Source organism: Panthera uncia (assembly GCF_023721935.1).
Source record: "Panthera uncia isolate 11264 chromosome C1 unlocalized genomic scaffold, Puncia_PCG_1.0 HiC_scaffold_3, whole genome shotgun sequence".
NCBI classification, from domain to species: Eukaryota; Metazoa; Chordata; class Mammalia; order Carnivora; family Felidae; genus Panthera; species Panthera uncia.
In genome coordinates this window covers 77,616,078-77,688,166 of record NW_026057584.1, presented here as the reverse complement: position 1 = coordinate 77,688,166, position 72,089 = coordinate 77,616,078, and the positions used below count along the sequence as shown (strand labels likewise).

Sequence of the window (72,089 nt, the reverse complement as noted above, 5' to 3'; positions counted from 1 at the left end):
AGGATCATGGCATTGGGCTCCACGTCCAACACCGCATTGAGCATGGAGCCTGTTTAAGATTCTCTCTCTGCCTCTGCCCCTCTCCCCCACTTGCACTCTCTCTCTCTCTCTCTCTCTCTCTCTCAAAATAAATCAATAAATAAATACGTACATACATAAATACATAAGTAAATATAAAAAGTAGTAAAAAAGAGGTGAAGACTAAACCTAGGTCTCAACATAGATTAAAAATTAACTTGGCAGAACGGAGAACAAGAGCCCTCCACACAGAGGGCTCAGCATGTACAAAGGGCCAATGGCAGAAGGGAAGGTGGTGTGTGCAAGACCTGTGTCCAAAGCTAAAAGATAATGGTTTAAGATAAGGCTGCAAACTAGTAGGGGCCAGGCCTTATAAGACTTGCAGTACTGATAAGTGCAGCCTTAACAAGGAGAGGTCAACAGAATAATCACACTCTGATCAGATTTTCGCTTTGAACCCCAGAGGGGAGAAAACTGGGATAACCTCAGTGAGAATAACCTGGAGTACTCCATCACAGCAACTCTATGTGCAGTGACACCCAGAGTATTACAATATTCAGTGCATATGGCCCTTTTGCCCACACCCTAATTCCTTGCTACAGTTCACTATGTTGTGTGTATATATCTATGTCTCCATAAGTAGATTATAAAATCCTTTGGGTACAGGGACTCCGTCTTTTCATTCCTCTTCCATAGCATCTAGCACAGTGCTGGGCACAGAGCAGATGTTTAATAACTGCTTCCTAGAGGAGCCTGGGTGGCTCAATCAGTTTAGCGTCTGACTTTGGCTCAGGTTCGTGAGTTTCAGCCCCACATTGGGCTCTGTGCTGACAGCTTATTTTTTTAAATAAGTGCTTCCTAAAATTTTAAAACATGAATAAAGAATCCAGTCACAAATGGCCTGTCACAAGTGATCTCCTAGGAAAAAAATCTACGGCCTCATTTGGAAAGCCATTTCAATGATAGCAACAGTCTTAAGTCATGCAGTTCTTGAGTTCCTTCCTCAATGAAAAAGGAGAACAGTCCATCACATTTCCAAAGAATGCCTTTGTGTACACTTTGAAGACCATTACTGGGTTACCCCCGAGCTCTCTTTATTCTTATCGTGGCAAAATACTTAATCTTCTCACCTTTCCTCAAAGAAACCATTTAGTTGTTTCCTGGATTCATTCCAAAATCTCCATCCCTCCTAGATTGTGGAGACCAGCAATCTAGTAGCCCACGAAACAAGGTCACAGATTCGAGAGAGACTTTGTGAGCAGTCCTCAGAGTGGAGGCAGGCTCACTTTCTCAGTTTGTTTTCAGCCCGACTCACATGTGTGCATGTGTATGCGTGCATGTACACACACAAACACTACAACTTTTTACCAGTTGGAAGAAGACTTTAACAATAATAATAAGTGGCGCCTGGGTGGCTCAAGTCAGTTAAGCGTCTGACTTCGTTCAGGTCACTATCTTGCGGTTCGTGAGTGACTTCGAGCCCCACATTGGGCTCTGTGCGCAGCTTGGAACCTGGAGTCTGCTTTGGATTCTGTGTCTCTCTCTCTCTGCCCCTCCCCTGCTTCCCGCTCTGTATCTCTCTCTCAAAAATAAATAAACATTAAAAAGTGTTTAAAAAAATAAGAAGAGGGGCGCCTGGGTGGCTCAGTCGGTTAAGCCGCCGACTGCAGGTCATGATCTCGCGGTCCATGAGTTCGAGCCCTGCGTCCGGCTCTGTGCTGACAGCTCAGAGCCTGAAGCCTGTTTCAGATTCTGTGTCTCCCTCTCTCTGCCCCTCCCCCGTTCATGCTCTGTCTCTCTCTGTCTCAAAAATAAATAAACGTTAAAAATTAAAAAAAAAAAAAGAAGAAGAAAAAGAAAAAATAAAGATTAAACAATTTTACTAGGTGACAATAAATAAACTGTTTTATTTTATTTGCCAACTGTCCTCTGTGCTTCACCATCAGCCCCATATGACCCATCTGATTCGACACATCATTTTTTTTTTTTTTAGTGAACGCTTTCCCTCTCTAATTTTGTAAATAACAAGATACAAAAATGAGCAGCACTATTTTACTGGCATCCCCACTGTCTTCTTCATGTGTGAAGGCATCACACAGACTGTGAGATATCACCAAGAAATCCCATCACTTCAGTGTACCAAGAATTCAAAAACAATAAATCGTTAGTCATTCTACAAATAAGAAGGCTCTAATAACATAAACAGCTATTGTGCTTTTTTAAAAAATACTTCTTTGGCACTCAGGTGAAAACTCTTCAATTTTATTTCAAAAAACACAGTTAACTTCCATTTGCAGTAACTTTCCATCGCTTGTCAAAGAAATAAAATCCCTCTGTTATTTTTATTGTAGCCATTACAGAAGGGTCCATTATGTCATTTTTAATCAAGATCATGTGTAGGATACTTACTCAACTGTAAGTGTTCACAAAAATTATGTATTATTTTTACACAGAAAAGAAAAAGATTGTATATATCATACAATTACAACTAACTTCTAAATTTAAATTAGACCATTTTATTAAATCAACAAATCCCAGTTTCAGAAAGATTAATGAAACATATTTGTCCTATACATTGCACTGGTTTAAATTACTCCCAAAATTATTAGCATGCAATACTTTTCACATTTTTAAGACAATACATAGCAACACACTTATCAAGAACTTATCCATGCATTATCTCATTTATTGGAGTAAACTGAGGAAAGAAGGATATTAGAAAAAATATTGATTGTTTTGTTTGTGGTTGGAAGTCTAAAGCATTAGTGAAGTGACAGTTAAGATGAACTCAAAAGTTTTAGTCAAACAGCTCACAGAATACACTGCTGTATAATTAGTATTTCTAAGAATTTGCAACAATGAAACACCACCAAAAATAGGCACCTACAAAATAAACATCAACAAGATCTCAGTCACATAAGTCAAAAATTTTTTAAAGATGAAGAATGTCTTCGCTTTATCAAATGCACAAATGATCTAAGCACTGCAAAGGGAATAGAATGCACTTTTAGAACGAATTCAGGATCCAAAATATATTTACTTTAAGAATGTAAATACTTGGTGCTCACTGAATTAAAAACAGTAGTGGTAACAATCTGTTTGCAGAAAATGAGTACTGCATAATAAATATTATCTAAATATGCTTTATAAACCCTTTAGGAGAAGTGTGAGTCCAATTTTGAATCTAAAGCCCATTTGTCCTAGATAATCTGTTTAAATTGACGATAATCACTAAGGAAACACACCCCAGCTGCCATCATTGGTTAAAAACATATTACACAATGCTCTCAGTGACCTAGAGGGAAAAGAACTTCCCAAGGTCACTCCAGCAGCCCACAGCAGAGCCTGGGATAAAAGCGTCTTGGGGCCACAACCAAAGTATTCCTAAGCCACCCTGAAAGCACACACCTCCAGGGTTTTTCCGCTCCAAAGAGAGATCAAGGTGACTCACTTTTGCATGATCTCGCTAGCACCCAGCAGCTTATGTAGAGATGGTTTCATTTACGGCACATGGGCAGTAGAAAATTAAGGACCAATCTCCTGTGTCAAGGTGAAAGAGACCTAAGCATTCGGTGTAATCGGCGATGTTTTAGCACACAGAACGCTCACTAGAACTACACAGACGGAAACAACTACGAAGAAAACAAACACGAAGTGTAGTACCACCCAGACCCTGGAACTGAGTGCCGACCTTTGCTTATTTCAGTAGAACCAGGTCTGGGCAGTCTTTTTTCCCTAGTTAAGCGAACCAAAGCAGAGGTCCCAAGTGACACCAAACTTTCTGCTCAAAGCGTCTTTCATTTGACCAGAGCTGGCAGATCTCTCCCAAGACCCACACTAAGAAGAGTATTCGAAATACGACAAACAGCAGAGACCCCGACCTGTCGGCCAAATTAAACCGTGTGCGGGGCCCCTGGGGCTCTGGTTACTCAAAGTCAAGTACGCGACTTGAAGACGTTACCACACACGGAAAGTGCAACTAGAAATACTTTCAGTCTTAAATTCAACATCCCTGCCCTACACCGGGTCCCCAGCAACTCGCATTCGAACGCACAAACTTCGAGGGCGATGCGGAGCCGCCCAGCCGGGAAGACTTTGCGCGCAGGGGGATGCGGAAGCAGGACGCAGCGGGAGCTCCCGGCCCCGGCCGGAAAGGGGCGCGAAGAGACTCCACCCGCCGCTCGCACTCTGGGTGGCAGCGCTCGGCTCCCGGACCCCCGCGCCCCGCACCGGGCCTTCTCCCCAACCTGCCGCCCGCGCGGTCTCCCCGCGCCCGCCTCCTACCTGTCTGAGGATGAAGCTGGTCGAAGTGGTGCTGCCATCGGATCTTTTCAACCTGCTCCTCCGGGTCGTGGTGCCTCGGGCCACCTGGACTCGACACACGGGGCCAGAGAGAAGCCGGTGAGGACCGCAGCGCGGAGCCGGACGACCACCCCGGGCCAGCGTCCGCCTCCGGACCAGCTCCCCAGGGTCTCCCAGAGCCCGTACCCCAGTCTCCTCGGCGGTCCCCAGATACAGCCTCCACCCCCACCCCCCCACCACGAGCCTCGACGGCTGCAACGATGCCCGAGGAGAGCAGCCTGCGAGCACCCACCACATCCATTAACAAAGACTCTCGGGGCGCGGGGTCCGGGTCCCCGGCATCGGCTGGGGAAGGCTGCGGGCTCCAGAGCGGGAGCGCTGAGACGGACGAGGTGAGGAGGAGGAGGAGGAGGCGGCGGCAGAGGAGGAGCTGGAGGAGAGGGACTAGGAGGAGGGGTGGGAGCGCGCGGTGGCCGACTCTCAGGACTGGGGGCCCCGCGCTGCCCGCACGAAGGCGGGGCGCGCTCGGGCCGCCGGGGCGGGAGGGGGGAGGAGGAGGGGGCGGTACCTGAGCGGTGGGGGAGTGCGGCCCGTCGGCCGGCCCGTTCTTGGCGTAGGAGGAGGACATGGTTCACAGCCGCATGGCGGGCCGGCGCGCGGCGGGCGGAGGGCGGGCAGGCCCCCGGAGGCCGGAGAGCGGGAGGAGAGGAGGGCGGCAGCGAGACCCGCGCCGGCTCCCGGGCTCCCTGCCCGCACCTCGGAGAGCAAGACACCTTAAAGGGACCAAGGCGCTTCTCCCGCGCCCGCAGCGGGGTCCCCCGGTCACGGCCCGGCAGGCAGAGGTCCCGCGGAGGGGGCTTCTGGGGATCTCGCCTACCCGAGCCGACCGGGAGAAGCGCTCCCCCACCTAGCGAGCGCCTTACATCAGAGCTTTCCAGAGGATGGAGAGGGGGGGAATCTGGGGTGGGGGTGGAAGGATTAAAATAGTCTGCACGGTTTCAAATGAGACAAAGGTGGCACGGTTCATGAATCAGGACTTGGGGAGGGACGCTGGTGCAGTGTGGCAGGGAGTGGGAAGAGCCGACCGGGCGCGCGCGGGTGTGTGTGTGTGTGTGTGTGTGTGTTGCACTGGAATTTTAAAAGGGCACGAGCAGAACCTTCCTTGCACGACTTCACTCATCAGCCCGCCATGGTAAGGCATGGGGGTTTCTGGTTTGTTTTTTGTCTGTGCTTTTGTACTGTTTGGTCAACTCTATTTTCACAACCCGGAGCCAACACATCCAGGCGGCCGCAGGAGAACCTGCCAGCCTAATGGGAGATGCAGCCTCGCAGGAGACTGGCGTGTCCTAAGGAGTTTTGAAGGTCATGTTAGACCTGCTAAAAAGCCAGAGTTGGCCACGTGCCTCCCATTTCTACGCGGATAGCAGTTTTCAAGGGAAGAAACTCATCCTTGAAACCATCCACGATCCGTGCCATTGTTGCACCCCTTGGTTTCCTCCTGCAAATACATATAAGAGGTTAATTTGAAATCAAAGCAAAAGCAAACTGTGGAGAAGAGGAATTTGAAGTAATAAGAAGAGGGAAGAAAAATATGTGAGAAGTCAAAAATAAAGAGACCTCATTTAACTATAGATACTGCATGAAAAACCCATCAAAATATATATAGTCAGTCAAACTGCTAAATCAGCCCATGTCACCTTGTATCCTAGTATTATTTTTGGTGGAAACAATTGGCCGCATATTGAGGTCCTGATTATGTTACCACCCACCAAACACTTCCTTTCCATTCCCGCCTTCTTCACTTAATCCAGACCTTCATTTCTTTTTAACAGTCTAAAACTAGTCTGTCTTCTTGCTTCCGGACTCTGCGCGTGCGCACTTACACACGCGCGCGCACACACGCACGCGCGCGCGCACACACACACACACACACACACACACACACACACAGACTTCATTCCAACTACACGCTACACACAAAGTCATTTTCCTAAAATCTCTTTGCCCAAGTCACTCCTCTAAAAAGCACTCATTGCTCTCAGCAGCCTACAAAATAGGGTTCAGACTCCATAGTCCCAAAGACCAAAGCCCTCTCCTCTCCCCTGCTTTTTGGTCACCACTTCATTTCTCACTTAATCTCTTCATACAGACCTTCCAGCAACTAGGCAGGTCCACTCATTATTTCTCAAACATACTAAATGCAATCCCATTTTAGCACTTCTGCTTTGGAATGTGCCCTACCCCCAGCCCACCCATCCAGCTGAAGCCTACCTTCACCTCCAAACGTGCCCCAGCCAACTCTTCCCCCACAGAAATCCTCCTTGGCCACTCACTCCAGTACCTGGATAGTTTCTCATGCCTATGAAAAACTGGAGTATTTTTCCCCGGGAATTTAGTATAGCTGCCTTGGTTTATTAGTTCTCTTTTTTATGAAAATCTCCTAATTTCCAAAACAGATTTTTAGCTTTTTATCTTATATTTTTATACCTTACATATAGTAGACACTTCCTAAAGCTTATGGATAGTAGTACGTCTGCCAATGCAGAACTCCTTCCATTTTTAGCTCTGAGCCATTTTAATAGCTGATATCTAATCAATATATATAGAATGAGTTATTCTGTGGTTTGAGTTTTCTGGTTTTTCACTGCCCACAGTCGCTGACTTGGAGTTTTCAAAAAAGAATCTACAGCAGCCTGACAGTGAGGTGCACTCTGTACCCACCCCCCACCCCAAAGCAAAACTGGTGAAAATTGTTTTTGTTTTTTTATTTAAATCTCTGGAATGGCCCTAAGGGTACACAACAAATAAAGAAACATTTATTCAAGAAAATTTACTAAAACTCCGTAAGGAAAGTGAGAGTCTGTGGTATTTGAACCAAGATCCGCTCCCTCTTTCCCTGCTTCTGCCCATCTCGGCAAGGGAGAGACTCCGTTCCACACTGGTGCAGCCTCGAACACAGGGCTTCCTCTCCCGTCAACTCCAGTGGGAGGGTTATCTTCTTTGGATGGACAGGACATTATAATTTCTCATCCTGCCCCCAGCTCCTTGTTGCTGAGGTTGAACTCTCAACAAATACAGCAGGGAGGAGGGGCTTCCTTCGTTAGCCCAGCCCCCACTTGTAGGATGGAGGTCTACGCTTGGCACCCTGCCACCGAGGATACTGGGGCCCTGACTGCTCCTGCAGAGGCGAGCCTGGGGCCCTGAGACTGCTGCCCCTCCCTGCCAAGGGCTCAGCTCCTAAAGGGGTGCTGTCACTCAGAGAGAGGTGCACCTTTGTCCCTGCCTCCAGCACCAGAGCTGAAAGAATGAAGGTGGACCCTTACTTCTTACCACATACAAAAATTAACTCAAAATTGACCAAAGGGCTAAATGAAATAGTTAAAAATGTAAAACTGTTGGGAAAAAATGTACGATAAGGGTAAGCCTTCATGACTCAGATTTGGCAATGGATACTTAGATATGACACCAAAGTACAAGCAGCAAAAGAAAAAAATAAATAAATTGGACTTCACCAAAATGAAAACCTTTTGTACTTCAAAGGGCACTATCAAGAAAGTGAAGGTAAAAATTTTTTAAAAAGAAGGAAGTGAAGGCAACCCAAAGAATGGGAGAAAATGTTTGCAAAGCATATACCGGGTAAGGGACTCCTATCTATAATATATATAAGGAAATCTTACAATGCAGTAATAAAAATAATTTTAAAAAAATTTTTAATGTTTATTTTTGAGAGAGAGACACAGAGTGTGAGTGGGAGAGGGGCAGAGAGAGGGGAGACACAGAATCCAAAGCAGGGTCCAGGCTCTAAGCTGTCAGCACAGAGCCTGATGCGGGGCTCAACTTGCGAACCACCAGATCACGACCTGAGCCGAAGTTGGACACCCAACTGACTGAGCCACCCAGGCGCCCCCCCAAAAATAATTTTTTAAACGGGCAAAGAATCTGAATAAACATTTCTCCAAAAAAAGATAGCCAAATGACTGATAAGGACATAAAGAGATGTTGGGCATCATGAGTCATCAGGAGAATGCAAACAAATCAGAACCATGAGATACCACTTCACATGCACTAGGACAGCCATAATCAAACAGTCAGATAATAACAAGTGTTGGCAAAGACAGAAATTGGAACTGCAATACACGGCTGATGGGATTGTAAAATGGTACAGTTCCTGTGGAAAACATTTTGACAGTTCCTCAAAAAGTTAAACACAGAGTTACCACAGCAAGTCCACTCCCAGGCATATAGCTAAGATAAATCAAAGAATATGTCTGTGCAAAACTTATACAAGAGGGCACCTGGGTGGCTCAGTCAGTCAAGCATCCAACTTTGGCTCAGGTCATGATCTTACGGTTTGTGAGTTCTAGCCCTGTGTTGGGCTCTGTGCTGACAGCTCAGACCCTGGAGCCTGCTTTGGATTCTGTGTCTCCCTCTCTACCCCTCCCCTGCTTGCACTCTGTCTCTGTCTTTCTCTCTCTCAAAAATAAACATTAAAAAAAATTTTTTAACTTATACAAGAATGTACATACCAGCATTATTCTTAACAGCCAAAACCAGAAGCAACCCGAATGTCTACCAACTGATGAATGGATTTAAAATGTGGTATATCTATACAGTGGAATATTGTTCTACAATAAAAAGAATGAAGTATTGATACATGCTACAACATGGATAAGACTTGAAAATATTATGCTAAGTGAAAGAAATCAATCACAAAAAGTTACATATTGTAAAATACCACTTATATGCAATGTCCAGAATAGGGAAATCTTTAGAAACTAAAAATATATGAGTGGTTGCTTGGGGCTAGGGAGGCTGGGAGGTATCGAAGTGATAATTAAAGGTACAGGGCTTCTTTTGGAGGTGAAGAAAATGTTCTAAATTGATTATATTGATGGTTGCACGTATCTGTGAGTATGCTAAAAACCACTTTAAGTGGATGAATTGTATGGTATGTGAATTCTGTCAATAAAGCTGTTATTTTCATAAGGAACTAACTGTGAGACCTAGAGGAGAGCACAGGCAGTAATTTCTCTGACATTGGCTATAAGAACATTTTTCTAGATAGGTCTCCTGAGGCAAGGGAAACAAAAACAAAAATGAACTAGTGGGACTATGGTCAAGATAAAAAAGCTTCTGCACAGCAAAGGAAACAACAAAACTAAAAGACAATCTACTGAATGGGAGAAGATATTTACAAATGACGTATCTGATAAAGTTAATATCCAAAATGTAGAGAACCTATACACAAGCTGGAGAGGAGCAAAGGAGGAGGGAGAGAATCTTAAGCAGTCTTCACCCTCAGTGCAAAGCCCGACAAGGGACTACATCTCATGACCATGAGATCATGACCTGAGCCAAAATCAAGAGTCAACGCTTGACTGACCAAGCCACCCAGGCACCCTTTTCTGGAATTTTTAAAAATTAAAAAATAAATAAAGGGAACAGAGTTGATTTCCCAGCTCTACCACTTACTTTTTAAAATAAGCAAGTAGATAAAACTATAGTTATGAAAGAGAGGTGAGAGTGTATGTGCAGACTTAGACATCTAAATGAAAAAAAAGTTTTAGAACAACGATCACATTTGTGCAAAATAATGTCTGTGCATGTTTGTATGTGTATATATGTGTGGGGAGAGGGCACATTTTAAATGATATACATTTTAAATGATATACGATATGAACATTTCACCAAGAATAAAAACTTAATAAGAAGTGTTTTTATCCTATGTACTTAAAATGCTTGGATATTATTTAAAACTACAAAGCAAGTTTGAAGTTTTCCAGAAAAATTAAATTATACCAGGTGGGGGAGGGGGGAAAAGCTGTTGTTTTTGAAAGTCTTCAGACCTTATATAAACTTAACTCAGGGCACCTATGTGGCTCAGTTGGTTGAGCATCCGACTCTTGATTTTGACTTAGGTCATGATCGCAGGGTCGTGGAATTGAGCCTCGAGTTGGGCTCCGCACTGAGAGGAGTTAAAAATGGTAAAATTGAAAAAAATAAAAGTTAAAACAAATAAACAACTCAAAATGGATTATACATCTATGTGTAAAGTACAGAACTATAAAACTTCTCAGAGAAAACCTATAGGACCTTGGATTTGGAGATGAGGTTTCAGATGCATGATCAGGGGTGCCTGTGTGGCTCAGTCCATTGAGTGTCTGACTTTGGCTTAGGTCACGATCTGGCGGTTTGTGGATTCAAGGCCCATGTCAGGCTCTGAGCTGTCAGCACAGAACCTGGATCCTACTTCGGATTCTGTGTCTCCTTCTCTCTCTGCCCCTACTCCGCTCATGTTTTGTCTCTCTCTGTCTCTCAAAAATAAATAAATGTAAAAAAAAAAAAATTAGATGCAAGTATGATCCAAGAAAGTAAATATTGGTATGTTGGGATTTATTAAAATTAAAAATTTTTTGCTCTGTTAAAGACCTTGTTAGAGAATGAAAAGACAAGTGATAGGCTGGGGAAAAATATCTGTAAGACAAATCTGGTAAAGAACTTGCAAACAAAGGGGCATCTGGCTGGCCCAGTCAGAGGAGCATGTGGAGCTTGATCTTGGGTTCATGAGTTCAAGCCCCACATTGGGTGGAGAGATTACTTAAAAAAATAAAATCTTAAAAAAAAAAAAAAAGAACTTGTTGGGGGTCCTGGGTGGCTCAGGTCATGATCTTGCGGTTCATGAGTTCGAGCCCTGCTGACAGCCCAGAGCCTGGAGCCTGCTTCAGATTCTGTGTCTCTCTGTCTCTCCCCTGCTCATGCATTATCTCTCTCTCTCTCTCTCTCTCTCTTAAAAATAAATAAAAACATTAAAACATTTTTCAAAAACTTGTAGACAAAAATATAAAAATAACTCTCAAAACTCAGTAATAAGGGGCACCTGGGTGGCTCAGTCAGTTAAGCATCCCACATCAGCTCAGGTCATGAGCTCGCAGTTTGTGGGTTTGAGCCCCATGTCTGGCTCTGTGCTGACAGCTCAGAGCCTGGAGCCCGCTTCAGATTCTATGTCTCCCTCTCTCTGCCCCTCCCTTGCTCATGCTCTGTCTCTCTCTCTCTCTCAAAAATGAATAAACATTTAAAAAATTAAAAAAAAACAAACAAACCTCAGCAATAAGACAACAAACAACCCAGTTAAAAATGGAGAAAAGATTTGAACGGATACCTTACCAAAGAAAACCTATATATAGCAAATAAGCATGTGAAAAGATGCTCAACATCATTTATCATTAGGGAAATACAAATGAAAACAATACAATACCATTACACTCCTATCAGAATGGCTAAATTAAAAAAAAAACAACTGACAATGCTAGTTGTTAGTATTAGGAGCAGCAGGAATTCTAATTCATTGGTGATGGGTATGCTAACTGGCACAACCACTTTGCAGACAGTTTATCAGTTTCTTAAACTTTGTCAGGTTCTTCATAAGCTAAACATAGACTTTCCATACAGTCCAACAATCATGATCCTAGGTACTTACATGATTGATTTGAAATACCACACGAAACCCAGCCCACAAATGTTTATAATGTTATAATGTTTTATTTTTAATTGCCCAAAACTGTAAGCAACCAAGATATCCTTCAATAGGTGAATGGTATAATCATACCATGGAATACTACTCAGGGATAAAAAGGAATGAGCAAGCAAGCCATAGAAAGACATGGATAAACCTTAAATGCATAGTGCTGAGTGAAAGAAGCCAGTCAGTCTGAAGCTTCATATTTTATGATAACATTTTTTTTTTTTTGAGATTCTAAAAACAGTAAACAGGTCAGAGGTTTGGGAGGCAGAGGGTTGAATATGTGAAACATAGCAGGGATTTTCTTAGGGTGGTGAAATTATTCTGTATGATACTATAACGGTGGATCCATGACACTGCATCAATCAAAACCTGTAGAACTTTACAGCACAAAGTGAGCCTTACTTAATATGTGCAAATTTTTAAAAATTCATTTAGGAAGTTGAGAAGTTCCAGAATGGAATGCAGAATGTAACAAAAGAATATAACTGTATGACAATATATGAAACAACCTCACCAAAGAAGGCTGGTGGGGGAGCAAAGATTGGGAAGGGTGGTGGTCTAAGTATCTTTGGAGATGAGTGGAGTCTGTGAGACTAAAGGCCAAAGGAACTGTGCATAAGCACTCTACTGCTGCTGATAAAGTTGCTTCCTGAGGTATGGGTTACCAATTCCGAAATCACTATGCATATATACTGGAATTGAACAATTAAGTAAATCGATGGCACATGATGGGAGCCACGTTTTCTATTGTTGGAGTGGACAGTTACAGATAAATAAGGAGAAGAGGCTAGGATGATCCATGTGGTAATGGATTCAAGTTAGAAACATCAGTATGAACCCAGGTGTAGCTTATATAGATAACTATATGGATAAATATTTATAAATTTGTATATATATATATACACAGGTTAATCTACACACATATTTTCTTGCTTTCAGCCATGGGCCGAGAAATAACATTATCAGTAGCAACAAACACATGTAGTACCCAGGTCTCGGTTTGTAATACCATCCTTTACCAAAAGCAACCAGGGCACCTTGAAGAAATGGCTGATCCTAAGACTGGGGCAGGAAATATACAAGATGAACCCCGAGTGTCTTGTAGTGCCAGAAAGTAAAGAATGCTTTCAAAGCAAAACAGAACAAAAAGCACAATGACTGGGGGTATGTCAAAGGGACACAGGAACAAACTGAAAGAGCTCCCAATGACCAAAGTTGGAACAATTTGAGCAATAAAATAAAGTAGTATCGGGATGCATCCCAAAGTATAAAATAGTATCCATGAGTCCATAGTGATAAAAATAAATGACTGAATAAATTAATAAGCAAACAAACAATGGAAGAGAAGAGACAAAGCTCCCATGTGGAAGAATTCCAAATAACTTATGTAGATACTCCACCCGTAAGGAGGGAAAACATGACTCCCCCTTCTCAAGTGTGGGCTGTGCATTAGTGACTTCCTTCCAACATAGCATGGAAAGAGGAATTGGAGAAACTTGACAAACACTCCCTCAGTCACGTGATTAAGATGAACATCAACCGTGATGTCAGGCTGATAATATGTACCCTTGATATAACATGAAGAGAAGGGCACTTTACCTTTGTGGCCTGCCTCTCCCAAACCTATAACTCTACTGTCATCATGAGGAAGATACCATACGAATCCCAATTGAGGGGCAGTCTACAAAATATTTGACTGGTACTCCTCAACACTGTCAAAGTCATCAAAAACAAGTAAAGTCTGAGAAAATGTCACAGCCAAAAGAAGACTAAATACCAAATCAAAAACCAAACCAAAACCCAAATCACCAAATGGACACATACCACTCCAGGATAACGTTTAAAGGAAGAATTATTTTAAAAGTTCACATGAAGGTGCTGGATGATGTTAAGTTAAATGCCAAATAATATTCAAATTCTGGTTTTTCTACTTTTCTGTCCCGGGGAAGAACATAGACTTACAGGGACTTAAAATTGGAAGAGACCTTGAACAAATCTATACAAATCTATACAAATCGGGCTATGTGTGTGTGTGTATGTGTGTAGGGGAGGGTGCCTGTATTTTTAGGCTTCAACTCAACTACTCTCCTAGTTCAAATCAGCCTCAAATAGTTGTCACCTGTTGTTTTCCTTAGAAATCCCTTGAATTTTGCGCCTTTCTGTTCAGAAAACAAAGAACTCTTCATGCTTCATTAACCTCCTGCTTTCGCAGATGTTTGACCCCTCCTCCTTCCTCACAGATTCTCACCAAGAGCCAGTCTGTTTACATCAAGCCCTGGTCTGATCAACCCACCTGTATGACAGAACTAATTGTACTACAGTGCACACATTAACTTGATCCAGCCACTATTATGCTGTTCCTCACAGGAGCGTTGTCACATCTGAGGGCATTTTGTAACCATGTGAGCCCTTAGGGGCCTCATCAATCTCAGTGATGTATGTGAAAGGAAGTCATTACATGGTATTACCTGACAACCACAATACACAGATTATTTCACACCAGTAGAGAAATGCACATGCTTGAGCATCGGATAGACCCAGATTTATAATCCCAGCTTTGCCACTTACTAGCTGTGTGACCTTACCCTCTTCTCCTACCTCTCTACCTAACAAGTGTTAAGAGAATTCAGTGACAATGTGTATGAAAATGTTTGTTTTTTTTTTTATTTATTTTTGTGAGAGAGAGCACACAAGTGGGGAAGAGGCAGAGAGAGAGGGAGAGAGAGAGGGGATCCCAAGCAGGCCCTGCACTGTCAGCGCTAAGCCCCATGTGGAGGTTCGAATTCATGAACCAGGAGATCATGACCTGAACCTAAATCAAGAGTTAGATGCTTAACCGACTGAGCCATCCAGGCACCCAAGTATGGTTTTCAATCAAGCCAAAGTGCAATGTCTGACACTATACAACTAGTTAGTGCATGGCAATGCCACAAATACAACTCCGGCTCGGAAATTCAAATCTTAGCATCCCCAGCATATAATAATTGTTATCGAACGCATTAATGAATGCTAATACAGCTTTAATTTTTTCATTTTTCAAAATAGAACAGACAAGAGTAGTTTGGAGCTTTTATCCCCATCTCCATTTTCAGGATCTTTTCTATATCTCATAAGGTTAGAAAAAAAAGTCCCAGTTTTAATCATTAAGTTGGATGCAAATATATTAAATCTAGCCTTATTGACAAAAAACTATGGTATACTCATATTAGAGAATCTTAAGAAGAGCTTATTTGACCATGGAATAATAGACCAACTTAACTTTGAATTTATTTACCAGGCACAAAAATAGTAACACCAGGTTGTAAACACATGTGGACATGTCTATCTCTGTGGCAGATTATAGCATGGCCCACTCTATATTCATTCTCAGTCATCTTGTCCCCTGCCTCCCTCTCTCTTTATAGAGGCTAGAAAGCAAAATACTCACCTTCCCAGACTCACTGGCTCCTAATGGTAGCCTTTTGGGACAGTTCTGACCAATAACATGTAGGTGGAAATCCCGAGGGGAAGGTTTCCCAAGGAAAGAAATATGGTGAAGATTATTTTTGGCTGGGGTTCTAAATCCCATTTTTTTCTTTTTTAATGTTATTTTGAGAGAAAAAAAGCATGAGCAGGGGAGGGGCAGAGAGAGAGGGAGAGAGGATCCCAAGCAGGCTCCACATCTACATGAGGCTCCACATCCACATTGACATGAGGCTCAATCCCATGACCCTGGGATCATGACCCAAGCGGAAAACAAGAGTCGGCTGCTCAACGGCCTGAGCCACCCACGCACCCCCTAAGTCCCATTTTTCTATTTAGACAATACGCTTTTGGGGCACCTGGGTGGTTCAGTCAGTGACACATCTGACTTGGGCTCAGGTCATGATATCACAGCTTGTGGGGGTGAGACCTGGGTGGGGCTCTGTGTTGACAGGTCAGAGCCTGGAGCCTGTTTCAGATTCTGTGTGTCCCTCTCTCTCTCTCTCTGCTCCTCCCCCGCTCATGCTCTGTCTCTCTCAAAAATAAACATTAAAATTTTAAAAAAAAATGCACTTTTCACACTCTTGTTTGGTTACTTGGAGGGGAAAAAAAATCTATGACAACTGAAAATCACCTCTACATACACTGACACCGTTATCATATCTGTTCACCATGGCGAGCTATCTCCTAACTAGATAGCACTGACTCCTCTTTAGGTATGTGACAGAAGTGATGAGAACAACGCTGTTACCTTTCAGGACTATAAACCATATAGCTATGGAGTTGATGCATTACAATTATAGCAGTGTCCAAAAGCAGCTGGTAAAATAAGTCTTCAACAAATGGTGTTGGGACAACTGGATATCTATACGCAAGAGAATGAAGTTGGATTCCCTACCTCACATCGTGTATAAAAATTAACTAACAGTGAATCAATGACCTAATTACAAGAGCTACAACCATAAAGATCTTAGAACAGGAGGAAATCTTCATGACTTGGATTTGAAATGGACTCTTTGCAGGAGCAACAAAAGAAAAAAATACATAAACTGGATGTCATCAAAATTAAAAACTTTGTAAATCAAAGAACATCATCAAGAAAGTAAAATGACAACCTACAGAATGGTAGAAAATATTTGAAATAATGTATCTAGTACAGGTTTAGTATCCAGTATATATTAAGAACTCTTACAATACAACAAAGAGACAACCCAGTTAAAAAATAAGCAAAGGATTTACATAGACATTTCTCCAAAGAGGATATACAGTGGACAAAAAGCATGAATGATGCTCAACATCATTAGTCATTGAGGAAATGGAGATAAAAATCACAAAGAGGTACCACTTCACATCTACTAAGATGGCTATGATTTTTTAAAATTAAAAATAAGTGCTGGTGAGGACACAGAGAAATTGGAACTCTCCTGCATTGCTGGTGGGAATATAAAATGAATGGCTCAGCTTTGGAATTTTGACAATTCCTCAAGAAATTAAACACAGAATTACCACATGACCCACCAATTCCACTCCTAGGTATATATCCAAAAGAACTGAAAATAGTACTCAAATACATATACACACATATTCATAGCAGTACTATTCACAATAACCAAAAGATGAAAACAACCCAAGTATCCATCAACAGAGGTATGGATGAACTGATATATGAACCTTATATACTGTGGTACATGTGGAGATGAACCTCAAAAGACATATGGTACATGAAAGCAGACACAAAAGGTCTCATTCTGGAACTAGAGGTAGTGGTTGCACAACGTTGTAAATGTACTAAATGATACTGAATTGTTTACTTTAAACGGCTATTTTATGTGAGTTCACCTCAGTATCTTAAAAAAGGGAGATGGCTCCCTAGACGAAAAGGTGATCAGTAGAGGTCACTGACTTGCTGTAAAAGTATTGGAAAGCCTTTATTTTCCTCATCAGGATATGAAATGGTGTACAATAAGAAGACCAAATTCCATTCTTTAGTAATCTTTGTGGGAAATACCCATCCACCAGTTTTGTGTCTTCTGTTTGTCTGCTTGCCTTTGAACAGTTCTCCTTTTCATTCAATACTCACTACTCAAGATGGACAGAAGAGTGGATAGTCATAAATTATAATCTTGTTACCATCTCTGACATAAGGAATTATTGAGATGTGATGTAAAACAAAACAAAAAAAAAAATACCAGTAAAATGGGATTATGAGGTTGACAGAGATCAGTTTCATTTATCCATGCAATTTCATTAGAATATAGAAAAGATAATAAAAGTGCTACTACTGGACTGCAGACATTTGTCTCTGAACTCCTGCAACAATCTTACCCACTCTTATGGAAGTTTGAAATGGTTGGGACTCAGATTTTGCTGTATACCTTTATCTATGTTTATTAGATTCCTAGGGCTGCCGTAACAAATTTAGTGGTTTTAAACAACATAAATGTCTTCTCTCTCAGGTTGAGGCTAGAAATCTGAAATCAGGGGGTCAGCAGGGCTGTGTTCTCTCTGAAGGCTCTGGGGGAGAATCCTTCCATGCTTCCTCCAGCTCGTGGCGGCCCCAGGCCACCACTGACCCGTGGTAGCATCACTCCAGTCTCTGCTCCATCTTTACATGCCTCGTCTACCTTGTGCGTCTGGGTGTCTCTTCTTATAAGGCTGCCTTAAATCCAGAATGATCTCACCTCAAGGTCCTTAACTTCCAACATCTGCAACCTCTTTTTCCAAATAAGGTCACATTCTGACATTCTAAGCAAACATGAATTTTGGGGGGACACGATCCCTCCCACTACACTATGTAAGCTACATAATTTCTTTTTTTTGACACAGTAAGGTTTTTAGAGAACTCTAATTCAAACTTAGTTTGGTAAAATTAGAAAAATTCTTCTGGGGAAAATGTAAAAAAAAAAAACAAAAAAACCCAACTTTAATCTCTAAAAGAAACTAAATTGTACTAACAACAAAAAAATTAAATCCCTAGAAATGAATCCTCCCTTCATTTACTGACTAAAACTGATGTAAGTAAATAAGAAAAATGTCTTTTCACAGAAACAAAGCATGATAGGTTGGTGCTCTATTATTTATAATTTATTACTTACAAAAATAACTTGAGCTTTCTCATAACAGTTCAATAAATCCTCTCCTAGAAGTCAAGAGACCAGACACTTATGATTTTTACAATGAAAACTTTTTAAAAGATCTAAGCCATAATATTTTTAATATTCAAAATAAATTTTTAAAAATTTTGGAAGGTGAAACTTTATAATCATCTTCAAAATGTAGTGAAATTTGTTATGTGGTCAAGTTATCAACTACTTGAAATAGAATCAGATGACAATGTATCTGCAAATAATTTAAAATCCTAATTGATAAATATTGTAATTATTTAATATTCAGGTAATTTTGTAAATTACCAAATTACAAGACAATGTTGGTAGACCGTACATTTTCCAAACTATTTTATATATCCCACCACTCCATATATTTTAACACCCAAGGGAAATTCTACATTGATGAAAAGTGATTTTATTATAAATTTTCAGAAATTTTTTCTAATGTACCAAGATTTCATATGAAAATGCAGAAGTTGTTTTTATTTTTTTATAAAACAGCAAGTATGAACCCAATGTAGAAATCTGATATTAGACAATTCCTTTGGCAGAAAACATTTAATTATAAAGAGATCTTAAAATAAATATAACCCATAAGATCATGGAAAAGAAAGAAAAATAACCCTGTTATTTCCTATTAACACCAAAAATATCATCTTAGTACACAGATTTAGTAACATTTTTATACTATCAACAACCTGCAACACAAAATTCATTACAGTATGGCCAAAATAAAATTGTTTTTAATTTAAGAGGGAGAAGAAACTTCTGGATGTATAAAATTTCACAGATAAATGCCAATATACAGTATTTATATACATGTCACCTGTTATGTTATTCCAAAACTACATTTGGTGAACTTAATTGGCTGATCCCAATTTAGTGGGTGTGCCATATTTCTCCTAGTTCAAAGACTTAAGCGGAGTTAAGCTTTTACAATTCACAACACAATTATACATGAAATATTTACAGAAACAATAAAATAACTTTATTAAATACTGTTTGGGAGGAAAAAAACGTTAAGATTTTCGATATATATGCAAACATGAACTATTATCAAGAGCAGCTTCGTAAATGCTTTTTATGTTTTTTCTTTAAAGAATAGAAGTTTCATTTCCAAAAAAATAAGGTGCCATTTTAGAAGTTTTTTTATAAGTGTATAAACGAATTCACATGGAAGAAAAATACTGGATGAAAAAAAGAACGTGACATACTCAAGGTTAAAACTTTTTCAGCTACTTCTATCTGAAATGAGACAATGACAGAAATTAGGCTTTCAAATACTGCTTGTTTTTTCCTTTAAATGTAGACCAAGTAGTATGTAGACTTTTATTTTCGGACAGTTTCTTTGAAAAAAGAACATACTTATCATTAAATTTCTGTAAATAGATAAATGATAAAAATTTCCAGCACACTGTCTTCAAATGGATCCTTGGCAGAAAGATTAAGGGCTTTCTTTAAAAAAACAATTTAGAAATCTTGCTTCCAGGCAAGTAACCACTTCTGTCCTTTGTTTTCCCAGTCTAAGTACCAAGTACCTGTAAGCATATGTATTCACCATCTTCTATTCCATTGTCTAAAAAGTGGTAGATGATGCAGTAGTGTATGAATTTTTAGGAGGAAACATTCCCTACTGGTTTACTACCTAACTCCTACAGTATGTGGAATCTATTAGCACTATAAACTAATTTATAAAATGTAGGCTTCAGAAAAACTGTCTTGATAGCTTCCCTATCAATCTATTGCCTGCTATTATCCCACAGGCTCAGAATTATCTCTGAAAGCAATGGCCAAATTTTTCAACAGCCTGGCATAGCAATGGTACTTGAATTGCCTCTTTAAAGAAACAACACAGCAATAAGAACACTTATTATTCATGCTTGGGATATATCACATCAAATTACTAGGAATGTCTCATGGCTCAAATTCACATGTAATCCGTAAAAAGAAAATGCAGCATCTCTGCACACACCACACTTATTAGAGGATGGCCAACGTCACTTTAAAAGGTCATTAGTGGCAATTCTAAGTACAAGGGAGCCTTGTTAGAAAAGAAATGTTTATCTGCAGGGAATGGGGCATTCCTTAGCTCACTGCTGGCAGGACTGGGGACTAGCTAAATGCTTTATCATATATCTGCATTTATATGGTCTTCACTGTTAACTACAGAAAACATCTTTGTTCCTTCCAAACTGCTCTTGCTTCTGTCGACAATTATATGCTAATTATTACTCAACATAACCGGAGAGCAAAACTGACAGGACTGCAAACACTACCGCAATTTAAGGAGCCAAGGGAAATATGTTGGCAAGCTAAATGCTCACCCAAAAGGAAGTTCGCCTTTTAAAATAATGGTTTGTGGGGAATACTGAAAAAACATGCAGACAAAAAAAATATTCAAAGGTTTGAGTACGCTCCCAATTATCATGACATTTTAAGGATTAATGGTTTCTTTAAAGTAAAATTTTATCTCCTGCTGTTCAGTGTCATAAGGCTACTGATTGGGTGTCCAGATTTGTGTAGAGAGATCTGAAAGTAAGACAGGATTAACTGGAAGCTACCTGAAGCTGCCTCTCATCAAAAGTTGACTTCAAACAAATTGGACTGAAAAAATCCTTTCATGGCCTAGCAGAGTAAGGTAAGTTTTTGTGCTTTACTTATTCATGGTTCTTTTGAGTGGAGAAAAACTATTTTTTAAATATTTTCTGATTTGAATCATTGGGTCAAGTAATACACATACGAAGGCTTTGGAGAAAATGCTTGCTTTGTTCTAAAGAAGAGGCTGCTGATGGTAATTTGTTTGCTGCTGTGCAACTGAATGAGCGGGAGCCGCCACCGGAAAGCCTGCCAGTTGCGGCAAATTGGAAGTAGCGTTCCGGTACGATGACATATCCACAGACATCCCCATCTGCTGTGTGTAAGCAGCTGTACCAGCAGCTGATTGAAGGTTAGAGTTCTGGTTCATGTAAGTAGGGTTGGAAACAGTGTCTTGTCCAGTGCTACAAACAAAATTTTGAAAAGAAAACCAGATTTACTTTGCATTATCAAGGTCATGGTCAGAGATCAATCATGAGACAATAAAAATTCCTTTTTCCATCTTTGTAAGTTTATGTAACTCTGCTGTTCCGATTATGACTTCATTATTCCAACTAGCCAACACTGTGAATGTAATTTTTAGATTTGGTAAGGAGAAAGTACTCAAAAATGAAACAAAATATAAGATTATATGGCCTATTTAATTTTGTTTTCTCCAAAATCTATCACTGCAAACATATAAAAAATCTTTTGAGGAGATGCAGACTGTGTTTCTCACAGTGGTATCCTTGGTCAGCTATAACGAGAACCGAACTCCGCTCAAGTACACCTTCAGCCATATTCTCCCTTACGCTGTCTCTCAATCCAGCATGGAGGAGACCATCTCTTTTCCTCACAGACTCTTTACACTTTCCTTTGATAGGACACTTTCAGAGCTGCCCTGCTAACTTAATCTGAAATAAGGGCAAGGCGAACAGTGTAATCCACACAGGACCCTGAATCTACCCTCAAGGTAGTCTGGACCTATAGTTTACTTATTAACACGACACCAAAACAAACAAAAGAACAAGTTGAGAAATCACACCAAACTGCAGGACTCTGCTTGTTCTTGTAATTACCATGGCATACATTTTTTTTTTAAAAAAGCTTTGTAATATGTAATTTCAAATTACTCAAATACACTGCTTACAGTATAGGAAGATTAATGTCTATACCGCTCCAGTTTTTTTCTCCATAATTTCTAGTCTTACACAGAATAACAAAATTTTACATTTTAATCGAACTAAATACCAATGTGAACAGGTTTACTTAATTTTCAGTTAATATCTAAAGTTTATACTTATGGAATTTGGGTGGGAAGAGACCTTAGAGATCATCTACCCATGACTGTATTGAATGAACATTTTGTATTGCTAAGCAAAGTTAATAGAAGGCAATAATTTAAATATGATTTTCAAAACAGAAGTGTTAGTATAAAAAAATCAGACCACAAGTTCCACAGCTTACACACACTTGGGAGTCAAAGTTTTCTGATATTCAGGAATGCATGCAAATCAATATGCCTGGGACTACTTTACGAGGCTGATTACAGCATAGTGCTGAGTGTATCATGGGCTTGGTCCCTGTAAGGGACAGTTATCTTTATTTTGTCCCAGGGAACCAGACTTTAGGCCATGTTTGGAGTACCATTTTAGTAGAGGTATCAAAGCTAAGAGCAGCACCATTCTGACTTCATGGGTTTACGAATGGGAAGTTCTGTAACTTCATCTCAATTATTATTATTATAAAGAGGTCAATTTATTCTCATTATGAAAGTGTGTGAAACCTTAATGTATGTAATTACAAAATAACACAGCTCCCCAAAACTTACCTTAAATATGGAGTCTGTGCAGGCTGTGTTGTCACTGAGGAATTTACATTTGGAGGCAGAGATCTCAGTGGACCAATCTGATCTGGTCCTAGGCTGTAGCTTTGGGCCACAGTGACTTGGTGAAGGCTTTGACCCATATAGTTTCCACCATGCGATTGAACTGGGTATGTCTATTAACCAAAGAGAAAAAGTTGACTCACTGATTTCCCAAACATCTGCCTAACATATTTAAAACTTTAAAAAACTTAAATGAAATAAAATGTTACCGTTCTTCAGGGAGCAATCTGGTTCTACCAATCTATCTACCCTAGTACAAAAAGTAGACAGCTTCGAAATTACAGTGCCAAATCTATGGAAATTTGTGATTTATTTGGTTGTTCTTTTATTCTGCGGGAGGTTGAAAGGAAAGGAGGTGGCATATTTTTCAGCAGCAGGCTGGAGTCCATCCAGGTTGCCTATTGCTCAGTGACCTGCCTTGCTGCAGAGCCACAAGAAACTATACACTCCTCGAAGGGCAGCCCATCATCACTTCAAGTCACCATCCAAATGGTGAACTTCACCCTCATCCCAGGATGACTTATTCAACTCCTTCCTAAGAATGAAACTTGAGAGGATAAGAATAAATGGTATCAGGGCAGGGCGCAGATGCTCTCTAGTAACATCTCCTTTATTTTCTGCCTTTACAACAAATAGGACAAAAGCAAAGATGATTTTTAGGTAAAGGAGAAGATGTATCCTCCCTCAGGAAATAGCAAAATGGTCTAAGTCTCTTTGGATATTTCATGTGCCCTACCTAACTTTCAGGTTAGTATCTCCTTTAAGGACCTGTCTACCAAATACAGCATTCAAAACAATGCACATACTTAATAAATAAATATTAGACAGTGATTATCATCACTCCAATTTTAAACAAAGCTATTTGTTTTTTGTTTTCTTTTTTATCTACATACAAGTTTTTAGTTCACTTACACAGTTATGGGGATTTCTGGAGGCAGTTTGAACTCCACGTAATAAACAAAGCTATTTGGAAAGCCCACTGACATGAAAACAGCATGCTAGAAGTGCCAAATCAACTTTAATGTAGTTGCAATCATACCGCTTCCTTTGTCAACATGTAACAATCCACTGACAATAAGCTGGGACTGGGAACTGACCTCTGCTGCAGTGTAGGGTTCCTGAGTAGCCTTTACAGATTCAACTAATGGTGTGTTACTCCAACTTTTTTACTATGGAATTTTCTTCTAATTAGAATAGGAACTTTGAATAGTTTAAATGCTATTATACATAAATAGTATATAAAGAAGTTATGTGAAAAATCAGAGAGACAGAAAGCTTAACTTTTTAAAACCCTGAGTTGTGCTTATTAGCAAAACACAGATTGTAAGTAGTATGCAACTAAACACAGAAACCTGATACAAGAATGACAAATAACCCTTTATAGACACACAAAGAAGCAAATAAAACACAGTTCCATCATACAATGGTGGAGACACTTCTTTTTTGTTCCACTTTCACAGGAGCAGCAAATTAACTCGTTGAAAACAGAAGCACTACTGAATAAACTCCAGCTGTCTTTTGCACCCAGAAATCCTTTCTACCCTCACATATAATGATCCTTTCACCATTTTCCAAAGTTTGGGACATGGCATATTTGATAAATGCATCTTGTCTGATGTGACAGTTACCATAGTAACCATTCTTTTTTACTTAATTATGTCATGTCAAGTCATCTAGATTATGCACCCACATTCTATCTTTTCTCCTTGGTGTCTCCTTCACACACTCCTTTACATATCAGTTCCCATAAATTAACATGAATTTTGTTCATCCAAATTCATTCTGAATTCAATTGCTAACTGAGTAAAATTTGAAAAAGGCTTCACAATGCTTGATAATGATTATAAATATAAGTATTCACTTCAGCAGGAAGCACAGACAAGGTGTAAAGTACTGGAAAAAGAAGCTGTTCATGAATGGCTTACGGACCCTGCACCTATAGGCCTGCATCATATCCTTGCCACACGTGAATTTTTGACAATATAAGTCATTCATCAAAGGAAAAACAGAGAACATGATCTCAGGATAAAAGAAGTTCATTAACTAATAAGCCTTCCACTAATCATGTAAGTCAAATAAACCTTGAGAGAAATTTTTTTTTTAACGTTTATTTATCTTTGAGACAGAGAGAGAGAGAGAGAGCATGAATGGGGGAGGGTCAGAGAGAGAGGGAGACACAGAATCCAAAACAGTCTCCAGGCTCTGAGCAGTCAGCACAGAGACTGACGCGGGGCTCGAACTCACGGACCGTGAGATCATGACCTGAGCTGAAGTCGGCCGCTTAACCGACTGAGCCACCCAGGTGCCCCAATCTTGAGAGAAATTTTAAAAGAAATGGTAAATCTTGCTTGTTGAGCAACAGGAACTGCATCAGTATCTCATAGAGAGGACTTGTGATGGGTCAAGCATTGTCTTAAATCAAAGGACTTAAACTTTTAAATAAAGGATTTGTGCTTTATATTTACAAAAGCAAATGAAGAACCAGAACTCCCATCATATATTTAACGATCTCGTTGTTCACATTAAAAATGAACTAAAATTATTTGTAAAATATCAATATCTAATTTCTCCTGGCAAACGCTAATTGTTTAGCCCATATTTTTTTTTTTTACTATAAAAGATGAGTTTTATGATTTTATTCATGGACCACAGACATTTTGATATTATGCTTTAAGACATTTTTTTGAACTTAAAACTGTTTTCCTCATTTTGAAAAATGTGCTCAAAAATACTCTCACCTGCATTGGAACCCCAGCTGATGAAGGTGGGTAATGTGCTGGAGGATGGAGCTTTGAATAGACTGGATATACTGGTGCTTCATTCACCAACCTGTTATATAGTTCCAGGGCTTCCAAGACTTTTACATTCAATTCAGACAATTCTGAATGCTTCCTGATATAGAAAAAGCACTTTAATTTTCTTCAATGCTTTTCAGCATGTATTTAGGAACATAAACTACTTTTTAAATTTAGCACGTTTTCTATTCATATTTTAAAAGGTTCTTTACATACAATGAAATATTCATCATGAAAAATGGGAGGAGGAATTACTGAATTCTCATAATAACTAGGCTAATATGACTTCATAATATTAGGGAAAGTCCCTTCCACACTTCATAAAAATACAATCAATTCATAATTTTGGTGCCAGGACAATTCTGTTTCACATGTTATAGGTTTCTCTTGAAATCTCAAGTACAAAGAATAATAATTTCTCAATTTTGGAAAAGCCCAAGCTTTAATTAAAAATCTAAGTAAAAGAAAGTACTCAGGCAAGGTCCAGAGCCTGCTCTGAAGCACGATATGACTGAAATCAAAACACACCACAAACAAAATTACACATTTTCATTTGCTTATATTCACTAATGGATCCAATGAAAAAATCCTAATAATTATCCTTGAAAATGCAAATGAAAACAATGTATATATAAACTAGTCTCTACTACTCTTGTTTGTTGGTTTCTTTTGAGAAGGGGAGTGAAACCAGATACCTTACTGTGTAAATAACAAATCCAAGTAAGAGCATTCTCAAATTTGCCCAAGGAACTCTAGTTCAAATCCTTCTGACTTGGTACAACTTTGTCTGTTACCCTGGAGAGTAATAAAGAACTCCCATTGCAACTGACAAGTTCATATGAATTAAATGGCCACATCATGTGGCACCCACAAGCCTATTTATTAAATATAGCTCTTTTTATATATATATACAAGGAGGCTAAAAAGACAAGAAGCAGAGGCAGATGACCAGACACAGGGCTACCAAATAAATGACCTGGATTGAGTCATGTTAAGACTTCTCATCTTTCCTCTCTTATAATCTGTTATGTCTGAAATAAACAAAAAGATGCAGTTTCCTGTCTTCCATGTGTAACTATATACAGCAAGTCAAACTGTTTTCAGAGATATCATTTGTAAACCATACAGAAAGGATGAGAAATTAGTGTCCATGCTAACAAATATGTGACTAAGAATTAACCATGGGTATTTGGTCCACATAACCCAGTATACTGATGAAACACCAAGGAGAACACAGAAATCACCTTTAAAGATTCAAGACATAACCCCAAAGCAATTAAATTTTTACTGAACTGTGTCCAAACACTATACTATCACAAAGAAAATGGAGCAGAAGGTGTGGATCTCTCCTTCAAAGAGACTGCAATCTATTAGACAAGGCTAAGTACATGGAAAATAGCAAACAATATAAGATGGCATATAACTGCAAAATTATATAAAATTATAGGAAACAGAAGAGTTTAGAGGAGGAGGAGGAGGAGACTAACTTGGGTTGTGGTAAACTGAAAAGGCTTTATGAGAAGCTGGGACTTAAACAGGCACCTGAGGAAGGATGGATAGGCCCAAGTAAAAAGGAAGACTAAGATCAGTGGGACAGTGCAAATCAAGTCAGGCAAAAGGAGTGAGGTTACACAATGGAAGAATGAAAAGGGCAATTTGATCACGGTGGTAGAAAATGATTTTCAGAGGGCAGTAGGAAATAAGGTTAAAATAGTCTGGGATATCGTTAAGTTCAGACTATGGATCTCTTCAATAAATCTGTCTAAACTTTTTTGGAGTCAATTTACATGTTTGCCTGACATAATTTCTTAGTGTGATAAAGTCTATAAAATCTCATTCCAAACAATTACAGATAGAAAAGAAATGTAAAATTTCTTTTTCTGGCAGTAAAGTTGTTTTTATTAGGGAAAACAAATTGATGGTGATCCAGTCAAGGGAAAAAACGGTATTTTATTCATCTTTGAATGCCTGACAAAGATAAAGAGTCAAAATTTGTTGAAGAACAGCAAGCGTTTTCCAGAACAAGAGCTGCCATCTGTAGTCAGTGACCATGGGAAAGGAAAATGCCAGCTGGACTACTCAGAAACTGAAACTGAAGAGAGAACTGGTTAACAGGTGAGCTATGACTCAAAAAATTAACTCCTATCAGAAATGGTCACTCTGATTTTTAACTGTGCTAGACCTTTTCCTTTGAAAATATTCCTTTTATCGATAAAAAAAAAGATTATATATACTGTCATATCCTCTGCTTTTTCATTACATAGTATGATATCTTTCTATAATCAATAGATATTTATCAATGATAATGCTTTTTATTGTAGAATGTATGGATGTAATTATTTTTAAATCAATCTCACACTTAAAGACATTTTAGTTACTGCCAACTTGGTTGCTACAAACCTAATTTCAATAATACTGTGAAGAATAAGAGTTAAATCTTTGCGTATGTCCCTGTATACTTAGTATGGGCCTGAATTTACTGGGTTAAAGATTATGGACTATTTTTAAGGTCCAGAAAGGTTTATGATAATTGTACTCCTAGCCACACCTAAGGTAATACTGGAATTTTTCTTCTTTTTTTCTTCTTTTGTAAGTTTATTTATTTTTGAGAGACAGCACATGCAAGTGGGAGAGGGGCAGGGAAAGAGAATTCCAACCACACTCAGCTCCGCCAGCACAGAGCCCCATGTGACTCAAATCCATGAACCATGAGATCATAATCAGAGCCAAAATCAAGATGCAGACACTTAACCCTGAGCCACCTGGGCGCCCCTGACATTTTTCTTTTTAATCCTCTCCAGTTTTATTATTCACTGACCATTAACACCCTTGCACTGAAATAAAAATAGGAGATGTGTTAAGTAGACATTTAATGCTTTTTCCAAAATAAAAATATGATGAAACTACCACCATCATTTCATTAATTTTTGATGGGTATTTATTTTTCATTTCTGTAGAAGATATAAGGAATTTATAAAAAATGTCTCATGGAAACAGATTATAGTCTTCAGTGACTAGAAAAAATCTTGCTGCTATTACCCTTCTCTGGTAAACGCAGATAAGAAGTAGTTCCTGTTCTTTTTGTGCAGTTTTATACTGTAGTTCAATAAACAGATTCCAGAAAGGGATGACAATGGAACACTAAAGCCTTGTCCTTGTCTTCCATTCACCATAGGTTCTCCCTGAGACTTCAGATAGAAAGCTCTGAGGAACCACAGGAGGCAAAAATCAATGAAAAGTTCCAAATGCTGATAGTCTATCCTTCAGTGCTGTTGCTGTTTCTAAGGAAGAGTAAGACTACATGGAATAAGGAGATTAAAAGGTAACAGAAATACAAGGGAGAAAAATGAGGAGAGGTATGTGGACTGGAGTTAGCTTCACAAACCCAAGGGAAATTTCATTTGAAAGATTTACAAATACTACTTCTCATCACGGAGTAAGACAATGCTTGCCCAAGATCCCAGTTCTCAATCTGTGCTCTATTCAGTTTTTATTCCTCATTCCTCATTATCCCTCAATTCCAGTTCAAGTAAGAAAATGAAAGTTGGCACCATAAGAGCAAGAGACCACAATTCTACGTATACTATATGGCCATGGAAGAAAACTGCTACCAAAATAAAAAGTACCACCTTACTATTCACTTGTAAGAGTTTTGGAAACTGAGAAACAATTTCAACAGATTGAACAGTTCCACAAAACTCAGTCTAAAATTTTGCCAAAAAACAAGTAATCAAAAGAAAATTATACTTGTTATTCCCTTAACAAAGAATCTCACCGATCAATCTCTTCAAGTTTTTCATCTATCATTGGACCCATCTGTTGGCAGATATCTGTAAATACAAAAATACTTTTGAATCTTGAAGCTTAAACCAGTTTAAGTCAATTTCAAAAGCTTTTGACAATGGACCACACCAATATACAACACCATGCATAATACAAAGAAAATGAAATTTATGCTAGAGAAACGACTATGAAAGACCTAATTTTAATACTGTTCATCACCAATATTAATATCATACCACCAAAGGCAAAGTCATAATCAAAAGAGAAATCCCACCATGTCCCACCAAGTAAGTGCTAACATTACAGACTATGAAATCTGGAGTTATCTTAAAATCTGGAAAACTATTATTAGCTACGTATATTAACTTGAGTCACAATGTATAAAATATATAATTATGTACAGATTAGATGTGAACTTTTTCATGTATTTAAGCCATTTCAAAATCAAACATTTTGTGCATTTCCAAATGTAAACACTGATACAATGAATAGAGTAGTATCCTGTATTTATAATTAGACTTTATTCTACAAAAAGATTTAAGAAGATTTATCCATTTATCAGAGATTTTTCTGATTAAAGGATTAAAAAAAGGCATAAAAACATTTGTTTTAATTGTTTCAAATTTCTGGGGATTAAAAGGACACAGCATGCATCAAATGACTACATTACAAAATTAACACAGACCATATATAATTTCGCCCTTTAAAATCATGATACAAGAGAATTAAAAGAGAAATAAGAATTGCTAAAATTTTAATTTAATTAATTTAATATGTTCTTATTCTTAATTCTGTCCTTTTTCGGATTGCAAATCTCTTCATCCAGTGTCCCTGGTGGGTTTACAGAAAAACAAAGACTTCCTTCTTGAACAGGATAGGCAGGTTTGTAACAACATCTTCCAAATCATATATTTACTATTTTACTATACTTGTCTGTTTTCCACCAGAGAGAGAGTTCTAATTTATAGAAGCAAACACAAAGCAGAAGATATTTAAGACATTATAAATAACTAAAATATTAAATGACAATGAAGTAATCCCTAACACTCATTAAGTACCTTCTAAATCCAAGAGGTCTTGGGAGTCTGGTTTTGAATCTGTTGGATCTATACTCTGGAGTACCTGCAGGGCTCTATCCATCTTATCCTAAAAAAGTAAATGGGCACTTTAAAAACGCAAAAGCTTTCATTTCAATGAACATAAAAATTACTCTTTCCAAGTATTCTCAAGGATAATAGATTTTAAAGTAATGATAGTTTAACTATTAAACAAAAGAAGAACTCTACCTCATCTATATAAACAGGCTCAGGCTCTGATTTCTTAACTTCCTCCTCCTCCTCATCAATTACATTCAATTTGTCCACAGCTGCTATGGAAACAAAGTAAACTTTAAGTTCCTCAGCATTTACTTTGGTATTTTAGTTACTAATATATAAGTAGCCTGTGATTATCCGTAAGAAAAAAAAAAAAAGGAACTCTTCAGTCATCACATTTCATAAGTAACATACATTATTTCATGTGTTCATCCACTCATGCCACAGACATTTATTAGCCCTTACTACTATGTGTCAGGTATTGTTTTAGGCATTGGATATACAGAGTGAATAAAACAGACCAGAATCTCTGCCCCAATGGAACTTACCTTCTAGTGGAACAAGTGAGCAATATTAACGGGAACTGTCATTATAGGCATTTTCTGAAAAACTGAGTGTTTTTAACACTAGGGTTAGAGTCAAATATATGAGCTCCTTCAGTACACTTTCCTTGCTATAAAAATGTATTTCCCATATGAACAAAAAAACACTTGATTTCATCTTCACAATAAGAAAAAAATATCCAATTTAAACCTAACTTTGATAATAGGTTAAAAAAATTTTTTTTAATATTTATTTATTTTTGAGAGAGACAGAGACAGAGTGTGAGGGGGGCGGGGCGGGGCGGGGCAGGGCAGAGGGACAGAGACACAGAATCGAAAGCAGGCTCCAGGCTCTGAGCACAGAGCCCAACACCGGGCTCCAACTTGTGAACTGCAAGATCATGACCTGAGCCGAAGTCGGACGCCCAACTGACTGAGCCACCCAGGCGCCCCACTTTGATAATAGTTTTAAAGCAATGGAAAAAAAAAAAAAACGCCTTTCATAAAGAGAAGGTTAAAAGATAATTCATAAACATACATATCCAGAAAACTATTTAAATGTTCACTAGAGTGCTGCTATAATGTACTGTATTTTAATAAATTTTGATAATAAAATTACAATAAAACCTACCTTGCCCCTAATCCAAAAATCTCTGTGCTCTGTAGGCCACATTGAAGACACTGTGTTCTCTCTGAAGAGTATATAAGGTTTCCAAGAAAATGTATAAATACCCCCCCCCCCCCAGAAAAAAGAAAAATCTCTATAACCAAAGGATTTTTGAGTCCTGACAGCTGCTTACTTCAAATGTGTGGCTAACTTTCAAACAGGTCCTAAGGAGCACAGCTCAATATAACATGAGGATGTACTGAAAAGCCAGAGTATTTTTTACTTTTAAAACCACAGCTCAATCTCTCCAGCCTATGCCAACAGGAAATTTCTATGTAGGATCCCCTGAGTATGGTCTCACCAAGTTATTAAAAACAGTGCCTCCAATTTTCACAACTACTTAGTTTACAGGAATAAAAAGTACAAATACAGGCAAAGTGCTCAGTCTTTAAATGAGTCTTTACATCTTTCAACTTTAACTGAATGCCATCACTCCATACAAAGATGATATTACACACAATGCACAGAGCTTTCACAATTTAAGTTTTTTCCCTAAAACTGATAATACAGACTAGCACTGACATGTCCCACAAGTCAGTTTAAGTACATCTAAGAGCAGACCAGACTTTAGAATCATGGCTCTAGCACCTACTAACCTCATAAACCCTCAGCCTCGGTTTCTTTATCTGTAAAATGGGGTAACAAAAGTACCTATCTCACAGACTTGTGAGGATTAAATGAAATAGTGCAAGCCAAGGACTTTGCACAATACCTAATAAATGAGTACTCAAGAGGAGCCTGGGTGGCTCAGCTGGTTGAGAGTCCAACTTCAGCTCAGGTCATAATCTCACGGTTTGTGAGTTCGAGCCCCGCGTCAGGCTCTGTACTCACAGCTCAGAGCCTGGAGCCTGCTTTGGATTGTGTGTGTGTGTGTGTCTCTCTCTCTGCCCCTACCCAGCTCGTGCACTGTCTTTGTCTCTGTCAGCTGTTCTTTACATTCAGATCCCCCCCCACCTTCCTGCCTGTGTAACAAATGGAAGCTTTCTCTGCATGGTTGACAGAAGATCTGAAGCAGGAACCTACAGTCTTAATTATACTGCTGTATTATTGCTTCAAGGTCCCAAGTTCCCTGATCATATCAAGGTGAGGAAAAGTCTAAAATTTAGGAGTACTCCTAACCCTTGTAATCACACTTGGCACTTGTCAACCAGCCCCCCACCATGCCACCTACTCCCTTCAGTACTATGGTTCAGTGATGAATAAAATCCATATTCTACACTGAACTGACACACACTGTCTCTTAAACCATAATTATGCTGATTTAAATATTTACATGGTCATCACAGATTGTTTTATGCCTTCTATGTAACTATGTACATTAATTCTCAAAGGGTTTAAAATAAAATAAAATAATTCTTGGAAATGACCTGGGATAAATTAACCCCTTAACTTGTTAAGAAGTAAGCTAAACTGTAGTGTCTATAAATAATTTAAAACAAGAGTTAAATGCCAATCTACTTTGTATTCAAAATTGAACCAGGGCACCTGCCTGGCTTAGTCGGTAGACCATCTGACTCTTGATCTCAGGGTTGTCAGTTCAAGCCCCACGTTTGGTGTAGAAATTACTTAAAACAAACAAACTAAACCGTAAACTTCAAATGTAAAAAATTTTAATAGATTTACTCTTCACCCTTAAAATTTAACTTACCTGCCTCAGACTCTATGTTTAAATTAGTTGTTACAAAATTAGATGGGAAGAGTCCTGTTCCTCTGTGATTTTCTCCTTTCCACCAATTGGCATCACTGAAAATACAGTACAAAAATGTCATTTGTTCCTCTACATTTTAGTACTTAATGGCAAGAAGAATTAAAATAAAAATTAAATTTAGCTTATTTTGAAAATAATACCTCATATCCAACTATATTTAAACAGTTCTTATACTTAATAAAAGATACAAAAAAGCACAAATAAAGCAAACATCCATATTCCTATATTAAAATTTAGAACCATTAGCAAGTGATCATATCGGATTCTGGGCTTTAAAATAGTAATAGGGGCGCCTGGGTGGCTCAGTCGGTTAAGCGTCCGACTTCGGCCCGGGTCACGATCTCACGGTCCCTGAGTTCGAGCCCCGCGTCGGGCTCTGGGCTGATGGCTCAGAGCCTGGAGCCTGCTTCCGATTCTGTGTCTCCCTCTCTCTCTGCCCCTCCCCCGTTCATGCTCTGTCTCTCTCTGTCTCAAAAATAAATAAACGTTAAAAAAAAAATTTTTTTTTAAATAAAATAGTAATAAAAATTATAGGTAACACTGAATCCTCTTTATCAACAACCCCAAGTCCCAATCCCACATCTAACCTGCCAAACCACTACCATAAAGCTGGTATGTGGCCTTCCTGTAAGTGTATTTTTTATTTGTTTACAGATACTTATAGCAAAGTCTATAGGTATATTAACCATTATAGATTTCTACAATTCACTTTATTATTTTCATATCTTATTTATCCCTTTTAAAGACTCATTATACAAACACAGTATATTTGATTTACTGATCTCCATAATGATGGACACTTAAATGTTTCCAGCCTTTTACCATTATAAAGACTGGAGTGATGATCATTCTAGATTCTAGTGCACACAAGCAACAATTCTTTAGGCTTATTCACACACATGGACTTGCTGGGCCAAAGGATATAAACATTTTCCATTTTACCAAATATTGCCAAATATTCTCAAAAGTGGTTGTAGCCATGCACCATCCTCCTTCCCTGAGCAACATGTAAGAATGTCTTTTTCCCTCACCCGTGTTAACTGTCCAAGCAACACTTGCTATCAGACAGGAGAGAAATCCTACCTCATGGCTGTGCTCATTTGCACTTCCTGAGCATGTGCATGTGTTGCTGGCCATTCAGACTGCCTCTTCTGTAAACTGCTCATTCATGTTTTCTGTCCATTTTCCTTTTCCCACTGGGCCATTTATTTGTTTTTATGGATCTATAGGGGTTCTTTATATATTCTGGATAGCAACTGTTTGTCTGAATTATGTAAATGCCTTCTCTCAAACTGTTACTTGTCTTTTAACATACATTTATGGTTTCTTTTATCGCATGGTGTATTTCGTTTCATGTAATCAAATTTAGCAATCTCTTATGGTTTATAGTTTTCTTAAATCTTTCACTATCCTTGAGCTTCTAAACCTGTTTTCCTATATGTTTAATAGTTTTAGGTTTTCTTTTTTATCTCTCCCCTGTGTGTAAGTCTTTAATCATTTGGAATGAAACTGTATGTACTATGTGAAGCTGAATCAAAGTTTTATTTGTACTGTATAAAGAGCTATTAATCTCAGCAAAAATTTATTGAATAGTACATCATTTTTTCTACTGATTTATAATATTCTATCTTAAGCAGGCTGCTATCTGTTCATGAGCAGATGGATCTGGATTTCATTCTGTTGAACAGTCTATATATTTATTTACTACAGCTTGTTAATATGCCTTGATACTTGGCAGGGAAAGTACTCTGTCTTGCATACTTTCATATTTCCATATTAATGTTAAAATTAAAATGTTTTCAAGTTCTCTGGGGTAAAAAAAAAAAAAGTCCTGTTGGGATTTTAATTAAAAATGCACTGGGGTGCCTGGGTGGCTTAGCCAGTTAAGCACCAACTTCAGCTCAGGTCATATCTCATGGTTTGTGAGTTTGAGCCCCATGTTGGGCTCTGTGCTGACAGCTGAGCCTGGAGCCTGCTTCAGATTCTGTGTCTCCCTCTCTCTGCCCCTCCCCCATTAACATTCTGTCTGTCCCTCTCTCAAAAATAAAATAAACATTGGGGCGCCTGGGTGGCGCAGTCGGTTAAGCGTCCGACTTCGGCCAGGTCACTATCTCGCGGTCCGTGAGTTCGAGCCCCGCGTCGGGCTCTGGGCTGATGGCTCGGAGCCTGGAGCCTGTTTCCGATTCTGTGTCTCCCTCTCTCTCTGCCCCTCCCCCGTTCATGCTCTGTCTCTCTCTGTCCCAACAATAAATTAAAAAAAAAAAAAAAAAACGTTGAAAAATAAAATAAACATTAAAAAACTTAAGGGGCAACTGAGTGGCCCAGTTGGTTGAGCATCCAACTTCAGCTCAGTTCATGGGTTTGAGCCCCACATCGGGCTCTGTGCTGACAGCTCAGAGGTTGGAGCCTGCTTTGGATTCTGTGTCTCCCTCTCTTTCTCTGCCCCTTCTCTGTTCATGCTCTGTCTCTCAAAAATAAATAAATATTAAAAAAAAATTTTTTAAGTTAAAAAAATAGTAATTAGAAATGCACTGAGTTTATGCATTAATATGGGAAAAATGACATCTTTAGAACATTAAAGTTTTCTTCACCATGAACATGGTATCTCTCTCCATTTATATTTATCTAAACGGGTGCCAGAGTGGCTCAGTCGGTTAAGCGTCCGACTTTGGCTCAGGTCATAATCTCACAGGCTGTGAGTTTGAGCCCCGTGTCAGTCTCAGAGCCTGGAGCCTGCTTCAGATTCTGTTTCCTTCACTCTCTCCGCCCTTCCTCCACTCATGCAGTCTCTCTCAAAAATAAAAAATAAAATAAAAACATTACATTTATATAAACATATTATATGTATATATTTCTTTATATCTTTCAAAGAATTTTATAACTTTCTACATAAAGTCCTTATATATCTTTATTAGGTTTATTTATCCCTAGATCATCTATATTTTTTATTACTACTGAGAATGGCAATTTTTTTCTATTTTCTAAAAGCTGTGATTAAAGCACCCCCTGATTTCTGTATGTTGAGCTTGTATCCGACAACCATGAACTCTTACCAATTTTAATGGTTTGTCCATTGATTCTCTTGGATTTTCTATATGGACAATCATAGAATCCAGAAAGGATAATTTTGTCCACTCCTTTCCAAAAATTTGACTTATTGAGCAGACATTCTTAAAAATGAAACTTCAGGATGAATTAACTTGTACGATTCTGAAACATAATTTGACTTAAAAAGTACCACAAAGTGGACTCCTGGGTGGCTCAAACAGTTGGGCATCCAACTCTTGATCTTGGCTCAGGTTATGATCTCGCGGTTCATGGGTTCGAGCCCTACGTCGGGCTCCGCACTGACAGGAACCTGCTTGAGATTCTCTGTTTCCCCCTTTCTGCCCCTCCCCTGCTTGTGCTCTCTCTCTCAAAATAAATAAACTTAAAAAAAAAAAAAAGTACCATGAAGATGCAAGCTATGTATCATCCAAATTTTTAAAACCAGAAAATAATTGATATATTGACAATTGTAATATATCATGTCTGCTGTCTATTTAGAATGAGAAATTCTCTCTTACACACACGCTGTTTTAAATTAAACCTTCCATGTTAAAAAGGACAGCTGAACTCAGAGCAATTTTTATATAAAACCAGAAACTTCAAACCTATGAAATGGACACACAGATTTGAACTTATCAACAATTTTATGTGTAGCCTTCCCCAGGCTTGATGAAACATAAAAGTAGACAAAACAACCAAATGCCATGTCAAAGCATGATGACTCCTTCCTAGCCCTAACCCAGCTCTACATTCTCTCCACTGACAATGAGTTGATTCTTTGGAATGTTAATGATACAAAATACTGTTCAATTTTTAAATTTCTCAATTAAGGTAATTCAGCACGGTAATTTTACACAAACTGATCATTAAACACAGCATTTATATTTAGCTTTTTATATTAAGTAAAAATAAATCACAGCTGAGTGAAAAATGATAAACACAGAAACTCCACTGTCAATGAACTGATCATTCAGCTAACACTTAGAAAAGACTACCAAAGAGAGGACAAGTGACATTAGACTAAGCAATGAAGTTACAAAGCTAATGGAGATAGGGTTTCTGCCCTCAAGAACGAAAATCTAGTGCAGTATTTTTCAACCCTCTCATACCAGTTAAGAACATGTTATCTTGCTTTACCTTGTAGGATTTGTTTTCTCCTTCTCCCTTCCTCTCAAAATCAACTCATGTAGCAGGACAGACATGTAGAGCAGTGACTGCAGTATAGTATGAAAAATGCCACTATGTTCAGGGATGTATAGCAGCAAAGAGAAACTATTTCTAACTACCGGAAACTAACAGCAGAGAAGATTTAAAGGCTTCTAAGAAGATATAAAATCTACATGGGTTTTGAAGATTAAGCAGGCAGTGCCAGGAAGAAAAGGAAATTAGGGTTATGGAAATAAAAATGACATTCTCTATTACCATTATGACTAAGCAAGAAAATAAAAATACAAAGAAACAGAAAACTGCACACTAACAAAAAACAAAGTTATCCTGGCTCATTTTAGGTCTCAAAAAATGAAAGCCTGAGCCTCTCCTTTAAGCTACTGACTTCCCAACTAAGACAACTTATTTACTGTCTTTTGTAATGACAATGGCTGAAAATAACTGATGCTCTATTTATGGATATGATAATCATGTGAAAAAAACAGAAACATACAAGTAGTGAATCTGGAAATCTTAGTGATCTTGTGGGGATCGTTTCCTTAATGTACGTATTTTTTAATTTAGGGGACCAATCCTTCTAAAGCCTGGACTCCCTTGCAAATCTTCCTTGCAAGTAAAGTTCCTTTTCTTTTCTAAATGTGTCTGCCTCTTTCGACAGGAGTTTCCAGGAATAAAGAATCAAATGTGCAATGCCGCAGAGGATCTAATCACAATATGGCATTTTTGGAAATGCAAGAATTCTACTTGATTATTTGAAATAATACATAAAGAGTCAGCAAGGAGTGGTGAGATAAAGCTAAAAATGTAGAAAGTGAAAAGCTTTTTTCGTATACTCTGTTAATAAGAAATGTGTGCCTTTTCTATTAGTTCAGTGTTTCTTAAGCTGAAATCCAAGAATGATGTAGCCTCAAGCAACTTCAAGTTCTGTATGTGAAAATTTTAATTTTGTGCTTTCATTTCCACAGCAATATGAAAACAATGAAAATGGTCATATTCTGAATCATTTAGGTGAACTTTCAACTGAAGACTGCCATTTAACTTTTTTTTTATTTTTTATATTTTTTGCCATTTAACTTTAATACCCAAGTTTGCATTTGAGCTTAAAAACCTTTGCAAAGATAATCCATCATCCAGAATGATAACATGTAACCTATAGGTGTTAATGAGGAGGTCTATGGCAATTTTAAGATTGGGGTAGCCAATCAAATGACTGTAATCAACCTACATATTCCACCATATTCATGTTGAGTCTCTTAGAAGTTATTAAAAAGTTCTTTTTTATAGTGTTAAGTCTCCACTGAAAATAGTTTTATGAGTCTAAGTTGTTAAATGTATTTGTGCCTAATTAAACATGTGTGAAAAGACACATGCAGCACAGCAACATAACCCTTTACTCATGGCAAGCCTGTAGACTATAATAGGAGTATAATGCCACGTGAACACCAAATGATGTCAAGGGATACAGTATGCATGAAGGATTCATGACAATTACAAAAGAAAAAGTCAGAGAATTGAGTTATTATAGCACAGGGTAGTAGAAGCCTACTGAAGGTAAGTGATAAAGTATCTGTGCCATTAATCAGTACCCTGTAAGTAGCAATTTATTTTCGAATATTTTCTCACTAGATCAAATACTCAAAATTTGAATCTTAGAGCAAAAACTACTCATTTTATAGTTTTCTTTCCATTTATTTTATAAATGTCTTTAATTTTCTAGTTGCATAACAGTATTTAAAGTATAAACTTAAGTTCCTTTGTAAATATTCTAACTAAAACTACACTAAGAAGCCTGACATTTCAGACTGTCAGTGTTCAGAGCCCACACTACTTAGTCGTCGTCTTCTTTTTTTTAAATGTTTATTTACATATTTCTTTAGAGAGGGAGACAGAGAATGAGCAGAGAAGGAGCAGAGAGAGAGGGAGACACAGAATCCAAAACAGGCTCCAGGCTCCGAGCTGTCAGCACAGATCCCGACGCAGGGCTCAAACTCACAAACTGTGAGGTCATGACTTGAGACAAAGTTGGATGCTTAACCGACTGAGCCACCCACATGCCCGTTTATTTATTTTTGAGAGAAAAAGAGACAGAGCATGAGCAGGGGAGGGGCGGAGAGACAGGGAGACACAGAACCTGAAGCAGGCTCCAAGTTCTGAGCTGTCAGCACAGAGCCTGATGCAGGGCTCGAACCCACGAACCGCGAAATCATGACCTGAGCCAAAGTCTGATGCTCAACCGACTGAGCCACCCAGGAGCACCAATATTTATTTACTCTCATTCAGGAGTCATGTGTTCCATTCTCAATGACTTAAAAAAAAAAAAAAAAATTCTTAAAAAAAAAAGATTATTTTCTTGATCACCTAAGAGACCTTCCTTTTCCTACTCTCAATTTCTTGCAAAATTTTTCCTATCCCATCAAAACCAAAGTTCACCTGAAATGAACTCTCAGCTTAAGCCTTCTTTCCCAGATGCTTGCATCCAGTACAAATCTGGTCTCTTCTGGACCCCAACATTGCCTCTTTTATGGCATTCACAGTCTGCATTCCATACTAATACCTGTATAGAAATTTCAACTCCCTTACTTTAGATTTTATAAGACAGAACTGCATCCTCATTCATTTTTTATATAAACAAAGCCTAGTACATAATACTTTTTCAGTAACTATTTACTGCAGCAAAGTAACACTATTTTGTGTATATACTCATTTAAAAATGCACCAGACTAAATATCCTAAGTTATTTGTAATGGATACCAAATGCATCTGCAATCTCTGTTCACAGTAATAAGCTATTATGTCCACCCTTTTACTAAATTTCATCAACATTTTTTTTTACGTTTATTTATTTTTAAGACAGAGAGAGACAGAGCACAAGCGGTGGAGGGGCAGAGAGAGAAGGAGACAAAGAACCCGAAGCAGGCTCCAGGCTCCGAGCTGACAGCACAGAGCCCAACATGGGGCTCAAATTCCTGAACCGTGAGATCATGACCCGAGCCAAAGTCCGACGCTCAACCAACTGAGCCACCCAGGCGCCCCTCATCAACTTCTTTTAAAGGCAAAGTAAAAAACAGAATTAGGCCCAATAGAGACAGACCTACCTACCTACCTACCTACCTACATACATACATTTATTTATTTTAAGTTTATTTATTTTTGAGAGAGAGAGAGAGAGAGAGAGAGAGAGTAAGAGGAGGAGGAACAGAGAAAGAAGGAGATACAGAATATGAAGCAGGCTCCAGGCTCTGAACTATCAGCACAGAGCCTGACGCGGGGCTTGAACCTACAAATCGTGAGATCATGACCTGAGCCGAAGTCAGATGCTTAACCAACTGAGCCACCCAGGTGCCCCATGATCTACCCTTTTTTAGAAGTTGAAGTGTAGTTGACATACAATACTATATTAGCTTAGGTGTACAACAGATATATTCTTTACTGCAACTTTAAGTGATAGAGTAATTGTGAGGGAGGGTACAGTAGCAGATTTAGAATTAGAGAAGACCTGAGCATAGCTTTTGGTTGCTTTTACCAAAGATAATATAGCTGTATTTCTTCCTAAATTTTTTTACCAGTTTTTTTGATATACACAACTCCCAGTGCAAATGGATTCAGAGGACCAAATATTTATGCTTCACAATTGTGATAAGTAACATTATTTAATACATCTTTTATCCAAGATACAGAGAATACTACCAAATTTAACAAAACAATAACCAACTCACATTACCTAGTCTAACTAACTTTTATTTTTATTTTTTAATTTATTTATTTTGAGAGAGAGAGAAGGAGCATAAGCAGAGCAGGAGCAGACAGAGAGGGAGAGAGAATCCCAAGCAGGCTCTACGCTGTCAGCACAGAGCCCGATACAGGGCTTGATGTCACGAAGCATGATATCATGACCTGAGCTGAGCTCAAGAGTCAGACACTTAACCAACTGAGCCATCCATGCATCCCTGATTAAATTTTATTTTAGAAAAAAATTAAGGTATGAAAAGGCTCTATTATGATTTAAATATACTAAGTCAAAGACCTTAATATCCATATTCTAAATTAAGAATATTATACTTAATAACTTCAAAATATTCCAGAAATAAAGATAGAAAACTTACCTGTCATCCAAAACAATAATAATTTCACCGTGTTTAAAAGTAAGTTCATTGTCCTCAACAGCTTCAAAATCGTATAAAGCTCTCACTTTCCTTGCAACTTTATTATTTAACTGAATTTCTGCAGATGGATATAAGGATTTTGTTTCTGTGTGCTGCTGCTTCTGCTCTTGTAATGATAATTCAATAGCTAATTTGAAAAATTAAAATGCAAAAAACAAGATAGCCAAAATTAATTCTGATTTTTTTAAAGCAAAAAGAAATACTTTTAATGTAATACTTAATAAGAATAAATCAAGTTGAGTATTTTATTTGTCCAATTAAATGCTAGACAGTTAACTTTTTTGGAGTGTGGGAGGACAGGGCAGAGAATCATGACATTTTTTAAAATAAAGTTTTTGCTCATTCCTTATTATCACAGTCTGTCATATACAGCAGCTATTATTTTTATAGCAAACAGATTGTGACATTATAATATGGGTAGCTTTCCATATAGGACAAGCCATGAACATATTTCTGTGCTTGACTCATAACTTTGGCATTAAAGAAAAGGTGAAATGAAATCTCTCCAAAGGTAAGACATTAAATACGTATTATTGACAATGATTATGAATTAAATCTTTCTTGTATCATGTTAATTGTTTTCCTTACTTTTCAGACCCTACTAGATATGAGGCAAAATTGTAAAAGCATACCCAGTTTGATTATAATTTTTATTTAAATAAATTGTCCTGGCAAGGATGTTTTAAGCAATATTAAATTATACACGCTTGAGCATTTACCTTTAGCTATGTCTTCATCTTCTTTGTTTTTGTTCGATGATGAACCATTCTTGGCAGCAGCTGAGACAGTCTGTAAATGTATGAGTAAAATGAACACAACTACTGTTTCAAAGAAAACACAAGCTCTATAATTACTCACACATGTTAATTTTTAAAAAGCTGACAAGAGTTTCTTCTAAAAGTGAAGTTCTTTGTAAAAATTTAAAGTAGCAGTTTTCAAATACTAAAATAAAATACCATGGTTTTCAAGAAAACATAATAAACTCACAAGGCACAAACTGGCTTACATTTTGCATAAATCTTAGTATATGACACAGATCATGGCATACAGAAAATACTTAAACACAAATCTTTCCCAATTGGACTTTCCTAACCTCAACTGTCCAAGGTATTTTATTCAGTGAGGGACACTGAAGTCTAGGAGAGGCAGCAAGAAGCCATAATAATTACTGAAAAGAAGAGGGTGGATGGAGACAATAGGTGCGGTTCTAGGAATACTTATTAAGCTCTTTTAGTACCATTGTACTTGAATCATGGTGGCACCTCAGGCACATCAGAATTAGGAGGTTCGTGCTTAAATTTAAAGGCATGGAAGACAGGGGTGCCTGTGTGGCTCACTCAGTTGAGCTTCTGACTTCAGCTCAGGTCATCAGGTTCATGAGTTCGAGCCCCACGCTGGGCTCTGTGCTGACAGCTCAGAGCCTGGAGCCTGCTTTGGATTCTCTCTCTCTCTCTCTCTCTCTCTCTCTCTCTCTCTCTCTGCCTTTTCCCTGCTTAGGCTGCCTCTGTCTCACAAAAACAATTTTCAAAAATAAAAAATAAAATTAAAAACAACGTTAAAGCCATGGAAGACAGAGATGTCCAGGATCCTGAACCATCAACCAGTTCGTTAAACACAGGTTTTTACCATAAGAGACTCTCCTAAAGACTGAGAACAAACTGAGGGTTGATGGGGGTGGGAGGGAGGGGAAAGTGGGTGATGGGCATTGAGGAGGGCACCTGTTGGGATGAGCACTGGGTGTTGTATGGAAACCAATTTGACAATAAGTTTCATATTTAAAAAAACACACACACAGGTTTTTAATGACATGCAGAAAGGACAAAGCAGAAAAATGCTTGCTTTTATTACTTATAAGGTTTTTGTCCCCAAATTCTCCCTTGAACCCTTAGTTCTGCTCAGCTATAAAGATTCTTTTTGACTGTGTAGTCTACAGTCTAAAGTAAAATAAAATATACAGTACTTCTCTTAGTTTCTTTCCCTAGTCCATATCCCAATATTAACTGGAAGGAAAGAGGCACTGAAGCAAAACTTAAGATAGTGTTTTTCTCCCACACTTAGACAGCCCACTCTGTGGCTTATTATCCTGACCTTCACCCCTGTCCTACTAAAGCTATCTTCCCATCTCCTCAAATAAATTTCTAGTCTTATAGTTCCCCTTATCTATTTGTAAACCATTCCCTGCAGGCATATTCACTCTTCAAAAAATTGGTGTTGAGCTTTCTCAATTCCATAAACTTGTTTGTATCATTCTTCCCCCAGTAGGATCTCCTCTCCTGTGTACATACTGAAATGCATTCCAGTCTAAAAATTCTACCTCTTTACCATCCCAGTCTGTAGTTGCCTTTCTCTCCTGGCATCCTGTCTTTGTTACCCATCCTACCCATCCCTCATCCATATGTGTCACTTATAATTTAGTTATTTTTCACCTGCCTATAACAATCCAACTTTACTATAAATTTCTTAAACATAAGGGCTCCCTCATACATATATGCCTTTTGCATGACTCTAGACTTAGAGTAGCATTAAACAGATTATTTATGGCTGATTCACTTTTCAAAGTTCTGATAAGTATAAGACATTCACTCAAGAGGGGCGCCTAGATGGCTCAGTCTGTTAAGCAGTCGGGTCATGGTTTCGGATCAGGTCATGATCTCACGGTTTATGAGTTTGACCCCACACTGAGCTCTGTACTGACAGTGATAAGCCTGCTTGGGATTCTCTCTTTCCCTCTCTCTCAAAATAATAAACTTAAAACAAAAAAAGAAATTCACTCAACAATTAGAACATCTACTAATATAAGGCGCTATTTCAGATAGGCACCCGGAGAGTGGAGGTGGGAAATGATGATTAAGACAGACTTTGTCCAGCCTTTATATGATACGTACCTTCAAAATAGTGTAAGATCAACCATGGGTGTAAGTGAATCTCTTACCTGAGAACCTGCTGGAGGAAAAGTAATTCCTTCTTCTTTCATAGATTTAATAGTTGCAGATATTAGACTAAACTGAGGATCCTTCTGAAATTCTTCTGACCACTCCACCATTAAAGATTTCAGTTTTTCACACACTTTAGGATGAGCCTTTTAAGGGCAATGCAAAGAAAGAAATAAAACTATGGTTAAGTAATGGTTAAAGAACTTGAAACATTTAACAAAGAGAATTACCACCAAAATTAAACATCAACGAAAGTCCAGCAATCCTCAGCCTACATAAGTACTTGGTAAATGCCTATTTTTGCTTTAAGATAGAGTTATTTCTTGTAAAATTACCCCTTTAAACATCAATTTCTAACTCTTACTATAATGACAACAGATTTTTTATATTCAGAGGTTATTTCTTGTTTTCTTAATATGCTCAACATTAGACTAAGCTTTTTATATCAACCAAACTAAAATTCTGGAATTTTACTAATAGCAAGAGAATGGTGCTTCAGAGTTTCTATCCCAAGGAAATCAATAACAACCCTATTGTGAAGACACCCCCGCCCCCCGTCCCGGCCCTGCTCTAAAGTAAAGGCCCCCTTTGCTTGTTATCTCTAATGTGAATCTGGACAGAATAGTGGTAGTTTGGACTTTGAAGGTACAGAAACCTAGATCTGAACCTCAGCTGTGCTACTTACTAGTCACATGACCTAGGACAAGTTACTCATCTTCTCCCTAAGGCTCAGTTTCTGTATTGATAAAAAAGGAATGACAAGAGAATCTAACTTCTAAAAGTTATTAAGAACATTAAACAAGATAGTATATGTAAAATTCTTAGAGCAGTGACTGCTTACTAACTCTCAATAAAGAAGAGCTATTATCACTAGTATATATGTTTTGGGAAGAAAAACAGGTTTTGGTGCTTCAAATGAAAACATCAAGTTTTAGAAAAGGAAGTTTATTTCATCTCAAACTTATCTAAAAATTATTTCATTTATAACAATTTTATTAACGCTATATAGTTAAAATGACATATAGTATATGCACTTTTTAATGATTTAAATTCTTCTCTTTTTAAAATTTACCTTATTTTTTATCACAGCACGTACTTCTGTTGCAAAATCACGGGAACATACTTCTAAATGAAATATCTTTCCACAGTTTGCCACACAAGCCCCAAGAAGCTATTAATTAAAATAAAAATCAATATACAAATGTTGAGATATTATCTTATTTAACTTACTGAAATAAATACACATTTAAAATTTGGGTCAAATAATAAATAACATGACTTTTACTTACAGTTAACGCCTGCAGAGCAACATGAGGAACCTTATGATTTACCCTTTTCATTATGGCTTTTAGGCAATCTTTTGCTCTAAGAAAAAAATGAAGAAGGTTAAGGATTTATTCAGAATTTCAACTTAAACATTAAAAATATAAGGCATACCAAATAACTTTAAATTTAAAAATAAAATCCTGCAAGGGCACCTGGGTGGCTCAGTCAAACTTCTGACTCTTTGGATTTCAGCCCAGGTCATAATCTCACGGTTTGTGAGATCAAGCCCCATGTCAGACTCCATGCTAACAGCTCCCTGGAGCATGTTTGGGATTCTCACTCCTTTTTCTCTGCCCCTCCCCCATGTGTGCATGTGCTCTCTCTCTCAAACATTAAAAAAATATTTCCTAAATTGTACACCATAAACTAGTATTACACTGTGTATTAAATAACTGGAATTTAAATAAAAACTTTGTCCCCCCCAAAAAATATTTTCCACTGGCCACTTTCCTGTACCTTAATATTTACCAATGCCTTCCAGTGATTTAGCACTGTCCTCCCCTGCTTGCTTGCATACACGTGCGCACAGGCTCTCTCTCTTTCTCTCTCTCAAAATAACATTAAGTAAATGAGTAAATAAATAACATCCTGCAAACTTCATTTCATAAAGGATTAAATCTGTAAATGATTCTACACAATCTTTCGTTCATAGAACTGCAGAACTCAAAAAAAAAAAAAAAAAAAAGGAGCTTGCTGTAAATGTTGTACATTCCCCAATCAAGAGCCAAATCATTTCCAAAAGATCAACACAAAAAAACTATGTCATATAAATTACCTTATTTCTTCAAGACAGATTTAGTGTTCAGACAACAAATTCTTATAAAAAAAATTACCGAGACATAGTCTTCAAAGTTTTCAGTATAAACATGTATGAAGGTACTTTGAAAAGTTGTAATGTTAAAACAAATACTTTCATCAGTCTGCTAAACTTCTAAAGTTTAGATCAGTTCAGCTTACTTATTGCATTCTCTCCCAAAAGCACTCTGTTTTATATTCACTTTTTCATATTATTATTTTCATCTATTCATTATCAAAGAGCTTTTTCAGTATATTACCTATTATATTATTATATTTATCTACTTTATTAAAAGGCTCCCATACATGTCTAAGTCACAGGGGAATTCCCTAAACAACTTTCATTGTTAACACGTGTTCCTATTGTGTAAAAGCCCTAATTACATATTTTAATATGTCTCAGGTTTTCAGTTGAACTCTTTTCCATTTGTTCTTTCATGATAAGGTTAGTCCCATAAATCTGGCCACCAGGATCTCTTTACTTTTGTCCCCCAAAAGTAAACAGTAAAATCCCATTTTCCTCTCAAAGTTGTATCAGGCAAAGAGACAGGTAATTAAGCTCCTAGACATTCACCATGCATGACTGGGCATCTTACCCGTTAGGAGTGCTCCCAACTTTGTCACATATGTCCATAATAAGACTCCAATCTTCTGTAGTGTTGTACTCATTTGTGGCTTTTTCTATAAAATATCAGCACACACGAAAATTAGGACATGTCTCAATTAACAATAAAATACCAAAAAAGGCACAGTAGTTAAAACCTTTTCTTTTGCCAAATATAAAAGAACTACAGAAAAATTTCAGAAGATAAAGTATTTTCAACTTTAAATTGTATAGCTATATGAATTAAATGTTCTAAGGTACACCAATAAAATTTCTTCTAAACAGTGAAATAATACTAAATAAGTTACAAATCAGCAGTAATTCTATAAAATTCTAGGGGCGCCTGGATGGCTCAGTCAGTTAAACGTCTGATTCTTGATTTTGGCTCAGGTCATGATCTCACGGTTCACAAGATGTGCTGTCAGCACAGAGCCCGCTTTGGATTCTCTGTCCCCCTCTCTCTCACGCTCTCTCAAAAATAAACAAACATTAAAAACAACAACAACAACAACAACGCTTTGGGGCTCCTGGGTGGCTCAGTCGGTTAAGTGTCCAGTTAAGCATCCAACTTCAGCTCAGGTCATCATCTCATGGTTTGTGAGTTGGAGCCCTGCGTCAGGCTCTGTGCTGACAGCTCAGAGCCTAGAGCCTGGAGCCTGCTTCGGATTCTGTGTCTTCCTCCCTCTCTGCCCCTTACCCACTCACCCTCTCTTTCTCTCAAAAATAAACATTGAAAAAAAATTTTTTAAAAACCATTGCTTTTGCAAATAGTGAACAGTAATCCGCATTTTCTTATATGATGACATATATTTTTAAGGTTTTCTTTCAAATTAGAATTTGATAGGATTTTTTTAAAGCTTATTTTTGAGAGAGAAAGAAAGACAGAGGGCACAGAGGAAGGGCAGAGAGAGAGGGAGAGAATTGCAAGCAGGTTCAGCGCTCACAGCATGGAGCCCCCAACATGGGGCTCATCTCATGGTTCATGAGATCATGACCAGAGCCAAAGTTAGAAACTTAACCAACTGAGCTACCTGGGTACCCAACAAAAGCATTGTTTTTAAAGGGCAAAAAAGGAAAATGATTAATAAAATAACAGTAAATTCATACAACAGAATATGAAAATTGAGTTATATATAACTAAATGTTCAAAAAATGTATAAATCCCAAAATATAATGATTTGGTTTATACTGAGTTTAAAAAGCTAATGGCAGAATATATGACATCCACATAAACTTTCTAAACAGTTTTACTGAGATACAGTTCACATCACAATACAACTCACCCAATTTAACGTGTACCATTTGATTTTTTTAGTGTATTCAGAGTTGTGCAACTATCACTATTATCTAATTCTAGAACATTTCACCACCCTAAAAAGAAATCCATACCCATTGGCAGTCACAGCCCAATCTCCCCCCATAATCCCCACCCTAGATAACTACTAGTCTACTTCATATCTCTATAAATTTGCCTAATCTGTATTTCTCATATAAATAAAATCATACATGGTCTTTTGTGACTAGCTTCTTTCATTTAGTAGAACGTTTTCAAGTTCATCTATGCTGAAGTATGCATCAGTACTTCAGTTATTTTTATGACTGAATAATATTCCATTTGTAGATCTACCTCATTGTATTTATCCATTCACCAGTTGAATATTTGGTCATTGTTTGGTTGTGTTTTTTTTTTTTTTAACTTTTTGGCTATGAGTACTGCAATGCTACTATGAACATCTCTGTGCAAGTTTTGTGTGGTTTATACGTCTCTCTTTGGTATGTACCTAAGAAAAGTGCTGCGTTGTATGGTAAAAAAAATTCTGTATTTAACTTTTTTAGGAACTGGCAAAAGTTTTCCAAAGCAGTTGTTCCATTTTACATTCTCACTAGCAATATATGAGTGTTTCATATAAGGTTGTAAAACATTAAAAAATACACTATCGTCTTTAGTGATACATACATAGGTAGTAAAAATATTTATAGCATACACATAAGAATGATAAATACCAAACTATCCCTCATCCTAGCAGACTAGGATGAGGGATCAAAACTGGGTACACAGAGGCTTACTTGTATTTATAAAATTTTATTTATTAAGTTGTACATGAAATATCTAGAGATTATTTTATTCTCAGCATGTTTTTGTGGTCTGAAGTATTTCATAATCAAAATAACAATTAAAAAGTGAATTGTTAAAAAGCATGATAAGAATATAATCACTGAATTATGTTGCATTTTTACTTGATTGACTTTTACAAAATTTCAAAATCAGGAGATACTTCTTTTCTGCTAATATAGAGGGATAAGGATATAAAAATTATGACTTTAGCAATATTTTAAATCTAATCTCTTTTTAATAAACACATAATTTCGAATATGGTCAAACCTGAGTATTATATTCATATGGACTTACCACGGTGATAAGCAGGAAGGATGGTAGAATTCTAGAGCTGTTCCTTTTTTAAAAGGAATAATAAAAGCCAAAAAATAAACAGGCTTAGCAAACAGCTATACTTTACAAGTAGGAGAGAAAAATACAGAATCTAGTTAACCTCAGTTAAATGCCAGAACTCACTTTTAAAAACCATGCAAACTGCTTCACACTATTATAATGAATGGAAAGCAATTGTTGTGACAAGTGTAATGACAAGCCAGAGATTTAAGAAACGTAATAGATTTTTGCCTAGTATAAGTTCTAGACTCAAACACTAGGCTATGACATGGAAACTATTCGCGTCCAGCTTTTGTCCTTATACAAAGATGACTAATTCTTCTACATGGGAAGTCAGACCAGGCTGTATATTTTAGAGGTTTAAAATATTTAACCACTTCTTTTCTTTTCTTTTCTTTTTTAGAGAGAGAGTACAAGCACAAGTCAGGGAAGGGGAAGGGGAAGGGGAAGGGGAAGGAGAGAGAGAGAGAGAGAGAGAGAGAGAGAAATAGAATCTTAAGGAGGCTCCACTCAGCATGGAGCCCAACGCAGTGCTCAATCCCCCACCCTGCGGCTCGTGATCTGAGCTGAAATCAAGACTTGGACACTCAACTGACTCAGCCACCCAGACGCCCCTTAACAATTTTTTTATTTCATATCTAATAAATTCAGGGGGCCAAGATGGCAGAGCAGCATGGAAGTTCCCGGCTTCTCTCATCCCTGAAATGCAGCTAGATCAGCACCAAACCATTTTGCACACCTAGAAAATTGACCTGAGGATGAACACAACGATCTGCATAACTTGAGCCATAGAACTCGGCAGATACAGAGCTCAGAGAGGTGAAATGGAGGAGAGAAAAGCCACAGGGGGTAGGGAGCTGTTTTTGCGGAGAGGGGACAGAGAAAGCAGGGGAGAGTGCAGGAGAAGCACTCTCCCCAGAAGTAGGTGGAGAGAAAGAGAAAGAGTGGAAACACCCACACGGGACTGAACAAGAAAGGGAGAAAGAGGCTTCAATTCCATTAGGACTCTATAAACAGGTGACAGCAGAGTCAGAAATTCTGTAGCTCAGTATCTAGCAGTGCCCTGGTGGGAAGGGCAAATTCCCAGGAGCAGGCAGTGAGATCTGAGGGGTCCGTGGGCCACACAAGGAGAAGTGGTTCCTCTGCTAGGAGGACATTTGGTAGAGGCCATATGGCCTCCTCACAGGAAAAGGTCCCAGTGGACCCTACCTGGAGAACAGCCACATGTGCTCATATTGGAACAAAGACGCAAGGGTGTGGTGAAACCTGGTGCCGGCTGTGTGTTGTTTTGCCATAATCTCCGAACCTCTGCTGCCGGGCAATCGCACAAACTTTTTCTGGGGCAAGCAGGCACCCAGCCGCAATCTCGGAACCTCTGCAACAGTGACCGCACAAACATTCCCAGGGGCGAGCCAGGACCCAACCACTGCTTGGCAAGACCCTCCCCAGAGTGCTGGAGTCGGTCCAAACCACAGGGCTCTCAGAAGTAAGGGGTTTGGAAACAGCCCCATATGAGATATAATTCAGGAGGGAGGTGCTGCTGCCAGGCTGACAGCTTGGAAGCAGACAGCATAGATGTGGGGAGTGAATGGAAGCTGAAGACAAAGGAGGGGTGCTTGACTGCTGGTCACAATTGCTGAGCGCAATTATTCTGGTACCAGAGACTGGGAAGCTGGGTGATACCATTTTCACCTCTCCCAAGCATGCACACACACCTGCACGTGCACCACACCAATCCACCTCAGTAAGCTAAGCAGCACCATCTAGTGGAGAACAGCTGTTATGCCAAGCCCCATCCAACTGCGCCAACCAAGCTCAGGCCCTAGAGGACCACCACAAGTCTCTCCACCTGCTTAGTGCTTCACAGTTGACTTCCAGGGGAAACTAGATGTAATTTCATTCGGATTTCATTCTGTTCACGGGTCCATCTATTCATTTCTTGTCTTTGTTCTTTTCTTATTCTTGGATACAGAAAGAGAAAAATTTATTTTTATTTTCTGGGGTTTTTTAAATTTTTATTTTATTTTTTTACTATTTTAACTTTTTAAAACATTTTTTGTAGTTTACTTTCTTCATTTCATTCTATTTTATTGCATACATTTTTTAAATTTTTAAATGTTTTCTTCCTTTTTTTTTCTTTCCCACATCTAATGAATTCGGTGAATTCAAAAGTACAGACAAGAAAAAAAACTTCTACCAACCTCTTTTGAAACCATGATGCTTATCTTTCCAGACATTTTTCTACATGAATACGGAAAAATAAAAATATATGTAAACTAAATAAAATAGAATCGTATGTATGAGGTGCCTCCAAAAAGAGCACCCAAAAGCTGATACATCCTTCCCTGCCAAAGTTATGAACAAGTTGAGAAACAAAGAATAAAATATCATTGCTATTACTAAAAGAAGCTGTAGGTTTATTAGATAAATGGGCTTGCTAATTGTGAACCTCAGAGGAGAGCATGTCTTAGCACTAAACAGGCACAGACTGCTCCCTGCAGGATAAGCCTCTGCACAACTTATTCCATGGAGGAGATGAGAAATCACTCGATGGCTGTGGAAAGACTCGCTAGCTCTGACACATCAATGAAGTGCATCCACTGGGCCAACTAGTCTCAAATTTACCAATCAGATAAGTCATTACATCAAGGTTGAAATGACTAAGGGAGCCAGAGCAGACTCAGGGTGAACACTAACGGAATTCCCTTCTCAGGAAGGAAACCTCAGAGGTAGAGAAAAAGTATTCCTCACTAATACTTGTGATCATATTAAATGTATTATTTGCTAACTTGCATTTCTACTTATATAAACACCTATGTTCATAATTATACACCTATAACAATATTTTTAAGTAACAGTGTGATGTACCATATATACAGAGTGGCCACAAAATACCTATACAATCAACACATTGATTTTTTTAAAATGCTTTCTCTGCCTTAAGTGCATTGTTTTTTACTATTTTTTTAAGTTTATGTATTTATTTTGAAAGAGAGAGCATGTGCACATGGGCTCATGAGTGGGGAGGGGAAGAGAGAGAGGAAGAGAAAGAAACCCAAGTGTGGAGCCCAATGTGGGGCTTGATCTCACAAAACATGAGATCATGACCTGAGCCAAAATCAAGAGTTGGATGCTCACCGGACTGAAACCCCCCCAGGCGTCCCAATACACCGTGATTTTAAATCCACCACGTACTCAGCCTCTCTTATACTCACTTGTATCACTCATACTGATGCCCCACATAGAAGAAATATAAGATAATTAACAGTGGTCAGGATTTCACACAGAGGCCCTTCAGCATACTTTGTCTTTCATTATGTCTCCACCCGACCTCTCTTCCTCTCCTCAACCCCAATAATGAAGGTAAGCTCCATGATGGCAGGAATTTTTGTTTTGTTCACTATTATTTCTAGTGGATGGAACAGTCTGAAGCACACAGTAGCTACTCAGTAAATTCTGGTTTGATAAATAAATTGAATGATGCTGGTTGCTCCTCCATATCCTATTACTGTGGGTACAATGATGCCCAATGTGGTCTTTCTAAAGTGTGCACAAAGTTTTGGACTAGCAAGAGCTTCTGGCCAGCTAGTTTGCTGAGCAAACCTCCAAAGGGGCTATACAGGATCAAACTTCACTAGCAACACCATGTGGCAATAAAAGGCAATAGCACTAGTGGGCTTATGAGGTTCCAGTTCTCTGCTTGTTTACTAAAGAGGAATGACAATACCTTTTTGGGAGTCTTAACCAAAACCCAAGGTAAGTAGGGAAGGGACTGTCTCAAGAAGGAGGCAAAGGGCTTCCTGTGCTGTGATATACAGGTGACTTCAATGGGAGTCTGGAAAGCAAATCACATTTATTATACATGACTTGCCAGTCTCATGCTCATCCTTCTCTTTGCTTATGACAGGGTTTTGTTTTTGCTGTACAGATCTAACACTCCTTTTCATACTGTCATTTGATACAGTGTTTAGAACTACCTGATGATTCGACATTCAGCTATATTCTCTTTTATATATGTATTATTTCTCGTTAATAGGTAAATCTTTAGTCTCTCTGGAATTTCATTTGGTACATGGAAAGAAGCAGGGATAGAAAAATATTTTTACTAATTATTTGTCAGTAGTTCTAACATCTAAGAATCTATCATTTCCTCTTTGATATGAGAAGCCAAGCATCATCATTTACCAAATTTTGTCAGTACACATATGCATACAAAGAGTTGAATCTGATTTGAGACCATCTAATAACCTACCCATTATTGATTACTCGACTTTTAATGATTATTTTTTCAATTTCAGTCCTGTGATACACAATTAAATGTGAAATCTATTTAATACCTACCAAAAACCATTCCAACAATTTTAAGTATATCTAAACAGTGTTTTTTATTTTATTTAATTTTTATGGAAAATGGAAAAATCCTGATTTGAATACTCTATCCAGCATAGTTTATGGTCTACAAATACAGGGCTCACTCTTTTAAAAAAGTATAAAATCTGAAGACTTTATAATGGTCTGCCAAAAAGGATTTCATTTTTCAAGTGAACTAAGTAACAGTCAAATTATGTACTTAGGAGCATTTTAAACTCCTGGAAAAAATTTTAAATATTATAATTAAGGAACCATTCTTTTATAGCACTGTCACTTTGCCCAGTGTTGGGGGCATACTTCACATTATCCTGTGTCAAATGCATAGAGTGGGAGAGAGTTTAAAAAGCCCTCCTGCGGCCTAAATTCTAAATTTCCAGGGTTTGGTGGGTGTAAGTCATAATGTTTCATCACCAGGTTTTGATTATTGTATATAGAAAGCCTCAAATATCCTGAAATATTTCAGAAAGATTCTAGCAATATCATATTCCGTCCATCAATACCTATAAAGAAGAAAAAGGCGCCCCCTCTACACAGTTCATTGTGTTTAGCATAAAACTTTAAAAAGAATTCAAGTCTGCCCAGAAAACTTTTAATGAAATAGGCTCTACCAGTAATTTTTAAAATTTAACTATATAAAAGAAAAATGCTCAAAAGAGATTTATAAGGTTCCTCCTACTATGTTTGCAAATAAAAACTCATGACTGGTCTGCCTCCAACCATGGCAGAGTGTCCGCTATCAGATTTGCTATTCTACCAAAAACAAGAACAAAACAGGCCACAATATATAATGCAATTGTGTTCAGGAAATGAATAACAGGCAGTGCAGGTCTGAGATCTTTTGAGGGAAGGGAAATGTGAAGTAAGCCCCATAATGTCCCTAGTTTTTGCCTGGGAACACTTTCCTGTCCCAACACAAGGAGAACTAGCCCAAGTAGAGCAACAGACCAAATTTCTGAGCACAGGGACTTACCATGGGTCCTCGGTCAAGGGCTAGGCTACTTGAGTCTCTAAGAAGTCTAGCAGAGATCACCAACTATGGGGCTGAAAGGCTGTGCAGTGCAGGGAGTCTTTGCAGTTCTTGTTTGTGTTCCCACAAAATTCAGATATTGAAGCCCTAACCCACAGTGTTGCTGTATTTGGAGAATAAACCTCTAAAGGTTAAATGAGGTCATAAGGATGGGATCTTGATCCAATAGGATTAGTATCCTAATAAGAAGAGAACACAGAGCTCACTATCTCTCTCTCTCTCTCTCTCTCTCCATACATGCGCCAAGAAGAGGTCATGCAAGCACACAATGAAAAGGTAGCCATCTGCAACCCAAGGGCAGAGACACCTCACCAGACACCAACCCTGCTGGGACCTTGCTCTTGGACTTCCCTATTTCCAGAACTGTGAGAAAATAAATTTGTTGTTCAATTCACCTAGTCCAAGGTAATTTGTTATGGCAGCCCAAGCAGACTAATACTCCACCCAACTAGAGTACAGAGAACATTTCAGGCATTCAACTGAAACACCAAAAGAGAATAAAGGCCCCCTATAATTTAATTCAATATCAAAACAGACCTGTCACACAAAGAAAACCAAAACGATCCTCTAATAACATAATTACCTGACAGAAAAAACTCAAGACTCTTTAAAGGAAGACAACATAACCTAGCCTCCTTGCAAAGAATAATCATAGTGAACAGCATAATATAAAAAATTACCAGTATACGAGAAAGCACCCCATAATCAAGATAAAAGTAATCAATAAAAAGAGATAATAACATAACTGAAATATCAGAAATAGCAAAAGAAAAAAGTACTTTAAAGCAGGTGTTACCAAGAACTTAAACCAAAGGCTGGTGAGTGCTCAGCAGGGAAAAGGAAACTATAAAATTGAATTTGTAGAACTAAAAGGTACAATATCAACCAAAAAATTCACCAGATGGGCTTAAAAGCAGAATGGAGACCACAGAAACAGTGAATGTGAAGAAAAATCAAGAGCAGTTATCAAATTTGAAGAATAAAAAAAATTTTTTTAACTGAACAGTCTCCATATATTGATTTTTTAAAACTTGCTATGTAACCAATTACTGCAAATTAGTAGTTTAAAACACCCATTATTAGTTCATAGTCGTACAGTTAAAATCTATGTAGCCTTGGCTAGGTTATATGCTCAGAGTATTACAAGGCTTATTGTTGGTGTTTGATGTTACTTAACTAAAACATGATAACTAGATTCATGCATATTGGAACTATGTAAAGTGAGGCCTACCTGTACATTAAAGAAAGCCAAGTTTAAATCTTTCCTCAAATGTGCATGAACTATCAAAACCTAGAAATAATCTAGGACAATATACATAATATATTCTCTAAATGCAATGCTTTTTTATTAGACCAAATGTAATACCCAACCAGATGGAAATTAACAATGAGACATATAAATAATTAAGACTGTAACAAAGCAATACAAAAACTTGTTATAAATAGGATATGACATATCAGTATCTTGGGACATAACTAAAGCAATGCTTAGAAGGTAGACAAAATTTGTTTTTTATGTATTAGTAAGAAAAAGACTAATTATTTTTATACCTTAAAATTGTAGTAGGGGAATAGGAGAAAACTGGAAAAAACTTTTTTTCAATAGCAAAAATAAACTGGAAAATGGAAAGTAAATGAAAAGAATTCATTTTTGGTTTGTAACAGGAAACCACAGCTGACAGCTTTTACTAAAGATATAAACATGTTCTTTCTTTGGACCAATTCATTATGAACTAAATAATTACTGAAAATATAGTAGAGCCAATTCTTTCTAGTTTGTAAATAAATCATGGGGCATCTGGGTGGCTCAGTTAAGCATCCGACTCCATCTCAGCTCAGGTCATGATCTAATGGTTTGTGAGGTTGAGCCCTGAGTCAGGCTCTGTGCTGAGAGGCTACTTGGGATTCTCTCTCCCCCCCCCCCCACCCCCTGCCCCTTCTCCTCTGCTCGCACTCTCTCTCTCTCAAAATAAGTAAATAAACTTTAAAAAATAAAATAAATCATACATGTTTAATGATTAAAATAACAATATATACTTGTTATTAAGTTTCCAGACCATACAATTTTTGTGTAAATTTAGACTAAAAATATTTAAATGTCCAAAGCCTCAACCTGACGTTTATAAATATTTCACCTCTTTCTCTGACTTCAATAACACCCATACTTAGCATTCTACAATACTTGGGTTTAACATACATTTTCTCATTTACTCCTCATTTAATGTCTTGATTTGTTTGGGTATATTTCATTGCTGTAAATCTTCAGTTTACTCTGGGGAAAGCAGTAATATAAAGTTTACCTTAAAATACACTGTTCATGGGGAGTGACTCCGTCAGTTAAGCATCCCACTCGTGGTATCAGCTCAGGTCATGATCTCATGGTTCCTGAGATAGAGCCTGACATCAGGCTCCACATTAGGCTCTGTTCTGACAGCATGAAGCCTGCTGGGGATTCTCTCTCCCTCTCCATCCCTCTCTCTACCCTTCCCCCACTTGCATGTGAGTGAACATGCTCACTCGCTCTCTCTCAAAATACATAAACATTGAAAAACATACACTGTTCATTATCTTCTAAAATGAAAACCTACTTACCACTCTGAGTGCTGAATGATAGGTAATAATTTTTTTTAATGTTTATTATTTTTGAGAGAGAAAGAGAGACAGAGAACAAGCAGGGGAGGGGGGGGGAGAGAGAGGGGGGAGAGAGAGAGGGGGAGGGGGAGAGAGAGAGAGAGAGAGAGAGAGAGAGAGAGAGAGAGAATCAGAAGCAGGCTCCATGCTGTAAGCTGTCAGCATAGAACCTGACGTAGGGCTCAAGCCCACAGCCTGTGAGATCATGACCTGAGCTGAAGTTGGCCGCTTAACCCACTGAGCCACCTAAGCGCCCTGGTAATTTAATTAAGAAGTAACAACTTCAAAACATTTTACATATACTAAACCAGTTACACTTCAATCCAACAAAGTAAGGATTCCCCATATTGTAGATGAGGAAACATACACAGAAAAGTAACACAAGATCACACAACTACTAAGTAGTAAAACAGGGATTTCAATTTGGGAAGTCTAGCTCAGAGTATCCTCTCTAGTGTAAATATTAAACAAACTGCCTCTTGAGTGCAATTTTTGTTCAAAACTGCTAATGTAACTCTTCCCAACAAGTTAATTTTCAGTTTCCCTATATACGAGTATTTTAAACATATTGAATAGGACAAACACAAATTCAAGTCTTATTTATAAGGAAAGGATCATCCAGTATCATCTAATCTACAGCCACATCATCTAATAATACAATATATTTATAGCTTCTTGCTCTGGCAGAATACTTAGAAGAGTGACTGCCACTCTTTTGATTTCACGTGTTACCACTAACATTTTTGGGGGGGACTAGGAAGAGTTAGGTGAGTTAGGCACGTAAGGAAGTTAGGGAGGGGGAAAACCACATCAAAATCACCTTTTACTGCCTTCTAATATTACAAACCATCTGTTAAAAAAGGCAAAAGGTCTGGGCGCCTGTGTGGTTCAGTTGGTTAAGCATGTGACTTCGGTTCAGGTCATGATTTCATAGCTCATGGGTTCGAGCCCAGCATCAGGCTCTGGGCTGACAGCTGAGTCGGGACCCTGCTTCGGATCCTTTGTCTCCCTCTCTCTCTCTGCCCTTTCCCCACTCACACTCTGTCTCTCTCTCAAAACCAAATGAAACATTAAAAAAAAAAAAATTTTTTTTAAAGGCAAAAGGTCTAAGACCAACCTTTATATTCCTGCAAGTTCACTTTCTGACTGGCTATTACTTCCAAGGTCCCATCTCTAACCTGTCAGGTGAGACCCATGCCACCTCCCAACTCCACAAAATGGGCATGCTCACTTCCGCAAACACACTTACATTAGGGAAAAAAGAAGAAAACAGAAAGGTAGTAAGCATAATTGTAATTGACCTATCAGGAAACCTCATGTGCAAGCTGGAAAAAAGGAAAAATGAGTCTCTAAAGTAGCCAAAACGTCATAAGCAGAGGAGAATCAAAAGCAGTTAGACTGGACAGGGGATCACATGACCTCTGCAAACTAAGGAAATCATCATGCATACTCTGTATGCACCTGTGAAGTACACATATCACCCATTAAACACTTAAGACCTGTCTTCTATACACCCAGCTCTGAAACTACCTCACTAGCCTAAGGTCTCTAGGTAGGTCACATCAGCTCAGACACAAATCTGAATCATGTTCTTATTTGTAAAATGGAAATTAAGATGGCTGCCATGCTTAAAAGAGGAGTTGTGAAAAGATAAGTAGATGAAACACTTAAACAGATACTTCAAAAAAGAGGCTATTCATTCATTCATTTTTTTAAGTAAGCTCTACATTCACCATGGGGCTTGAACTCACAACTCCAAGATCAGCAATCGTATGCTTCATCAACTGAGCCAGCCAGGTGCCCCTCAAATACATATGTTCAAAGGTGTCCAACATCAATAGTCATCAGATAAATGCATATTAATACAATAGTGAGATAACACTAGAATGGCTAAAATTCTTAAAGTATACCACCAGTTACAAATTTCTGACATGAAATTGAAGTCATATGAGCTAAAAATAAATAAATGGCATACTTCAGAATACTGACTATGTTATGTGGGGCACCTGGGTGGCTCAGTCAGTTGAGTGTCCGACTTTGGCTCAGATCATGCTCTCGCGGTTCCTGAGTTCAAGCCCCACATCGGGCTCACTGCTGTTAGCACAGAGCCTGCTTTGGATCCTCTCTCTCCCCTCTCTACCCTTCCCCAGCTTGTGTTCTCTCAAAACTAAACAAACAAACAAACATTAAAAAAAAAAAAAAAAAACACTGATTTTCAGAGGACAATGTCTGATCTGTGTCACACTGACCTTCTTAAGTTCAATCCCTAAACTAAATACAAATAAATATTTATTCACTATCAAGTAAAGCAACAGAGCCTCATTAGGCAATAATGTTAAAAAAAAAAAAAAAAAAAGTTCTTCCCCTTCCACCCTCAAGGGCATAGCACTACTAGGAAAACCAAAACATGTCTATGCTAGATTTAAGCAGAGTTTTTAGAAAAGAATGTTAAGATAATTCATCCCATGACATATGAAAGCAAAAGAAGCTGGTCAGATTACAATAAAAAATCCCTTCTGGTTCAAATGAACTAAATTCTGAGCCACTACAATTATCATGTTGCATGTGAAAATTAATAAATGCTTCATAAAAGAATATTTACTGACCAGAGTCTGAGAGTTTTTAGATACAATAAAAATTTCACTAGCAAACAAGTTTTTTTCATCCTATATCATTACTATCATTTAAAAATTCTATTAAATAGAGATACTGCACATAATACAAATTTTCAATTTTTCATTTCTCTTCATACTTTTATAAAAGACCTATTAAATATAACTTCTGAGGATGCACTGAAAGTCAGTCAGAACTGTAAGTACTTCATGGGATCTTCAGTTTTCAACATTCCTTAACCAGAGGAAACTAAAGAAAATCCTCCTTGAACGGAACAGTGATGGCTGATACAAGCAAGTCTCAATGGTAAAGAAATAGAAGTCTTTCACAGGGTGTTGTAGGAGAGGTGCTTATCCTTCAGACACCAGCAGATATACGCCCATTAAAAAAAATAACGTTAAGGGTGGTCTAAAAGATGGGAGCAAAATTTATTACTCCAAAAGAAAACTGAAGGTGCCAATAAGCCAATGTGAAACTCAGCCCTAAAAAGGAAAGGATACGGGAAAAAGAGGAGCAACATCAAAATGTCTCAGGTTTCTAGAAATATTCTCACCAATGGGGATTGACAAATATTGCTGATTGACAGATATCTGAAATAGGAAAGAAGACTATAGGTAAAAACATTTTTAAAAACTTTGTAAAAGACAAAGTGAAAAACCAAAAGGAGTCAGGAGGGAAAAGGCTAGATCTGGGGATAAAGGCAACCAAGGAAGGAAAAAAATAAATTTGAAAAAAAATACATATCCTTAAGTTTTATTTTGATATTTAGGGGACAGATGCTCAGAATTATCAGTTGTCAAGTAACCAGACTTTGATATTCTATACTACACACTATAAATAAGGTCTACTCTTTTAACACTCAAAACACCTTTACGTTTCTTTCATTTAAACAAAAAAAAAAGTGGCGTCGAGACACATCCACCTAAGAACACTTCTATGGTATTATGTTGTATATTCATTCACTTGTAGAAAAATTATCCTCTTGCCCTCTTGCCTTACTTTCAAACTATAATCTAAGTAAGCTTAGAACTAAATATTATTGTAAGGAATAAAAACATCTATTTTTAATTACCAACATCATCAGTTCACATGAAACAAAAATTATAATGCCTTTTCTCTTAAATTCTAAGAGCATAAAAGAAATTTCCTTTTAGGATTTCACCACTCTGATCATAAACCCAAATGAAAGAACAATGGCCAAAAACAGCTAAGACAGAGGAACTTGCCCAAGGCCACTGGCATTTCAATGTGGTATTGGTGCAGAATAGATAGAGAATAGTGTAGAAGGACAGGAAGCAGAGACACAGACTTCATAAAAGGAAATGTACTGTAAGGAAAGAGTGTTTCCAAAGTCATGGGGAAAGGACAAACAATGCAATAAGTAGTGATCAGACAACTGATTGTTGCCTACTATACACTGATTATCCAAATTCCTCCTCAGATCCTATGCAAAGATCAAGTCCAGGTGGATTAAAGACCTAACTATGAAAATCAAAACTCTAAACTTTCAGAAAAAATATGAGAAGATCCTTATAACCTCAGGGTACAGAAGGCTTTCTTTTTTTTTTTTTTTTTTAAAGTTTATTATTTATTTTTGAGAGAGAAGGAGAAAGAGAGAGAAAGCAAGCAGGGGAGAAGCAGAGAAAGGGAGACAGAGGATCTGAAGCAGGCTCCACGCTGTCAGCACAGAGCCCAATGCAGGGCTCGAACCCACGAACCGTGAGATCATGACCTGAGCTGACGTTCCACGCTTAACTCACGGAGCCAGCCAGGTGCCCTGAGAAGGCTTTCTTCAAGTAAGAAAAATGAGGGCACCTGGGTGGCTTAGTGTCAAACTTCGGCTCAGGTCATGATCTCACGGTTCCATGGGTTCAAGTCCCACTTGGGGCTCTGTGCTGACAGCTCAGAGCCTAGAACCTGTTTCAGATTCTGTGTCTCCCTCTGTCTCTGCCCCTCCCTCATTTGCACTCTGTCTCTCTCTCTCAAAAATAAATAAACATTAAAATAAATTAACAATAAATTTAAAAAACAAGAAAAATGAAATCAGACAGTATCACTGAATTAAAACTTAGATTTTCAGGGCACCTGGGTGGCTCAGTTGGTTAAGCGTCCGACTTCAGCTCAGGTCATCATCTCATAGTTTGTGAGTTCAAGCCCCATGTCAGGCTCTGTGCTGACAGCTCAGAGCCTGGAGCCTGCTTCAGATTCTGTGTCTCCCTCTGTCTCTGCCCCTCTCATGCTCTGTCTCTCTCTGTCTCTCAATAATAAATAAACATTAAAATTTTTTTTTAAAAATTAAACTTAGATTTTCTTAATAAAAGACATCAGAAAATAAAACACAACAAATTGAGATATACACCTGCAACTGACATAATCAACAAAAGATTAGGAGAGAATGTACAAGGAACTCTAAACTCAGTAAGAAAAAATAACCCAACAGAAAAATAAGTAACAAGCAGATAATGTATAGAAAACAGAATAACCACGAAATAGATGAAAAGATGCTCAACTTTACTAACAATGAAGTTGAAATGAAATGAAAACACTGCCTACCCTATTTCACACCCATCAAATGGGAATAAATTTTTAAAAATATGGCAATACCCAGTGTTCGTAATGATGTGGAACAAGAACGAACTTCACTACCACTGCAGGTGGGAATAAAATCTCCCACAAGCACTTGGAAAGGCAGTTCTACACTAATATTTTGCAAGTTTTCACTATCTAAACTTTAATTAAAGCATTCCCCTTCAAGACACAATCCCTAGACAATCTCTCACTCACGTAAACAAGAAAACATGAGTAAGAGCCTTTACTGCACTATTGTCTATAGGAAAAATGGAAAAAACTTCATGTCCATTAATAGGAGAATGAACAAATAATGTGGTACATTTGTACAGTGGAATATTACATAACTATTAAAATTAATGGAAGTAGAGCAATAAATATCAACAGAAATAATCAACAAAAATGCTGAGGTGCATTCACAAAATGCAAATAACAAAGAATGACACTTTTTATAAAGTTTACAAACAAATACAATACATACAGTATATTTGTATGTATATTATATCATAAAACAGAGTTGTATCTTTTTGGAGTGTTTAACTCTGAGAAGGAAGGAAAAAGAATTGGATCAGGTAGCTACTAAATACACCAGAGAAATTAAACTCTATCAGGAATTTTTCTTAAAAAAAAAAGTGTATAAAATATTAGGCTGGACAGAGTTGGCTGATAGGAAAAGGACTTTAGGTCATAACCTATACTTTATGTTAAAATACATTAATTAAAATTTGTAACTATCTGAAAGCTTAACGCTGTAAGCAAAATACAGAATGAAATTGGCTGTTAAAGCTACCATTCTCATCCATAAGCAAAAAAATTTTTAATTGTAAGTTTTTGCAAAGATCACAGCAACCTCATTGTGTTCAAGCAAGTATGTTAATAAGTATGTAAATGTTATAAATTTGAACATATTAAGTAAATTGTATTATAGGAATACTATCCATTTTTTATGTAAACTTTTTTTTAAAATTTTTTAATGTTTGTTTATTTTTGAGAGAGAGAGAGAGAGACAGAGCGTGAGCAGGGGAGGGTCAGAGAGAGGGAGACACAAAATCTGAAGCAGGCTACAGGCTCTGAGCTATCAGCACAGAGCCCAACGCTGGGCTCGAAATCACACACTGTGAGATCATGACCTGAGGTGAAGTCGGAAGCTTAACAGACCGACCCACCCAGGCGACCCTCTTTTTTTTTTTTTTTTTTTAAAGTAAGCTCTATGCCCAACCTGGGGCTTGAACTCAGGACCCCCAGATAAAGAGTTGCATGCTCCACCCACTGAGCCAGCCAGATGCCCCTATAAGCATTTCTTATAAAACTTCACTGGAGAAGATTCCATGACCAAAAGCCCAAGTTACCTCATGGTCAAGCTCGTCTAACACAAATGAAAGAAACAGCAATATGTGCATTCAAATGTCACTTAAAAAAGACTACTTTTAAGACGAAAGTTCGCCCTTCAATGCACTGTGTCAGAAGCATTTTACAGAGGTAGAATTTGAGCTCAGCTTTGTGAGACACAAGTTAGTGTATCTGTAAGGGAGGCAATACCAAGGTTGTTGAAAAAAGAAAAAGATGGGGTGCCTGGGTGGCTCAGTCGGTTAAGTCTCCGACTTCGGCTCAGGTCATGATCTCATGGTTCGTGAGTTCGAGCCCCGCGTCAGGCTCTGTGCTGACAGCTCAGAGCCTGGAGCCTGCTTCGGATTCTGTGTCTCCCTCTCTCTCTGTCCCTCCCTCCCCCTCTCTCTCTCTCTTTCTCTCTCTCTCTCAAAAGTAAAGATAAAAAAAAGAAAAGAAAAAGGCTATCACTGAATAGTAAATGGTACAAAGGCAAAGAATGGCAAAAAAAAAAAAAAAAAAAGAAAGAAAAGAAAAAGAAAAAGGTTGTCTGGCTTGAGTATCAAGACAAAGGATGTCTGAGTAAGAACCAGACGTGGAGAGTAGAACAGACGTCCTGACTTGGGAAGCAATGTAGGGAAACTGAGAAAATTGGTACAAAATATAAGGAAATGACATCTTCCTTTTTAACACTAACCACTTAATCCTCCTACTGTGGCTCTGTCCCTCATGTTTCACTCTCCCCTTGGAATTCCCTCACAATGGCTGCCCCAACCAGGCTCCACCTCAAGAACGCTTACGCACCTTGGGGGTGACTGAGGATGGTGGCATGTGTGTGGGTGTATTTTTTACTTCAGCCCAGCTTCAAAGGAATTTTATGGAACAAAAAATAAATGCAGATTTGAAGAAATCCAATAAAATATTTAAAGATCTCTAATGCTACGACAGCTAACATACCCTTCAGGGTTTATAGGATCTGACTCCAAGAAAAAAATAGGAACCTGCCAAAGATCCTTACTTCCTAGGCTTTGGCCTGCTTCCATCTGACAAGTCATTTACCATCAACAACTTATGAATGCCTTCGTAGACATTCTGACCCACTACAGCTTTTTCTCAAGGTCTGAGGAAAGAATTTCTTCCCCACATGAATAAGGTCAGAAAGAATTCTCAACCTCCAGTGAAACTGCACCTACAAAAGGAATGTAGTTTCATCTCTAAAAACCCTTAATTATAAAATGACCATATACAATTCTGCAGGCAGAATTGCTGTCAGGAAAGGAGTGGGGGAGAGAGAGAATAATGTCAACACCTTTACAGAGAAAGCATGTGCCTGAAAAGTCCTTGCTGTCTCTTCAGGGAAGTTGACTTTTAAAGAAAAAAGGAATGTAAAGCATCTTGTGTATTTCTAGCACTGTATTTATCACACTATATGACAATTATCTTTTTATATGTGTATGTATCCTCCATTAGACTGAGAGTTCCTTGAGGGCAGGGATTTTTGTGTCCCCAGAACTTAACACAAATCTGAAACACAGTAATCACTCAATGCCTGTGTGCTGAATGCAAAGTGAACAAAAGAATGACAAAGAAAATAAATATGAACAAAAGAATGACAAAAAAATCTGACTGAATCACAAAGGGTAAGTGAAAAGGCAACGACACTGCAAAGGAACATATTCCTGTAGACATTTTAAATTAAATAATAACTTTCTTATATTACTTAACTATTTCAAATTTAAAAGAGATTTAAGTTCTGAAAAATGTGACATATAACTTTTCTTCTGTGATACAGAGTTAAGGGCAATTTAAACTCCTTCCTATTTCATTCCACTTTTTCTTCTAATTCCATTCATTTGTCTAACAGAAGTTACCGGTGGGCCTTGATCAAACTTGCTTTTACTATCAAACTGACTTTTGGACGGTGACTTCAATCATACTTAAACTAACAAGGACTTGAAGCTCTGGTTGGTGGCACTGCCCATGAAATGATCTCTACACAGCAGTGGTTTTTGTTTGAACAGCAGTGCCTCTTTTACTACAGTGGCATTAAACTGTGATCCACTAAGACATTCAGGGACATCAAGAGTCACTGAGGGGAAGGGTTAGGAAGGCAAAACAGGCAGAGCAACTCCGCCCACTTCTACCAGTTTTCAAACAGAAAACAATAGGCTTCTGGGAAAGATTTCCCTTGAAGAAAGAGTTCTACAGATTTTCAAGTCAGAAAATAATTTGTCTTATTCTATTTTGACTTGTTTTATTTCACTAAGACAAAACGAAAGTCTTCAAATCAGCAATAAAAAGGAGAGGTCTCACTGGAACAACAGAAGACGTCCTTAGGTGTTCGTAAAAGCAGAGCCTGTGAGCCTCGACCTGATGCTTCCTAGATTTATGCCAGTCACCTGTGTTAATCCACCAAGAAAAAAGCTTAAAGAAATTATGGAAATACATATTTTTTTTAATTTTTTTTAATGTTTATTTATTTTTGAGACAGAGAGAGACAGAGCATGAACGGGTGAGGGTCAGAGAGAGGGAGACACAGAATCTGAAACAGGCTCCAGGCTCCGAGCGGTCAGCACAGAGCCTGACGCGGGGCTCGAACTCACGGACCGCGAGATCGTGACCTGAGCCGAAGTCAGCCGCTTAACCGACTGAGCCACCCAGGCGCCCCTGGAAACACATATTTGAAGACTATATAAGGGTCAAAAGATAATAATAAATTTTTTAGGTCTCTAGGAATAGAAGAAGGTTCTAACATACATTGTATTTGACTTTTGAACCTGTTTTTGGAATCACATAACACACCAAAATAGGGCACTTTCTATTAAGTCTACTCATCATTAGAAAAATGTAACTGAAAAGGTGGCTCACCGCTTTGATGTGCTGTATTCTATGCGACTGGCAATTTTCAGCCATGGGTTTTTCCATTCCACTAAGTCCTAAAACTCTACCTAGGGTTCTGTTAACTCCTGCTACAGAAATGTGTACGTGGCCAGTTTATTTTACTGTTTTTCTCATTCCACAATCACTAAAGACAGCAGCAGAACTCTTACAACTCCAACAAATAAAATAGTAGTTGTTCTGATCTGTTTTGACATTCTAGGGTTTTCCTTTTCATACCCTAAGACACAGCATCTCGTAGCACTTGCGCCGTCCATGGATAGAGAGTAACACTCCCAAGCATTGTAAATAAATCCCAAAGCTATGCTATCAGAGCTTGGATGCGTTTGTATGAGAGTGAGGTGAAATGGGTTTCTCCTATTGAACGGAGGCAAGTCGAGGTCCCTAGTGTTGCGCTGCCTCAGACAGCTGGGTCTGTCCACCGCTGCACCATCTCAAAGCCGGGGGTGAGGGGTGGGGGGAACGGGAATGAACCAACTACAGAGGGAGCAGGAAGTTTGTATCATAAACTCCGCAATTGCTTAATTAGTCCAGGCCCCTGCGAGCCACAGGCTCTTCCCTATTCCTGCGATTGGCAAAGAGAAATAACCTCTTTTTCAGGGTGTCCAATCTCAGGTAAGAGGTACTCTCCAGACTGCCAGCGACGCGCCAAGGTAGCCCCACTGAAACGTCCCCGCGACTAGGCAGCGGCGCCGCCCCCTTCTCTCCCTTTGCTTGGCTTTCCAGTCCTCGGAGTCGCCACCGCCCACTTTCTAGCACGACAAACAGCGTCCTGTGCGCGGGCCCAGCACTTACCCACGTCTTGCTCGAAGGGGTTTGCAGTGAACAGAGACATCTTGCCGGTGCCCGAACCCTAAACGCTGTGGTCTGGCCGAGGCTCGGCGGCTGCTCCGAGCTGGGTGACCCGCGGCTGCCGCTTCCTAGACGGCTCCGCTCCGACCGCGTCCTCGCACTTCCGCCACCGCCACTGTCCAGCCCCCGCCTGACAGGCCAGCTGCCGATTCGCACTCCACCCCCTCGCTTCGGCCTAACTCCTCTCCCGGAACGAGGTCCCGCCGGCGCGGGGATTCTTTCAGCGCACCTGTCGCCTCCGCCTCTCAGGAAGAGGCAGCAGCCCTGTCCCAGACTTTCGTGGGGGGTCAGGCGGCCGCCGCGGCCACCTTTCCATCGCTAGGACCCCGGCAAGCCACGGAGCAGGGGACCTTCGGGGCCGGAAGTTGTCGCGCCTAGAACTGGGCAACCCTAGAGGCCCGGAAGCCGCTGTGCGTGCGGCGATACCCGGAGGGCCGCGGTGTTGCCGGATTTTCCGCCTTTGGAGTCTCTAGTTCTCGCTAATTTAATTCGTTCCTAAGCCGCAGCCTAGTCCCTCGAGGGCGGACCAGTGGCTGCGTTCGCGTCACAGTCCCGTTGCCCTGGAAATGGATGGAGCCTCCGCACCCCACCCCTGCTGGAATAACCCTCCTGGAAATCGGTGGTGGACCTATGGCTCTGTGGGGGACTCCCTAACTTTTCGCTTTCCATCGTGTTCTCTGAACACGTGATCACACTGCTTGACTCTGGGAATCCAAAGACGAATGAGGCACAAACTCCCTGTTTTCAAGTTGCAGACAGTTTTGTAGGGCCAGTGTATAGCTTACACAAGACCGTATATTACGATCCTAATAGAGGGGTCACAAACTCATATCCATAGGAGCCAGCCAGATACTTAGATGAATGTAAAAGTGCAAGCATGCTTCCCAACCACACACTCCCTATTCTTCGTACCCCTGCTTTCTTTCTCTGTAGCATTTATCACTTTCTAATAATTTACGTAATTACTATGTTTTCTGTCTCTCCTCTTTAGAATACAAACTCCGTTACCAGTTTTGTTGACTGCATTATCCCCAGCATCCAATACAGTGTCTGGCAAGTAATGGGTGCTCAATAAGTACTTTTCGAATGTACTTGTGACTATCCAACTGAACAGTACATATCTAAAGATGGCAGCTGCTGGTAAACTTTAGCCATTTGTTGCAGTGTGGGCCCCACTAGAACTTAAATGATTTTAAAATGTTTAGGATTACTTTCACATTTTAACAATGGGTCAAACAAAACCATTTTACAACCTTTAGTATAAAGAGGATGTATAGAAGAGTGAACCCTTGCACATGGAATACTTCAGAACAGTGGTTGCATATACTATAAAGATAGGTGCACAAATAAACATTTGTGCTGGTTTTCAAAAACTGAACTTAGGATATTAAAGATCTGTTTGGAGACTTTGTAGATGGTTTTGTCTAGGATTAAGACTTAGTGTTGGAAGGGAAAACTAGGTAAAGAGGAAATAGATTTGTAAGAGCCTTAAAGAAGCTAAGATTTTAATTTTAGCATATAAGGCACGAAATACTCATTTAAAGATTTTGAGCAGCAGAGTAACATGCGAAAAAGAGTTCCTGGATAGTAATCTGACATCAGCATGCATGATGTATTTGAAGAAGCAGACCCTGGCAGAACAGTTTCGGAGGCTATGGCAGCACTTGAAAGCCATTAGAAGAGGTACTGTAGAGGAGCTCGTGTTGAGACAGGAAGGAGCACAGGGTTGAGGATTAGCAGTGGAAACCATTAACATTTTAAAGACAGTCCTCTGCATCTTTAAGAGCAAGCATACCCAATAATCTATAGGTATTTATCTTTCTCTGGGTGTCCTCAGTCTCTTCGTGAGTTCCTCCAATTAACAAATTTCCTAATGGTCACTAAGAGCCAGACTCTGTGTTAGAAACGAGAGGATACAAAGATTGTCTGTTGCTACTTCACCCAATGAAGTTATTGAGGAATTAAAAGATATGTTAGTGACTGCTCACAAATTCTGGTGTGTAAAGAAATGCAACTTTTTCATTTTTCTATAATGCAACCTCTTTTGAGGCCCCTAACAGGGGCTCCCTGATAACAGAAAATGATCTTATCAATTTCAGTTCAATTCAGTTCTTTAGTTTTCTTGGTTATTTTGGGTTTACGCTCAACAAATATATAATATCCTGACCTCAGACCACTTTCCCTGAGCATATACCAAGATCCATCCCCAGCCATGTGTGTTCTTCCAGTTCTGCCAGTAAATGTTTGGTGAAGAATCCTTTTTCTTTCAAAACAGGGACAGTGCTTCCCCAGTAAGACCATAATGAGAGCTGACCCTAGTTACTGGTCTAAAAACACTGGAGATGGTTGTGGCAAATCTCAAGAAGGGAATCTTTTGGAAGGCATCTTCATAAGGTGAGACTTCTGTGTGGTCTTCAAAACGAGGTCACTATTCTGTAGCAAGGGTGAGTGTCCCTAGTCCAGAGGACTGAGGTAAATCTATCCACTAAAAATTCTCAAGAGTATCCACCCAGGTATCTCCATCCTAGGTCTTAGGGTGTCAGGGTCTCAGTCTTCTCCCTTCGGAGCCCTGACTTTAATTTAGGAGATATGCGGTGAGTTTCTGAATTCAACCTTCTTCTAAATTCTGCAACTCTCAGAGTCAGGTCCTGAGTTTAATTTTTTTTTTTTTTTTTTAACTATCATCTGTCCCTCTGGCTATAGTAAATAAAGCACTCTCATCCCCCCTCCTCATTTTTTTCTTTGTGTTTCAGTTGGATAATCTCTCCCTCTTTCTCTGATGAATGGTATATTCTTTTCCATGAATTTCCAAAGCATTTTGTTTGTGTTATTTTTTTAAATATTTTTTTTATTTTGGAATAATTTTAAATTTACAAAAAAGTTACAAAGATAGTATAGAGAGTTCTCATTTACCCCTCATCCTGTTTCTCCTGTTGTTAAGATCTTATGGTTCCATGATACGTTTGTCAAAACTAAGAAACCAACATTGGCTCATTGCCATTAACTAAACTCCAAACTTTATTTGTACTTTACCAATGTTTACATTAATGTCCTCTTTTTTTCCCCAGGTATGTCAGGGTTCCCCAAGACCATCCCAATTTCAAAGACTTGCCAGGACTCAAGAGTCAACATGTAGTCATCCTCATGACGATGATTTATTACAGTGAAAGCATTAAAAAACAAAATCAGCAAAGAGAAATGGTACATGGGGTGAAGCTCATTGTAGATTCAATGCCTAGGATTTTTATTAGGTCTAGTCACACAGGCACCCTCTAGCTAACATGCACCCAAATTTCTAGACTCGCAGAAGGAAAGCAGGTGTTCTGCATAAACCGTGTTGTTTTTATAGTTTAGGTGCCATGAGTCATACTTATAAGGGAATTGTGGGAGTTCTCCCAAAAATCTAAGCTCCCAGACACTAGTCAAGGACCAACCTTGCAAGCAGGCCTTTTATAAGGATAGCAATCTCAAGACTGCAATATTATCTCATTTCTGCATACCAAGGTACCACATATCATTTAGTGGCCATGCCCCCTTAGTTGTCTCTGGTTTGTGGCAATTTATTAGTCTTGTTTTTCATGACCTTGATAGCCTTGAGGAGTGCTGATCAGATATCCTGCAGAGTGTCCCCGAATTGAAGTTTGTCTCATGTCTTTTTTGTGCTTAAATAGGCATTACAGGGTTTTGGAAAGAATACCTCTGAGGTGAGGTATCCTCATCACATTATTGTAGGGGGTACATGATGTCCACATGATTTCTGGTGATGGTAACTGTTCAGCACTTGGTAAATGTACCAGCTGCCAAGTTCTTCCGCTTTATAGTTAATAGTTTTCTCTTTCCATACTCTATTCTTAGG

General features: G+C 38.5%; 1 protein-coding gene across 2 annotated transcripts; it reads right to left on the bottom strand.

Annotated features, from left to right (window-relative positions):
- Window positions 1-17,355: 17,355 nt before the first annotated feature.
- STAM2 (signal transducing adaptor molecule 2) lies at window positions 17,356-68,729 on the bottom strand. Of its 2 annotated transcripts, none has more exons than XM_049615647.1 (14): window positions 68,177-68,729; window positions 47,491-47,575; window positions 46,063-46,138; window positions 45,846-45,944; window positions 44,773-44,919; window positions 42,560-42,629; window positions 41,781-41,967; window positions 33,403-33,497; window positions 30,738-30,820; window positions 30,510-30,597; window positions 29,444-29,498; window positions 25,612-25,765; window positions 22,817-22,986; window positions 17,356-21,410 (listed from the first exon to the last, which is right to left on the bottom strand). In XM_049615647.1, exons 1-14 carry the CDS (start codon window positions 68,214-68,216, stop codon window positions 21,182-21,184), a joined length of 1,578 nt encoding a protein of 525 aa, XP_049471604.1. In that variant the 5' UTR covers window positions 68,217-68,729; the 3' UTR covers window positions 17,356-21,181. The 2 variants fall into 2 exon arrangements, with proteins under 2 accessions (XP_049471604.1, XP_049471605.1); XM_049615648.1 differs by having other exon boundaries at window positions 30,738-30,817.
- Window positions 68,730-72,089: the final 3,360 nt, after the last annotated feature.

What these genes read in the sequence shown, in the direction of transcription:
- STAM2 (XM_049615647.1), bottom strand. Translation starts at nt 68,216, where the DNA reads ATGTCTCTGTTCACTGCAAACCCCTTCGAGCAAGACGTGG. An exon ending in TTGCTCTGCAGGCGTTAACT is followed by an intron (nt 45,945 to 46,062) that starts GTAAGTAAAAGT and finishes TTTAATTAATAG; the next exon opens with CTTCTTGGGGCTTGTGTGGC. An exon ending in CAGCTGGGGTTCCAATGCAG is followed by an intron (nt 22,987 to 25,611) that starts GTGAGAGTATTT and finishes TTTGGTTAATAG; the next exon opens with ACATACCCAGTTCAATCGCA.